Source organism: Primulina eburnea, chromosome 5 (genome assembly GCF_022965805.1).
Source record: "Primulina eburnea isolate SZY01 chromosome 5, ASM2296580v1, whole genome shotgun sequence".
NCBI lineage: Eukaryota > Viridiplantae > Streptophyta > Magnoliopsida > Lamiales > Gesneriaceae > Primulina > Primulina eburnea.
In genome coordinates this window covers 5,599,436-5,670,304 of record NC_133105.1, presented here as the reverse complement: position 1 = coordinate 5,670,304, position 70,869 = coordinate 5,599,436, and the positions used below count along the sequence as shown (strand labels likewise).

Here is a 70,869-nt window from a genome sequence, read left to right as displayed (position 1 = left end):
AATGGGAGTTTCCATTGGTCATCATGTTCGAATATTGCTGCAAGCCTGCGAGTGATCTGATTATGGTGATCGGGCCATAATACGGTGTAAAACTCTGTATATGTAATGTACTTATACGTATTATCTGTGTTTATATGGCAATCTTTCTGCTGAAAGCTTTGTATAACTGTTTTTCTTTTATGGTTTCAGTAGTATGGCAACTCCAGTGGAACCTCCAAATGGCGTTAGATCTCGAGGGAAACATTATTACTCAATGTGGCAAACACTTTTTGAAATCGATACTAAATACGTGCCGATCAAGCCTATTGGTCGAGGGGCATATGGCATAGTGTGTTCTTCTGTCAACAGGGAAACTAATGAAAAGGTTGCAATCAAGAAGATACATAATGCCTTTGAGAATCGTATTGATGCACTCAGAACCTTGCGCGAACTGAAGCTTCTCCGGCATCTTAGACATGAAAATGTGATAGCTCTCAAAGATGTCATGCTGCCTATACACAAGGGAAGTTTCAAGGACGTTTACTTGGTTTACGAGCTTATGGATACTGATTTGCATCAGATAATCAAGTCCTCTCAGACACTTACAAATGATCATTGCCAGTATTTCCTCTTCCAGGTACCTTTTCATAATCTTTTTTAGCATGTTTACAGTGTAACTGTATATGTTTGTTTCATTTCTGAGCCACACCTTTTGAAGACTGGCAGAATGAATGTCTGAGCAATGTTCTGACTAGACCTGCGCAGTGCTGAAAGATTTATTGAATGGCCAAAACCATTTGTAATACCTTAATATTTTGTTCCAGGAGCAGATGGGGCTAATTTTATTAGTATCACTGCAATTATAGTGTCAGACTATCTGTTAGTGAGTGTGAACCAATTATGTAATGTTGAAATCCCCTGTGCTGATACACACACACAGTGGCATTATAAAATCCCTGCAATTTTTCCTAGTAATATGATACTATTTGATCAAATATGTCGATTCTATTGTGATTCCTTCACTTATTCAAAAGAATGCATGATGCAATTATCGAAACCTTGAGCTCTTGAAAGTATAAATACGATCCAGGAATCATGACAGTATCCAAGAGCTAAGCATCAAGAAAGAGATCACCCCTTTCTTTGGAAGGATTCCCTACTTGCTCACGCACAACAATGAGCTTCTTAGATTGAAAACATGGTTGCCTTTTTTGCGATCTTTGGATTGTCGAAGTCAGTATGCATGGGACTTGGTATTTAAAAACTGATCAAACCTCCCCAACCTCCTCTGGCCTTCTCACTTTTTTTTTTCAATGCAGTTACTTAGAGGTCTGAAATATCTACACTCGGCAAACATTCTTCATCGTGATTTAAAGCCAGGGAACCTACTGATTAATGCAAATTGTGATCTAAGAATATGCGATTTCGGGCTCGCACGCACAAACGGCGGCAAAGATCAGTTCATGACAGAATATGTGGTGACTCGCTGGTACCGTGCCCCGGAGCTCCTTCTCTGCTGTGACAACTACGGCACATCCATTGATGTGTGGTCCGTTGGTTGCATCTTTGCAGAACTTCTCGGTAGGAAGCCTGTTTTTCCAGGTACCGAATGCCTTAACCAGCTTAAATTAATTATCAACATACTCGGTAGTCAACAGGAAGATGATCTCAAGTTCATTGACAATCCAAAGGCGAAAAAGTATATCAAATCTCTTCCATTCTCCATGGGAACTCCGTTTTCTCACCTTTACCCTCAAGCCCATCCTTTAGCTATTGATCTTTTGCAAAAGATGCTTGTCTTCGACCCTTCAAAGAGGATTGGTGTAACCGAAGCACTTCAACACCCGTACATGTCTCCCTTGTACGATCCAAGATGCGACCCTCCGGCGCAAGTCCCCATCAATCTTGACATTGATGAGGATTTAGGGGAAGAGATGATTAGGGAATTGATGTGGATGGAAATACTAAACTACCATCCTGAAGCCGCTGCGGCCGATATGGAAATCACCGTCCAACCTTAAGTTCCAACGTAAGTTTCGCAGTGGCGATAGCATCTACTCTTTGTTTTTGTAACATCAGAAGTTTATGTCAACATTTTCTGCTGTTTTTTCCGTTCCAATAATCTTACCAGACTATTGAAGCAGTTTGGCTGCCAATGTGCTTATTACCACGTCTGTTCATGGGCTTGAACTTTTTATAACAAGTTCCTACTACTTTGTACATATATTTGTCTGCAAAAAATCAAAAAATGAAAACAAAAAATCTTTGTACATTAATCATATGCTGTCTAATGACTTATATATAAGAAAAACTATTTCAGGTGTGTGGTGAATGTTTTATGACAATTGTTGTGAAGATTTTCTGTTTCTCATCTGCTATTAGCCTATTACCATTCTGTCCATTCCTGTGTTAGTGAAGATCCAAAATAGTTCTGTGTTTTTATTGCCTCAAAAGAAAGAAAGAAAAAGTGTTCATGATTTCTCACCTTGAAATCTGAATTGCGCTTTCTTTGATCTTTTAATTTTTTATATTTTCAATTTTTTTATTACTGGGCAAATGTATAAAGATCTTATCCATTTAACCATCTTTTTACTTTTATAAAATGTAGTAATCCTTATCTTGACTTTTTTTTTATCCAGCTTGAAGCTAGTTTTTGTCTTTAAGACACTGTTCGAAGGAACTTGACAAGAACTTTGATCAACTCTCATTCATGCACCGCAATTTGCAACACTCTGCCTAAGCATGCCCGCATTAATTACTACACGCATAGGTACCGTAGTTAGGAATCCTTGTCAAACTATGTAGAATGCAATTGGCAGATATCACATAGATCTATTTTATTGCAGTAGCAAATTGAAACATTTTTTCCAATTATAAAAGATTTTAACTTTATTTTCTTATATTATTCTTTGATATGAAAAGCTTCCGTCATTTGAAATCTAAATATCAAATCTTCTACCACATGCAAATCCATCGATTTGAATGCTATTTGGTTTAATAAAGAGTCACCAATCAGTAATTTTTATGTCGAAGCAACACTCTTTCTTTCTCATGGATACCGCCACGTACAATTTATATTAAAAAAATTACAATTACATAACTTAAAAAATAATATATGTTTAATTTTGATTTAAAAGTAATGGTTAGTGTATGATCATCTGAAGTTTAGGTATTGGTTGCTTCTTGAAGTTAAGCACTCCCTTTCTGCTTTTGATTCCATTGAGTGGGACAAGTTCATCGAACATTGTGAATTTTGGGAATAATATAATATGACATAAAAAAGAAAATTGTTATTCATATATTTATTATTGTCCAATTTTAATTATAATCTTCTATTTTTTTTTAAATATTCTTTTATCTTATGGAGTCCATCATGTCGACGAGTTCAAAGTCGTATAAATATTTTCATAGAAAAAAGACTAAAATTATAAAGCAAGCTACAAAATTTTCAAAAAAAATTAAAATATATTGTATGATCTTTTTTTTTTTAATAATGTAAGATATCAAAATAGCATAAAAGTAAAAAAAAAAAAAAAAAGTAAAAAATTAAACTTTCCCCGACACATAGTACATGTTCGCCACCTTCAGGGTTTAACTTGGAGACCTTGAGTTATAAATTTATTTTTGTTAAAAAAAAAGAAAAAAATCCCGTCACTTTAGTTCAATAAAGTCAAATTTCTCTAGCTTTATTTAACACGAGTAAAATAAAATTTAAACTTTAGACAATGGAAAATCAAAAGTCGCAAATGTGACCAAGTTCATGCATTGGCCAATTTTTTTAAATAATAATAATTGTTATTATTCATGTACACTCAATAAATCACATGATAACAAAATATTCTGTAAATCACGCTAATCAAATAAATTACACTAATTAAACATGTACGAGATACTCGTTCGAAAAATTTTTAATAGAAAAAATGGAAGCCACGACTATAAAAACATCTACCTAGTATATCAGTTCAAATCATTGACCAATTTTTTGTTCGAAATTATACAGCCTGATTTCAAGAATGGTGAAACACATGGCCAACTCCGATCCTTTTTACATCAATCAAACATAAATAAATAACGCAATCAAACGATTATAATTTACTAAGCGAAAGCTATACTAATAAATGTAACATAACCATTACATATATGACATAAAATCCAGATTTTATTTCTTATAAATTAATAGATTATTTGAGAATACACATCACCTCACACGTGTGGGACAAATATTTTTCATTGTACTTTTTCTAGAAGATGAAAATAATGTATCATCTCATGTAAAAGTTGTTGAAATCAACGGGTCCAAAGAAGCATATTCTTTTGAATCCATAGATTTTATAATATGGCCATGTCTACATCAATTAAGTCGAGAAAATTGATTATATTTTCTTCAATGTCTCTTAATTCAGTCACATCTTATCAATGCAATTAAAGATGAGTAATACTTTTTCATGGATGACATGACCCTAAATAAGAGACCTTCTCACAAAATACGACATGTGAAACCGTCAAACAAGTTTTTGCTTTTTAAATTAAATGTGTGGTTTTCAATTCAGATTTTTGTTAAATTAAACGCGTGATATTTTGTTGATAATGGAAATTAGAAGATTTCAAAAAAAAAAAAAAAAAAGAAAGCAAATAATAATAATAATATGAAACAAATATAAAGTAAATTGCTAGTTGCTGATTCTTTCACAAAAAATAATCGACTGTGACTTGAAAATAATCTTTTTATGAATTATTTGATAATTAACGACACCTTAGAAAAAACACATGCATGCCACAATGTATGATTAACTTTCAAAAAATAATAGAACCCATCATATAAAAAAGTTATATTTAAATAATATATTAAATAATAAATTTTAGAATATATAAATTCGAAAGGCCAGAAAAATTCTTCATGCTTGCTAAAATTCAAATCTTTTTAGAATGTAAATATGTTTTGTGATGAGTGTCGACTACATTAAAAAAAAGTTAGGTTAAAAACAAAAAACCCAAAAAATTATTTAAAATATTTTTAATACAGAGAATATGTGTGGGACATTATTATTTTATTGTGTCCAACTGGCCCGAGTTGCTATTCATCAATATCTAATTTTTAAATATATACTTCTTTGATTTTTTCGATGTTAGTGTTTAAATTTTTTTATGTTGTGCGCAGAAAATTAAAAAGGCATATATTCCTAAAGCACGTTTAATGAGAATTATAAAAAACCTAAATATCTAGATACAATATTTTTAGTACTTTGGAGTTAAAATAAATAGAAGGTTTAAGTATTAATTTAGTAGAGACAAAAAAAAAACATGCAAGTAATTAAATAAGTTGGAAGTTGACCACACGTAGGTGGGCATGTTTTAGACAAGCCATGATCTTGCCACTCGTTATTTCACTATCATGAGTTGGATTCAATTACTATTATATATATATATATATATATATATATATATATATATATATATATATATATATATATATATATATATATGAGACGATATCAAACGTTTATATTCGTGAAACAGATCAATTCATAATATTTTTGACATGAAACTTTATGATTCGCATATTCTTCTCCACAAATTAACTCATGATGGAGACTGTTTTACGAGAATTTTTGTGATATATATTTAAAATTTGAATGAAATGTTGAGGATAAGCAAGATATAAAACTATCTTCCATTTTCACCTTCTTTTTTTCTATTTGCAAAAATAAGTTTTCCCATTCTAAGATAAAAAGTCATCATCATCGAGGTAATCATGGAATTTTGATTTGATAAAAATGATTGTTCTTCAATTAACATATCGCATGGATTTATCATTTAAGAACTTATAAGAAATATGTTGGCTGTAATAATTATCCATGTTTGGTAGAGCGTTCAAACTGTGGTGTTTGAGCTGCTTTGCAGTTTAAAAGATTTGAGTTACACCATTACCACCAATTATAACTTTTTGTAAAGCGGCAAGCGCTCGGTTCTACAAAGTAATATCTTTTACCATTTTGTATGGGTATTCACAACATGATATCCCATTAATTCAAAGTTCTTGTCAAAAATATTAATGTTATAAACCACATTTTATTTTGTTTATACATAGATATATTACTTAAATTTGTTTTATGAACTCTTAAAATTATCTTTAAATTTTTTAAAAAAGATCTTATAAACAGTTAAAATAAGCTTTTTAACATCTTATAAGCTGATTTAAAAAATTTAGATAACCCAACTTAATTAAAAATGTCTTATTTGAATAAATTTCAATATATCAAATTATTCATATTAATTTTATCATATATCAGATATAGCCTCATATAATATATAATGCAAATTAATTAATAATAATAATAATAATCATCATCGTTATTTATTATTATAATATGTCATTGATAATTATAGTATTATCATTATAAATTATTATTATAATTCTTTATTACTGTCTTTATTTTAAAATATTAATATTATTATAATAATTATTAAAATAATACTTATAGTAATATTTTAAATTGTTTTTAATAAAATTATAATTGCAATTAGTTTTAGCGTTTTTTAAATTAATGTTAGTTAAATAATAATTATATTATTATTACTATTTACAAAACTTTTATACTTTTTTATAGTCTTATTTTGTAATTCTTGGTAATTATCATATAAAAAATCTTACAATATTAAACGCATCAACAACTTTAAGTTTCATTATTTTATTTTATTAACACTTTATTTTTAAAATAAGATATCATAATTTATAAGTTTCTAAATGCTAAATGAGTAGGTCTCATATGAGACCGTCTCACGGATCTCAATCCGTGAGACGGGTCAACCCTACCCATATTCACCATAAAAAGTAATATTCTTAGCATAAAAAACAATACTTTTTCATGGATTACTCAAATAAAGACCCGTCTCACAAAATATGACCTGTGAGATCGTTTCACACAAGTTTTTGCCAGGCTAAATAACTCATAAAATGTAAGAACTTGTAAATTAATTGATGCAATCGACATGCTCTTAAAAGGAATCTACATGTGCTTTTACTTAATAATAATAATAATAATAATAATAATAATAATAATAATATCACATAATGAGTACCTAGATCACATAAGTTTGTGATAGGCTCGTAATAATTAGTATTTTTATTTTCTTATTTCCCGTTATTTCAACCTCCGATATGTTTAATTGATACATTTTTATGTAATTTTATTGTAGGAGGAACTTTCAAGGTCTTGGAGCAAATTTGAGCTAAAAAGGTGATGTTTATCACATTTGAAGTTTCCAAGATAGAGTTTGAAAGAAAATGGCCAAACCAGAAGAGGTCCGGGAATAAGGCGTGACCACGCCTTGTGATGATATTTCAGCTGCCAAAAATTACAAAGAGGGAAAATATAGATAAAATATTATCTATTTTATTATATTTTAAGAATTAGGTTAATTGGAGATTAGTGGGCTTTTAGCAAAGAATTTGGACCCAATTTTTCCTTCTTTGACTTACACAACTCACGTACAAAAGTAGGCGGCAGAATTATTTTTTTACATACAATTCACAATTCCTTACACCCAATCTCACGTGAAGAAAAAGAAGAAAAAAAGGGATTCAAGGGATTTTTCTCTCCACACCTTTAGCTAAGTTTTATTTTTTAATTCAAGGGATCATTCTACTATTTCGATTTATCACTGTGAGGCTTTTGTGCTTTAATTTAATATTCATGTTTTGTTCAAGTATTTGTTGATTTATGATTTATTTATATGAAAGTTATATCTCGGTTAATCTGACAATTTAATTTGATATATAATTTTCTACTGCTATCCATGAATTCAGTGATCCGTAATTGTCATGAACGATTGGTACATGAGTAGCGATAGATTAGGTGTGTTGTGCTATCATAGCATATTTAATCTGAATAAATCAACAAAACTCGATCTATCAATTGCAGCTATCTCGGTTGTTAGATTTAGGATTAACTGTTTTCACAAAACGAAAATGCTATTTTTAATTAATATGGAACGCTATCGTGCCCAGTTAATTATTAATAAGTTTTGACTGGATGCTGGGTTTGGTCAATTAAATTAGGAAAACGCAAGAATTTTAGCGGCCATCCCTATAATTCTAAGGTTATTTGCTTGTATCTGCATGAATAAATATATGTTAGCCGATGAACAGTGATACAATTGAATAGTGAAAATTCCCTTGAATCAGTTTGGTAATTTAATTCTCGTTTAGATTTATTATTTTCTATTGCTTTCTAATTTTAGTTTTAATATTTTATTAAATTCATATCCAAAAATCCCCCTTTTATTTGCACTTTTACTCGAAAGAAATCACCCCCCGTTCCCTGTGGATTCGACCCTGCTCACCATTATACTAATTTCATTTAAAGAGTAGGAATTTAAGTTTGGTGGCACAACGACAGCACACCAAATTTTGGCGCCGTTGCCGGGGAACGGTGCAAGGTTATTTATTTTTGAGTTTTGTTATTTTTTTTTTTTGGGGTCTCATTCTTCTTGTACAGGTGATTCATCAAGAAAAGAAGAATTTGAGAATTTTTTGTTGTGAAATACTTCGACATGTTTCATCGACAAGTATTCACAAGTTTTGCCCAACAAAACGGAGAGCCATTTTATGCAGCATGGGAGAGATTCAATAATTTAGTAATTAAATTCAGGAATCATGATTTTTCTAACTATGTTCTTATTCGACTTTTTCTTAAAGGTTTGGATACAGTTACACGAAGATGGGTATTTAATGGAGCACTAACAACTGGTAGTCCACTACTTTGTCGACGTGACGACAGTGTGATATATTTGCTAAATGATATGGCCGACTTTGACTACCATCAGTATTGGGATCCTTCGCTGCAGAGTTGGAACCACCAATACTCTCCAGAAGTTAGCCACTCTGATTTTACATACCAACCTTTCGAGCATCAAAAAGATGAGGGATATAGTCTTGAATTAATCATAAGTCGACTGAATGATATGGTAAACAAGTGTGTGGCATTGAATGAGGAAGCTGTTGAGCCTCAATTTGAAGAAGTTTTGGAAGAAATATCAAACGAAGATGAGGCACCAATGAAGTTGAGAGATGAACAAGCTCCTGAGACTATCAATTTGAGCTCGTCGATAATATCATCATATGGACATCTAGGAGATCCTTGTCTTTCTCCATTGCCGATTTCAACATATTTTGTTCTTCAAGAGCCAACGATGACACACTCATCTCATGCCTATTATTTAAAGTCACGTTTTGTTGAGGAGACGAGCTTACATTGCATATATCAAGCCAAGCTTGAGGGCACATGGAACCAAGACCCATATATGGTGTCATATGACACGTACTTTGGGCGTCAACCGCTCTTTGATGAGTGCTTCTGAGGGTCAAGCTGACGACTAAAAACCAGGCGCTTTTGGGAGGCAACCCAAATTTTAGTTCTTGTTTTTTAAATTTTATTCCAGCAGAGGATTTCGCACAAGGCGTGGCCACGTCTTGTTGAAACACCTCTCCTGATATTTTTTTTTAAAAAAAAAAATTGTCCAGTAGAGGTTTTCGCACAAGGCGTGGCCACGCCTTGTTGAAACACCTCTACTGTTTTTTTTTCAAAAAAAAAAAAAAAAAAATTTTTTTTACAGCAGAAGTCCACGCCTTATTCAAATACCTCTACTGCTGGGAGATTCTTTTTTTTCCTTTTCCAAAAAAAAATATATATAAAATTTAACGTACTTTTTTTTCATCTCTCTCACAGCAGCGTCCACCACAGCAATAGGACACCTTGCTCTATGATGCCCAACAATTTTCAGGGGAGTTCTCTAACTTCCTTTACTTGCTTTTACTGTCTATGTTGTGCATCTAATTTTGTGTCATTGAGGACATTGCCACATTTAGGTGTGGGAGGGTATATTGTCTTATTTCTCGTTTTAATTTCTTTTTTCTTCTCATTTTTGCATAAAAGTAAAAAAAAAAAATAGTGACGTTGTTAGTTCCTAGCATCTAGTTCATTTGTTATCTCTTTCTTCTGAATCCTGATTGCCTCCGATGCGAATAAATAAAAAAAATGACGTTTTCTTTGCGTGCAAATTGTTTTTGCATTCTCATTTTTGCATTATGAATAAGTTGCTCTTGATGATGGTTAGAGATGACAAGTGTGTGGGATTTAACACAATTGCTATATTTTTCTTTAGTGAGCTTTGAGCCTATGAGCAATCATGATATCATGCTCCATTTTCTTTGATTGTGTGTCGTCATTGCATTGTTAATTTTTCTAGAACTTGCATTGTTATACATGTTTTTGTCAACACTTTGTGGTGAATTAGGTGCATAGACAATATGATAAGGGCATTAGGTTCAAACCAATTTTTTTTCGCATCATCTGAGCCGTTCTTTGAGCCTACCCTGATTCATAGACCCCTAGTGAACCAAGTTTGAGCCTCAGCCCTTTTCTTTGAATAAAAATAACCACATTACAAGCCCTGATAAATCTTTTTTGTTGGTTATCCCCTTTTTGAACCTTGAATTGGAGAATCATATAAACTTTTCACAAAAAGCATCATTCAATCCAAAATAGTGTGAATTGTTGGGATTTAGTCAATCTCGAATCTTTATCGTCACCGTCTACGAAAAAAAAAAACTAAAAAAAAAAAAGAGAAAGAAGAGAAGTAGACGAAGTGAGAAAAAAAAAAAAAAAAAAGAGCCGAAAAAAAAAAACAAAAAAAAATGCTCTTGATTGTTATAATGAGATATAAGAGTTTTTGGATACATTTTTATTTGTGTGAGAAAAGTTTGTTATGGTTTCTCCAATTTCCTAGCTTATTGTTTCCTTTTATCCTGCCTCACCCCCTAGCCACGTTACAACCCATTTATAGCCCTTTTTGTTTGTGTATTTAGTTCATTCATTTAGTGGAAGGATGTGATATATTTGCAAGCCTATGGTAAAAAATTTCAATGCATTTGACATGAGAGTTTGTTGATATATATCCTAGACACTAATGAGCGGAAGGAGTGAATCTTGTGAGGAGTTGTTAAATCCCATGCATTTTAATTTCTACACATTCTGATTGCAGTGATTGTTCGTGATGTTATTTTGTGAGATGCTCTGAAATTAAAATGTCTTGTTGCATGAAAAAAATGTTTTGGATAAGTAGAGGAAGCGGAAGGAGGACGAAAAATTGAGATAATGAGTTGATCTATTTTATGCTTGAGGACAAGCATCGTCTAGGTGTGGGAGATTTTGATAGGCTCGTAATAATTAGTATTTTTATTTTCTTATTTCCCGTTATTTCAACCTCCGATATGTTTAATTGATACATTTTTATGTAATTTTATTGTAGGAGGAACTTTCAAGGTCTTGGAGCAAATTTGAGCTAAAAAGGTGATGTTTATCACATTTGAAGTTTCCAAGATAGAGTTTGAAAGAAAATGGCCAAACCAGAAGAGGTCCGGGAATAAGGCGTGACCACGCCTTGTGATGATATTTCAGCTGCAAAAAATTACAAAGAGGGAAAATATAGATAAAATATTATCTATTTTATTATATTTTAAGAATTAGGTTAATTGGAGATTAGTGGGATTTTAGCAAAGAATTTGGACCCAATTTTTCCTTCTTTGACTTACACAACTCACGTACAAAAGTAGGCGGCAGAATTATTTTTTTACATACAATTCACAATTCCTTACACCCAATCTCACGTGAAGAAAAAGAAGAAAAAAAAGGGATTCAAGGGATTTTTCTCTCCACACCTTTAGCTAAGTTTTATTTTTTAATTCAAGGGATCATTCTACTATTTCGATTTATCACTGTGAGGCTTTTGTGCTTTAATTTAATATTCATGTTTTGTTCAAGTATTTGTTGATTTATGATTTATTTATATGAAAGTTATATCTCGGTTAATCTGACAATTTAATTTGATATATAATTTTCTACTGCTATCCATGAATTCAGTGATCCGTAATTGTCATGAACGATTGGTACATGAGTAGCGATAGATTAGGTGTGTTGTGCTATCATAGCATATTTAATCTGAATAAATCAACAAAACTCGATCTATCAATTGCAGCTATCTCGGTTGTTAGATTTAGGATTAACTGTTTTCACAAAACGAAAATGCTATTTTTAATTAATATGGAACGCTATCGTGCCCAGTTAATTATTAATAAGTTTTGACTGGATGCTGGGTTTGGTCAATTAAATTAGGAAAACGCAAGAATTTTAGCGGCCATCCCTATAATTCTAAGGTTATTTGCTTGTATCTGCATGAATAAATATATGTTAGCCGATGAACAGTGATACAATTGAATAGTGAAAATTCCCTTGAATCAGTTTGGTAATTTAATTCTCGTTTAGATTTATTATTTTCTATTGCTTTCTAATTTTAGTTTTAATATTTTATTAAATTCATATCCAAAAATCCCCCTTTTATTTGCACTTTTACTCGAAAGAAATCACCCCCCGTTCCCTGTGGATTCGACCCTGCTCACCATTATACTAATTTCATTTAAAGAGTAGGAATTTAAGTTTGGTGGCACAACGACAGCACACCAGTTTGTGGAAATGAAATTGAGGTTTGGCTATGTTACACTTAAAGAAAAATATTAATTCCATAGAATAAGGGAGAACTCTAATTACATTTTGTACATACATGATATTCAGTGCGTTTAACTTTGAATAATTTGTGAAAATGGAGTTTGTTTAAATAAAGTGTAAAAAGATTTGAAACACCAAATATGGCGAAATATTTCATCTCGTTGAAGTAATTAACCACAACATTCTTGCCTCGATTTAATTTGACATACACAACACGCGAACGTCGGCACGCTAATATATTTTGTACTATAATATGTAAAAATGATACAATGAATATCATGATGCGATAATATATTTATAAAATGACCACATCGCTCTTAATATAAAAAACATTAAATAAACTATAAATTTAATAATAACAATAAATTATTTTACTTAAAGAAATATTCCATTTATTTTTCAGAAAATTTGATAAAAAAAATATATATTATCTTTAAAATTGTTTAAATTAAATTACTTAATATTAAAATAGAAAAAAGTTAACAAATCTCAATGTGATGTGTGAGCCCAGGAATATCTTGGGGAGCATTTTTGCGGTAAAATCTAGAACGTTAAAAAGAAAGATGCGCATTGATTTCAGTAAAAATGTTACAGCTGGAGTGGCAGTTGTACGTCTGTTAATAGTTCACTGTCCACCACCACATGTCCGGTTTTTATTAGCTACCCACTTATCTTTATCTATTCCATATATTTTATGGCAAAAACTTAGACGGATATTTTATTTAGGTCATCCATGAAAAAATATTATTTTTATGTTAGAGTATTATTTTTTATTGTGAATATGAGTAGGGTTAACCTGTCTCACAGTTTATGATCCGTGAAACGATCTCATATGAAACTCACTCATATTTTATATATATAAAAATTAAATGATAAATCATAATTATTTGTTCAATCAAATATTTTTATTTATTTAATAAATAATATTTATATTAAATAATAAATCATGATCACTTTTTCGATAATGATATATTGATAAATTATCATGATTAATAGAGAAGTGACATCTACCAAACCCACATGTCCCATCAGTCACTAGGAGATTCCAAACTCTCCTTTCACTTTTCCCCCAATTTTTCACTTTTTTCATTTCCCACCATTTAAAAACAATGAATTCCTGTCCTTTTTCTTGATTTTCCGTGAACTTTCTTGATTTTCTTGTCTACCTTTCCTCCTATATAACGATCCCATCTCCAACCTCAAAAACCTCTTCCTCTTCTCTTTTCTCTCCTTCCTATAGGTTCTCCTTCTTTAGCTATACTGTTATTCTGCCTCTGCCTTTTCTGGGCATCATTCTTCGTTTTGTGGGGGAGATTCTGCTCCATTTTGGGCACTGGGTTCTTGAATTGTATTCCTCTTCAGATTTCTGCCGGAAAAAAGGTGAAATATTCTGGGCTAGTTCCTGGCCTGATTCTTCGTTTGTTGGTGAGATTATCCTGTTCGATTTAGGGATCTGGGTTTCTGTTTTGGGGGATTTGTGACCCTTTAATCTCGAGATTTCGGCTGTTACTCTGCCGAATCAGAAAGAAATTGTGGGTTCTTAGATTTCTGTAAAAAGCATCGTTCTTTATGCTGATGATAATATTGATCTCGATGTTTAAGATTCATGTCTCCTGTAGTAAGTGAAATCATCCGTTCTGGTTTTATGATTAATTCCTCTCTCAGGCGCCGGACCCATCTTGTTCAATCTTTCTCGGTTGTTTTCCTCTACTGGTTCTACGTTTTCTCATAAATAACTCTTAAAAAACAACTTCGTAGTAAATAAAATATCTCATCATATAGTATATAACCTAATCTTGATATCTGAATGAAAAGAATTTGATAATTTAAACACCAAAAGAAAAAAAAATGTCTTCTTCAAGTGGGACTTCGTCCAGTTCACCGCAGATTCAGAACTCCGGTTCAGAGGGAGTAGATTTGCTGAAGGCCGTTGATCAGAGGAAGAGGAAGAGAATGGAGTCGAACCGGGAATCTGCCAGGCGGTCGAGGATGAGAAAACAGAAGCATTTGGATGATCTGATGGCGGAGATTACTCAGCTCACCGAAGGAAACAGCCAGATTTTGACCAACATAAGTGCCACCACGCAACACTATGTGAATCTTGAGGCTGAAAATTCAATCTTGAGGGCTCAAATGATGGAACTCAGTCAAAGACTCCATTCTTTGAATGAGATTCTTGATTTCATCAGCTCCTCCTCCGCCGCCGCCACCGTCTCAGCAGGAGGCGGCAGCTGTGTGTTTGAGGCTGATGAGTTTCAGCATCTGGGATTTGCTGATGGTTTCTTGAACAATCCATGGAACTTGATGGGACTTGATCAACAGCCTCTAATGGCATCTGTGGAGATGTATGATTATTGAGAATATGGAATTTTTTAGATTTGAGTAAAAACAAAAACATGTATGACAGTATGAGCTAGATTTCTTGTCCATATCCATGGGGTGAAATTATTGGTGGTTTGAAATTTTAGTTTTTGTATTTTTTTGGGAAGTTAGTATTTGGGGTTTAATGATATTATATTATATTACAATGTATAAATAATTAGTGCAAGTTGTGTCATGCCTTGAATGGATCACTCATATTGTTGGTATTAAATGAATGGTGTAGTCTTGTTTTATTCATCATCGTTACTTTTTTTAATATATCCTCTCTTTGACTTTGAGGTTAGATAAATTTGTTACTTTTAGGTTTCTCATTAGTGTGTTAGAATTGTTTTATGAGTCTGAGATGATTCTTGAAACTAAGTGGAACAGTGAGTTTTAGAATTACTTTATTTTAAAATAAAATTATCTAATTATTAACTTTTAAGTAGGGTGTTGTGTAGATAACGTGCCTTCATGAGTAGATATGGCAAATTTTTCCACATGGTTATGGGCTTCGTGAAAAAAAAACCGGAAATGAGAATGGAGATCTCGGATTTTTTCGAGTTCAGGAGTTTTTTTAAAATCTCTGAAATAATTCGAGCCAACATCTTTGAATTCGTCCTGAAAATGATATTAACAGTAATAATATTATTAATATAACATTTATCATTAATAATAGTATAATAATAAATTCGGGTTCAGGGATTTCCCGAACAACCCTCACCCTATTTTATTGATATTCTTGAAACAGAGATGAGGAAGGAGATGATGATTTAATGATGAGATGACAAACTCGTCCCCGCTCCGCCACGTTGTCTTCTCTATTCATGAGCGGTTGATCGAACATTGGCTCGAGTAGTTCCAACATCCAGCAATTAACTAAATCAAGCTAGAATACAACATTTTACTAGCTATATTTTGGGTCATCAATCGATTCATTCAACTTAAGATGTGATATTAAAACATTTGAATTATTTTTATTGAAATAGTTAGATAAATCGTGTAATTTCTATAAATTTCATTTTATGCTACATCCAAAGAGATATAATACTATAGCTATATATGGTATATCATTGGATTCCAAATTTAAACGTTTTAGTCCCTTCATATATGAATAAAATCACATTTTATAGTTTAAAACGTGTATCACCCAATATAATATAGCATCCCTTCGAATGTAATATATGGAAATCCAACTAATGCAATAAATATTTCAAGATACATATTTCCTAAAAATCATTGATATAAGGAGCGTTTGTCCTTTGGGTTTTGTTCAAGGTTTCGATGTCAAGGGTTTACTCCATGCACATATATTGAAATTGTTTTCAATTAATCTGAAATTCAGTTGAATTTTTCTATTTTAAAAATCAAGGAATATAAAATTATAAATTTAAAATTCATCGATCCAAACCATAAAATAACTACACGTAGAGTGCAAATTATTCTCGAGTTTATATTTTTTTAATGGATGATGGGATTTATTTTAAAATTACAATCATGATCCATAGACATGAGGTGCCCACCTTAGTGAACTACCATTAAACCAACACGTACGTGTCAATATATTTTGAGGGCGGTGGTTAGGCCGGCAATTATTGGGTTAATTATTGTCTATATTCTAATGAATTATTATTATTTTTTTATGGACTAATCTAGATATTATTAGAAATTTATGTTGCCTTTTCTTTTATAAGAATAATTTTGGATTATTAAAATAATATTTGTGATAGTGTTATAAAATTTAATTTATTGTGCATATATTAGGTTATTTTTGGTCCTCACATGAAGCATACTAGAAAACCATCCCTGCCAAAAGTTTATTAGAGTTGTCGATGTCAATTTCGTATCGTACATTTCAATTTTGATATTTTCTTTAAGGATGTATTTGGTTTGAGTAGATTAAACAAGAATAAATTAATATTCAAACATTATCTAATATTTGGTTAAAATTTTAGATATTTTACTAATCAATTCGACTCGGTTTAAGATCCATTTTGTTGATAACTATTTGACTAACAAATCAAGTGTGGTACACTATCAAATCTCAATAAATTACATTTTTCTCCTCTTATTTCTTAAAGTGTTAAAGTTATTTATTGAATATAAAATTTATTTTAGAGTGTTATACGTTAGATGTCGATCCTGATATTTAATATCATTATTATTTAATTTGATTTAAACTTTAAAAAATATAAATATTTATTTTTATTTTGAAAAAATCACGGATCTTAATCCGTGAGACGGGTCAACCCTACCTATATTCACAATAAAAATTAATACTCTTAGTATAAAAAATAATATTTTTTCATGGATGACCCAATTAAGAGATCCGTCTCACAAATACGACCTGTGAGACCGTCTCACACAAGTTTCTGCCATTAATAATATATCAATCTTGTTATCTATAGCATAATCAATCATTTATTTATCTCATCACTTGTACCAAACATACCCTGAAAGTATTAATATGGTGATGAAACTGCATATATTTTGTTTATATGCGGGTTGCGTAAGAAAAAAAACCAAAATTACAAACAAAAATAATTAACAAAAATTGAAATATGACAATATAAATTACCAAATCATACAATTTTGAGAGTACAAATTTTTTATAAAATTATTAAAGCAAATTATAAGGAAGAAAGTAAAAAATATAATTATTTTTAAATTATTGATGATTGAGGACTCTCAATTCATACCGTAATTACCGAAATTACCGAAAATAATCATACCGTACCGACATTTTTTTAGTATACCACATTTTTCGGTATATCGAATTTTTTTTCGGTATCATTATGGTATTGGTGTGAATTTTTCCATAGAAAAATTTCGGAATTCCGGTATCGGTACCAATATGAATTTTTGATATCGATATTTTTGCCACGGTATACCGAAAATCCACCCCTAATTGAGAGTACAGTAGCACCCACTCACCTGTGAGTCGTTCCGGTTCCGTGACCTCATCATTATAATAATTAAATCACTTTCACAGCTTTAATAAATTTCAGTTTGCAGCCTTTTCGTTTAGTCGGTGCGAATTACCATTTTTTTTTTAAAAAAATAAACAAAGAACTTTATTTTACACATATCGTACGACATAAAGAGCATATGTAGATTTAGGTAAAGCATCTTACGATCTTGTCCGAATCCAGATATTATTTCCTAAAAATCAAAACCCTAACTTTTATTCGATTACAGCTGTAATAGAGTATTCAAAATAAAAAATAAATTACAGTTCGATGTCATTTTGTAAAGGGTAAAAACTTGTGTGAGACGGTCTCACGAGTGATATTTGTGAGACAGATCTCTTATTTAGGCCATCTATGAAAAATATTATTTTTTTATGCTAAAAGTATTATTTTTTATTGTGAATCTGGGTATGGTTGATCCGTCTCACAGATTAGGATCCGTGAGACGGTCTCACATGAGACCCACTATTTTTAAAGATAGAAAATCGAAATGAAATCAGAAAAAAAAAAGAGTGAATTATCTGATGAAAAAGCAAAAGGATCGATCAAGAAATGAATATTGATTTCTTTGATGACAAGATTGTATCAAAATTTAAGAATGGTTTTGCTAATACTACAAATTTTTTTTCCCGTTAACATAAGAAGAAATAATTTATAGGTAGTTCAAACTACAGTGGTATGTTCTTCTTTCCAAGTGGTAGATGGTAAAATTTATTCTTTATTTAAATTTTTATTTATATAATATTGTTTATTGAATTATAGAGTTTTATCTTTCTATATCATATATATTTATGATAAGAACTCTAACTGTGATATTATTGTTTTAAAAAATTTATTTTTTAATATAACCATTTTCCATATCTTGCAAAAAAATTTATGAATTAAACTCTAGGGCAAATGAAACTTTGTGAGAGGGAGATGTGTGAGAGAGACATCGCAGGAACAAGCACGAGAATTAAAAATTTATATCGAAGAGATCGAGTGCTCAAATTAAGACGTATTGCTGTGTTTTCATAGAATGTTGAAGACAGACATACACAATATCTGATTGCAGTGCTGATTAGTGTGTTGTTTAGAAAAAAAAAATCGGTTTCACAAACGCTACGTCCATAGTTTTGGTTATTTATTTTTCTTTATTCACTAGTATTTATTTTGTAAAATGACAAGTTATTCTAGTACATATTTTGTCATGACGTACCATACAAGCGTGTTAACTTGTACGTAATTATTTTTGTTTAATTTTATTTACTTAAAGTTTTGTTTGTTGAAAAATTCCGCTGCATGTTGTGTTAGGTATAAATACACCACACACAATAGTTAACTCTGAAACACACAGTCACTTTATCGCAGAATACTTTTATGTCATACAACCAACCTTAGCATAGAAGGTGAGGCACCGAGTGGTGGCATGTTTTATCCATCTCTTCCTCCTTTTCTTCCATTTAGCTTCTGGCCTACTCTGTTGTCCAAACTCATCATATATAGAAATCACAGCCCAAAAAAATTGTGGACCATGGATAGTCCATGTCGGGATTGGCTTTTTCTATGCATGTGGAGTTCCTGAATCTGTATGTCATTAATTTTGTGCTTTCCTCAACTTTAACATGACGTTTTGATGGAATAATCAGGATAATTTTTTTCTATAGGATCGGGTTTGGGGAGTGTTTTTGTTTTTGTTTTTTTGTTTTTTTTGTGATTATGATTTTATATCGATTTTTGCAGTTTTAATTTCCATCGATTTGCATAATAAATTTCTAGTCCTACTTGATCTGTTGGAAACTGGATCAAGAGATTTTATTTTCTCAAGCATTTTTTTTGTTCTTGCACTACTTCCACACATAGAGACATGATCACATTTCTCATTTTCTTTGGAATTTTATTGGCTAAAATACACTCAGTTAACCGAGTGAAAATGATTTTTTTAGTCCATTAACCTGTTCAATATAATGTCGGGTCATAATTAAACCAAAATCGGTTTGCATTCAAGTGAATACAAAACATGGAGTAGATTAAATATAAACAAACTATAAATTTATAAATGCGATCCAATAGAGAAGAATATGCTTATTTTAATTTTTTCGGTGAGAAAACCAAAGAGAAATAGGGAAATGAGAGGATAGCCGAAGTGTAACGACGAGAAAATACATTTTTTTTAGTCATGTTAACAGAAAATTTAAATTTTTAGTCTTGAAAAGTGTATTTTTTCTTTTCATTTTCTGTAGTATTACAATAAATTTTTATTTTTAATCATGTAACTTGGTTTTTTTTTTTTTTTTTTTCCATATAAACAATTAACATATTAAAGATAGGATTTTTCACGTTTATTTTGAAACCATTTCTTCTAAACTAAAAATTAAATTATATTGCCTAAGCTTTCATTGCCGTGTTCTCTATCTTGCTCTCTGTCCTAACACCATGACAAGCCAGTAAGGTATATGGGTTTCTTCGAAGATTTTTTCCAGAAGAGACTACTTTAGTCGATTGAAAGACTTTTTTTTAACAGCTGATGGGAACTGTTCCAACATGCACCAAAACAAAATAAAAGCACTATTTCTTTTTGGTAACACTACAAGAAAAAAAGGCCTACAACAACCGTGTAGTAGGTATTTAAAAACCGTTGTCGTAGGTATTTAAAAACCGTTGTCGTAGGTATTTTAAAACTGTTGTTAAAGCCCTTGTGGTTAAACAGTGCGATCAAAACTAACGGTTATAATCTCAACTTTTGTATTTCGTTTTCTCATTATATTATTATTTGGAGTATATCTTTTGGTTCTACCAAAAAAAAAGTTTCATGTGTTTGCGACAAAAAACTTTGAAATGTATTTTATATTCTAAAATTATAATGTTTTTCAACATTTATGGTTTCTACATGCTGCTCAATAGAGATCCAGTCGATATCGTGGATCTGTCAACCACTCTTGCAAGAAACTGTGAGAAAATTCAACCATTATATTAATTCAAGAAGATTGTCTACCAATATAGAAGTACGTATTGGCGCGTCGAAAATAACTGAAGTAGGTAACAGTTGGAAGATTGAAAGCTTTAAAAACCAACCTGCCCCACATATACAACCTGCATCAAATGACCAAAACCATTCATTTCATAACACGTCCAAAGCTCTCTCTTTAGGGATTTATTTTAATCAAGATATTGGATGGAGGATTACGCAGCAAAATTGATTGTTTTTGGTGGGATTTCATGGACATTACTGTTTCTGTTGGCGAGAAAAGTGTTCCCAAGACGTTCTTTTGATTTCAGCAATCGTATTGTTTCCACAGTTCATGCTTGTTTGGCTGTCATTTTGGCTTCTTCCTCTGTTCAAGATTGGAGATGCCCGGTTTGCCCTTTGGCCTCTAAGTCTTCTCCTAGACAGGCGAGTTATATATTTTCAACATCTGTTACGTTTAATTAGCTCAAAATTTTACTCCTAGTTGAGTTCTGCTAGCCTACCCCTGAAGTTGTGTTTCTGATCGAAATTCTTGGATCTGCCTCCATACATGTTCAAGAAACAGCAGTTTTGTTCGGCATTGCACGCTAGATTATCAAGATTCAATTTTTGCAGGAAATTTTCTATGTTGAGAAGTGGAATTTCCATCCCAGTATATTTTTTATAATCGAAAGAAGTTAATATATTTGAGGGATTAATTCTTGGAGAATATGAAACAGATGCAAACACTGGCGGTGACAGTTGGATATATGCTGTATGATTTGGTGTGCTGCCACTTTGACAAAAATGTCAAGATTGACAACACTGTTCATCATTTGGTCAGCATCGTCGGAATCTGGTCAGGACTTGAATATCAAAGGGTAATCTCAAATTTATAGTTGACGCGACTTCTTGTCGATGAGAAAAAATCATCTCAAGAATGGCATGAAATTAAATTTCCCCACGTTCCTCTGTATTCTAACAACGATATCTAAAGAAACTTAAATAATTAAGGGAAGTTTTCTGAAAATATACATGTAAATTTTACATGTTTATGCATGTATATTTCTGGAAAATAGGACAGAATGTCCCTGTATTTCTTGGTGCTATCATATGACGAATTGTGCCGTATTTACAATGTAGTGTGGATCAGAGATGGTGGCAGCTTTGTGGGTTACGGAGATGTCTAGTCCATTCCTTCACTTAAGGGAGCTTCTTAAAGAACTTGGATACAAGGACACCGACCTCAATTTAGCTGCCGATGTACGTCGGTTCTTTATATATTACAATAAATAAGTTAGAGTAAATTGCAGATTTAAAATAAACACACGAGGTCACCTGTGAGATTGAATTCAAATAATAACTTGTGGATAAATTTAAAACGAGAGATAAGGGAGACTATAGAAGTGGAAATGTGAAGGAGCATCAGTGTCCACACTTGAAAAAATACCAGATTTTATTAGTCTTGGGGATTTTCCCTTTTTTATTTATATCAATATTATATGTATGAATTTTTTATGGATTCAAAATTTAGAAATTTCAATATATTGTTGTTAAATATTGTGTTCAATAATTGGATTCTTCATTTGTGCAGATATTATTTGCATTGATTTTCACTTTTGCAAGGATGGTTGGAGGACCATATATCACCTATGTCACTTTATCAGCTGACAATCCATTTCTGATCAAGGCAATCCTCTGACTTGGAGCCGTATTTTAGACCCTACAATCATTAAGAAACTGGGTTTAAATGAAATTGTTGGAACAAAAACTTCATTGGAAATTATTGTATATATTTATTAAGCAAAATATAGAATTAAGGGAAAACTGCGAGTCTATCCAAGCACAGCACAAACACAGTGCACGTACTTTTAAGGTGAACTCGGAATTTTTTTTTTAAGCGAAACGAGTAAAGTTGGATTTGATTTGGAAAAGTTCTCAAGTTTTTGAATCACAATTTGATCGGATTTTGTTGGGTATTTTCAGGCAATGGCGTTGGGGCTACAGCTGGTGAGTGCATTTTGGTTCTACAAGATTGTAAGGATGGTTATGTACAAATTGTCTAGAAGGACCACTTTGTCCAAGAAACTTGCCACCAGCTAATGAAATTTCAGTTTGTGTCGAAGAAACAAGAAGAGAGGAAGAAAATTCCCATATTTCAAATTTTTTAATCTGAAAGTGGAAGGCATATATGAGTTTTCCATGTAATAATTACATTCAATGGATTGTACGTAGTAGCTATATATAACATCAGGCGCTCCTATAATTCAACGTATGTGCCCAACAAATTTGTAGTGCTTCACAGAGTAAGTCACCACTCACCAGATATGAGAGAAGCCACTACATTCACAAAGATCAAGTCTTGACGATAAAAAATGTGAATATCCGTTTATATTTGCAAGTTAAGGAGTTTGTGGCATATTTGAGACGTGTTTGTGGCATATTTGAGACGTGCCTTCATGAGCTAACGAACATGTGAGAACCCGAATTTCCAGCAAAAGATAATATTCAGAAGCTGGTATTTTTCCAACAGACATGTAGTTTCCAGCAGCAGAAGAGCAAGAAACCAGCAGCAGTAGAAGAACGAGAAAGCAGCAGACAGTTACTGGTTCTGCTCAGGACTTGTAACTGAAGCATTTAACATAGAATAAAGGCGGATAATAGCATATTATGGTCATTAATTGGAAGGCTAACAGTCGAATTTCGGCCTATAAATAGCACCCTCAAGTCTCTGAAATGGGTTACATAAGATTTGAGAGTATCACTTAAATTTCGAGTTAAGAAATAGTGTCTTTGTCAAGCAGCAAAATCCAGTAGCGAGAGCAGCCAAATTCCAGTAGACTTCAACCGAAACTTTATAGCAAATCACGATAAGTGGGCTTATGTATAAATATCTTGAAATCAGTTTGTAATATCTGTTTTAAAGCATAGTTTCTGTATGTTTGATTTATGATATCTGTTTCGAAGCACTGAAACTCCCTAGTGAACTAATGGTAGGAATATATATTCTGAACATTTCTGAATTCTGATTCTGATTCTGATTCTGGCCTCACCTCTTAGAGGAGAGAACATATAGGGGAGTGATATCAGTTTAGCCATGAAATTCACTAACGTGCTCAGTGCTTACTAATTTCTGATTTCTGTCCTGAAACTGTGATATCTGAATTCTGATTTCTGTTCTGAAAAGACGAGTTTCTGTATATTATTGTATTACTGTTTTGTTGAAAATGGTTTCGAAAATTGGGACTTATTCCAGCCCCTGCTTACTGAGTGACAACCATATCACTCACCCACTAAACCCATCTCAGATAAGAACGGGGAAGAAATACTAGAAGAGAAAGAGCATATCCAGTTCTGGTGCTGGTGAAGAAGATTATTGTTTTCAGTTTATGTTATGTTAATTCCGCTGTATCTGTTAAGGCAATGTTATGTCTGGTTTTATATTTCCGCTGTAAAACATCAGTATCAGAGTTGTAACAGACAATTGATTTATTTCGTAATATGAATAAAAGAATGGTTTCTGAATTCTGTACTCTGAGGCTTGTTGTTGTCGAATGTAAATTTGAGAGCAACGCCGGTGTCAACCAACCCCCGTCACGGGACGTGACAGAACATCTGTTAGGATCAATCGCTTACTATTAAGTCAATATTTATAGATGTTAACCGTCGGTATTTGGTATATTTTGTTCAACATAAATTATAAAGATTATATGAGAATTTAGTCGTGTATCAGATTTAAATGTTGTTCAATTGTCATAACATTTGACACAACGCTTTTTCTCCAGAATGGACAATCACTTCTAATGCCAGCCTATAATCTTTAACGAGATCCTCATAATAGGCCAGGTCAACCTTGGCTTGAAGTATAAAATATGTTTATCCCAACATATCTGTATTATTCTCATTCATATATGCTTAATCCAACATCTTTTCCTTCAAGAAGTATAAAAATATGTTTATCGAGAAACTTAAATTTATGATCTCGCTCTGATACTAATTATTGGGATCAAACGTTATCGCTAGTTCAAAAATTATGGATGTTACCTTCGGCTCTGTCCTCAGCAGAGATAATATTATCCGTTAAGATTTGGCATCACTCTTTTACGGCACATCTAACAAACCCGATCAAGTGGAGCAATGTCACAGCTTGACGCACGAGAACTTCTTAAGAAATCATCCATCACAGTATCACTCTCACTTGTTCATACATAACCCAACAACCTCCATCAGAACTAAGGATATCCTATGTGAAATATGGTGTTCAAGAAACATTTCTCGAGCACGAATATAACCATTCTGGCCGTCGTGTTTCTCATCTCTAGATATGTGGTTGGTTGAACAATGTTTTTTGCAAGAGTTGCATGTGTAACACAGGCTTTTTCAGCTGGATGCAGCCAACCGATGATGCCATTTATAACAATCTCCGCTACCTCCAGCTGCAGTAGCCTAATTCATAAGAAACTTGTGCTTGTCCGTGTGGGTAACAATGAAAATCAAAGCACTAACAGATTCTGGAAACTCTAGGAAACGTAAGTACCATAAAGATATTTTACACAGCACACCACAATTGCAGTGCAACCTCATTTTCCTGAAATAATCAAGGCCCGCTTCTTCGGCCTTAACACATAATTATTCACACAAATCTGAAAATTTATCGAAATGATTCAGTTGCAATAGTAGCGATTTTAGCAAACTAAGTGCAGCATAAAGACTAGACCGCGTTTAGCAACACAAACACGTATAATTTCTAGTCCAACATGAGAATACGAGAAGGCTAAATTAGAAAAAAAAAATCATTAATCATACGTTAAACTTAACGTTCAGTCCTTATATCAATAAAGTTTATTATGCACTCCCTGATACCCCAACAATTTTATTTTCACTCCCTAATTGACATATTTACACTTTTTTTAAATTATTGTATCACTATGTACAATATATTCAATTTTGCTATTGTTTTATATTCAGATTAATTCTTCTTTGTTAATTTATATTAATAATATATTTTTAGTAAAATTATATTTTTTATTGAATTAATAAATTTTTTTACTAATAATATTTTATTCTTTATTATTTTATGATTAATATTATATTATTAATTTATCTCCTATCATTTATTTTCTAGCATTATTTTTATTAACTGTTTGATTATATATTTGGGAACAAAGATAATCGAAATAACGGTTTTGGATTATTTGCTATTAATAACTTTTTTTCTTATAATTTATTATTTTATAATCTAATTTTTTATATTTCTTCATATTTTTTATTCAATTAATATTTTTTTTACAATTATCATTATAATTATCTGTCTGATATTTAATTTTATCATAAAAATAAATATTTTAACTAATTCTCATTATTAATAAAACTACAATATATTTTTATTAGTTGTATTAATATTACATTATTATTATTTTAAAAAAATGATGTGTAATAAGATAAATTTATGCTAATTATTTTGGATTGTGGCTCTAATTTCGATAAATTATACTTATTTATTGAGTTGAGAAAAATGGAAATAAGATGTGTATATTGGGACGACTTATTAATATTATTTATTTTAAAACAAATATGTTGCGTAATTATTATGAAATTTGAAATCTATTTTTATCATAAAATAATTATTTTAATTAATTTTTATTATTAATAAAATTATATATTTTTTAATTACGTGTATTAATATAACATTATTATTATTAAAAAAATTATGTGTAACTAGATAAATTTAATTTTAATTATTTTGGAATGTGAATTTAATTTCAGTAAATTATTTAATTTATTGATATGAGAAAAAATGGAAATAAAAGATGTGTTTATTAGGATGACTTATTAATGTTATTTATTTTTTTAAAATACACACATTGTCTAGTTATCATTAAATATGGTTAAATACTTAATATGATCTAAAATGTACTTAATTTGATATGGCTGAAACCTGATTCTTCCATGTCGATACTCAAATTTGATGAGAAAATACTCGATCTTCGAGTGACTATCATAAATGAAATTTGTGTTGGTGTTGTTAGGGAAGATGCATTAGAATTTCTTATTAATGTTCTTTATAGATTTAAATAAACATGTTGAATAGTTATCATGCCATACAATTACATACTTAATTCGGCCTAAAAATTATTTAGTTTGATTTAACATACATATATGATTTTTTCATGTTAATTCGGCCTAAAAAGCACTTATGATGTTAGAGTGGTCACCATGAAATCATTCCTATTGGAACTACCATTGAAAATGCATTAGGATAAAATATTCGTGTGATTTAATACCAACAAAAACATGTTCTTCACTAACAATCAAATTCGGTGTAAATATTTAAATTAACCTACAAAGTATTTAATTAAGATATCATATATGTGATTTGGCCTATTTGATACATATACTTGTCTGAAAAATATATTTTATATTTGAGTGGTCATCGTGTATGAAATCTTCTTAAAGTTTCCATTGAAGAAGATGCATTATGATGAGGTATCATTATCCATGAGAGTTAATACAAAAAAACATAAACATGTTCTCCACTAACAATAAACATGACTAAGTACTTAATATAACCTACAAATTATCGAAATTGATACGTTAGATACCTGATTTAGCCTATTTGATATCCATATATTGTTTGAAAATATATTTGATATTTGAATGATAATCATAAACGAAATACTCCTGGAGTTTTAATTGAAGATGCGTTAGTATGAAAAATTCATATGATTTAATACAAAAAGAAACAAGTTCCTACCATAAAATACGAGTTCGTACTAAATTTAATTTAACAGTACCTAAATTGAAATATCAAATATTATATTTTGCCCATCTGATGCCCATATTTTGTTAGAAATTACATTTATATTATATTTGATAGTATTCATGCATAATTAATATATATATATATATATATATATATATATATATATATATATATATATATATATATATATATATATATATATATATATATATATTTGTGGATGCTTATACAATTGAGAAATTATATAATCTAAACATGATTTTTTTTTTATATTTTTAAATCAACGGGTTTTCCAACTTTATTTTAAAAGAGAGTTATATATTCATCTAAAAATTGTAAAAAAACTATTTTAAGAAAATAAAAAAATTATCAATAAATTTATATAATTATAGCATGATCATAAATTTAAATAAGACATTACAAAATCAATTAAAACTTAGTTGGTCTAAGAGTCTTTAGTCTCAATTTTAATTAATATCAGTGCTTCTTTGACAAATAAAAGACGAAATTTTCTTTTAAAAAAGTTTTGATCAAAGATATTTTGTTAACTATCCGGATTTTTACTCAATACAAAAAACTAATAAAATTAAACACACATGCTTTAATTTATTTCTCACTTGATGAATTCTGGAGATATTACATATTAATCCATTTCAAATGAGACCACCAATAACGACAGCAGCCTTCATATATAGTTGGCTAACAGCGATAGCAAAAGGAACTAGATCGTTTGAGTTCTATGCAAAAAACAAAAAGCCAAAAAAAAAAAAGGGCAGAATTTTTTTAGTAATTCTGTGGTTTAAATCCCATTTTCAGCTTAATTCCTCTGCGGAATCTCCCGCTCCCTCTCTTGTTGTGCAACAGCTCGTCAACACTTGATTAGATTCAGTGGAAGACTCCGCAAATTCCTCCTTGTACATTTCTTCGATCATCGGCTTCCACAGTCGGACTCGGGCATTTATGAACCAATTCGAAATCTAAAACAATCGTTTCAAGAAAATTCCATATCGTGAATGATAAAAATAATCTAGTTGATGCAATTTCTAGGCGTAATTTGCATGTAACGTGGAAGAGATTTTACTTGGTTCTTTGACAGGCCTGTCTGTGATGCTAACATAAGCTTTTCAGATTCATTAGGATACCTGGAAAAGACCAAAACATCGTAGAAATATATCAGTGCATTTGAACATTTTGAGATATGGGAATTTACATTAATCTGCAGTGCATACGTACGGGTGTAGAAAGTGTTCGAAAAGCCAAGCACGAAGAATCATAACAGAGTTTTCTGGCAATCCTCTAATCGGCCTCCAAGCTTGACGCGAATTTGGTATAATCTGTTGAACTGGAGTCTGGTGGCGCCTAGGTTCTTGATCAAACAAGTTTAGTTGGGATAATCTGGCACTGATCCTAGGCATGTCCTTTTCGATCTTTCGCTTTGAAACTCGAATTTGAGACAATATCGCTTTTCTTAAACTGCAGAAGTGATTGGACATGGCTAGTAGTGCAAGAGCAGTGTAAGATTTTCCAGCTCCTAAACCAGCAATCACTTCAAATGATGACACCAATTCCTCCATGTGATGATAGTATTCTTCATATTTTCTCTCCACCTAGATTTCATCGATGCAAAATAATAAGAATTGGGACAATTTCAAAACGTTATCGAAATAGAGGAATTATAACACAGGAAAGATTGAATTAACCTCATCCAGTAAAGCAAGAAGCTTTAGAAGACTAACAAAAGTTCCATGCTTCTCAGACAGCAATTCATTGCTGAAAAACTCCGCTTTAATATCGGAAGCTAGCCCGAATGATCCTTTCAGGCTGCCGTGGGATAATTTCTCCACATATTTCTGGTTATTAGCATCAATGTCCTTGCCTCCAACTCCAACCATTTCTTCAAGAAGAGATTGAGCTGGTTTCAAGTACTTAGAGATTCCCACCACTGCGGAAAATGATTCAGTCCCATGTGATATCGAGCAAGATTCATTTTGAGAACCTGACGATGGACTAAAACCATTTCTCACAAAAGAGTAATTATCGGTTATCATTCGATCAATTGCTGTGTTTAGGTAACCGGGATCGATTTGTCGGCAAGAAACGGAGCCTAAAGAAAGTGAGAGCCTCTGAGCATGGTCATTTGACGTTCCAAGAAGATCCATTAGCCGTGTTCTATGGCTAACATCAGATTCATCCGATAATCGAGAGGTATGAAGGTCTACAGATCTTGAAATTCTTTCACCAAGGCATTGAATGCTTAAAGGTAGAGACTGAGCATACGGGATATTGGAAACGGAATCTGTTCCATAAGCATCAAAATGCTGGTTTGCAAACTGATTTTGATCAGATATGGAGTTTGAGATGATGAATTGGTGCAGAATACTAGAATTTGAGTCTGCAGGTGAATCTTCGGAAACCATTTTCACCCTTCTACAAAAAAATGCAGTTTGGTTAGTTTCAAAAATTGAATCTTTAGAAAATCATAAGATTAACTGGGATTCAAGCATTTCTTGTTTCTTGTTTCTTGGAGCAGAAAATGAAAAAGGGTTTGATAGAGAGGTTGATATATTAATGTAAAGAAGACAACAAACATGCCTGCTTAACTTGATAACAGTTCATTCAAGAAGGAAAGGAAAGATTCTCTCCTATTCTAACCTCTCTTTTGTTCTGAAGCTAGGGTACCTACCCTATATTAATATCAGCGAGCTGTGACCTATAAAAGCTTTAATGAGCAGACCTCTGTGAAAATGGTGAAATTGACATGGTTAAAAAGAAATGGTCCCCTTTTCTTCCCTGACTCCGAAACACATCAAGCTTCAGCTTTAATGCCTCTCTGTAACATTTCTTTGGGACACTCAAAAAGCACTTTCAGCAATAACTTCTCTCTTTTTACACTGTTCACGCAGCAGGAAAAGCCACAATGACAAAATTTTGTTACTGCCATCTGAAAGGGCGAAAAAGTAGACTGTCTTTTGCACACTCCCAGTTTTAGCATTGACTGATTATGAATCTTTAAACATGTTGGAATATCTATCCCTTTTCTTCGTAGCTGTTGGTGTCATCTCTGAAGATGTTGAAAGGACACTGCGTCCACCATTGATCAATAGTAGAAATTAGTGCTCGAAACAAACTAAATTGGTTTTAACTTCTTTCTTGGAGTATAAATTGACACTGTTTACCGTCCTGCTCCTGGAGTGATTTTGGTTTGGTACCGTAATCGAAATGCATTATTTTAGATTATGGTTTCGTTTATATTTGAACTGCACCCGCTATCATAAATCATAGCTTTTAACACACCATGACACGACATCCTTGTTTCATGAGTTGTTCATTTGCATAAGATTATAAGGAGAATTGCTAAGGAACAATTCTTAATTATCTTACTATCATGTGCACTGTTGCCAGTGCAATTGAAAAGAATGGAACTGCATTAGATGTATACTTTTGTACAACGGGCAATAGTCATTCAGCCCGGAAGGACTCGTTATTTACAACTCGAAATCTATTTATTTTTTATATCTCTCTGATATTACTGTTACGGTTATAAATATATGATTTTTATTTGCGAGTTTATTATTTCATCCTTTTATTTGTTTTACAATTTGTTGTTAAATCATTTTTTTGTTAGTTTAATATTATTATTAATAGCGTACTTAACTCAATCAAGATAACTATTATTTTGATTTTACTTTAATTACTTAATTTTTATATGACTTTCATTTGTGAGATTATTATTTTACCATTTTATTTGTTTTACAATTTGTCATGTTCATGAGATTCATTAAGTCATTTTATTTGTTAGTTTAATATGATAATTAATAATGTACTAACTCAATAAAAATAATTAATACTTTGATTTTACTTTATAGTTTAGTTTAATTACTTAGTTTTATACATTTCCATCAAATTCATGGAAAATTTCTATCATAATGTTATACATTAAAAGAATTGTTAATATTACTATCATCTATTATCTTTTACTATTATAAATATATAATTTTTATTTGTAAACTTACTATTCTACCATTTTGTGTGTTTTTATAATTTTTCATATTTATGAGGTTATTAAAGTTATTTTCTATATTAGTTTAATATGATTATTAATAGAGTACCTAACTCAATCAAACTATTTATTATTTTAATTTTATTTTTAAATTTAAATTTAATTACTTTAATTTATACATTGACATCAAATTCATAGAAAATCACTATCATGATGTTATACATTAAAAAATTGTAAATATTACAAACATTAAGGTAGTAATGGGAAGACGAATGAAGATGACTAGCATTTAATAAAATTAAATTATTAATAAATACTAAAGTCATAAAAAACATCTTTTTCTCATTTAGAATAGAGATACTTTTAGACTAATTATGTATCAACAGAGATACGTGATTGAGAGAAAATGTTTGTATGTAAGTGATTTCAATGCAAACATTTAAGTTATTTCATCAATTTTCGATATATGATGCTAAATAAATATTATTAAAAAATTATTTTCTATTAATCTATTTAATATATGACTTTCATTTGTGAGGTTACTATTTCACTATTTTTTCTTTTGTGTGTTTTTTTTATAAAATAAATGGAATATCTATGAAATAATGACGTTAATAAGACGATTTCTCTTTATTTGAAAAAAAATATTGGAAAAATTATACAAATTGTGAATAATATGAGTTAGTATTTAATTTGAGAGTGATTTAAGTTTTTTGTTGCTTGTATATACTTCAATTTTTTTGTTATTGTACTAATATTTTTAAACTGAGTTATCATTTTTTTCCTTATTGAGATTGTTTGTGTAATGTTTTTTTTATTATTTATTTGGTTAGTATTGTTAGCGGTAATCAATTTTTCTGATATTCTATAATGTGTCTTGTTGTTTATATGAAAATATGTATGAAAGTAGACCAATCAAAGCCATGTATTTTGGGTTTTCTGTTATAAGAACAAGGTAATAAATGGTTTATCTGAATATATAATTACTTGGTTCTTCATACATATAGTCTACGAAATGCATCAATGGATCAATTTTGTGGATACAATGGATCAATTTTGTGCATTTTTAGTAAATTGAGGCATTGATCCAGTTGCACTTTATTTCCTCTAATATTATCTCGATATTCGAGATGACTTTTTTTTTTTTGTCTTTTTTTAGTCAAAATGGCTAACCAGCTAATTCATAAGATATATAATGGTATTATATAAAACTCCTCGCCATAAATTCACTTAGCCAAATATATATTGAAATTCAAATAAAATTCTACCATATTTCATAAAATTATTTTTGACTAACAAAAAATAGTCATGAAATCTAAATTACGTTATTATGAAATGTAAATATATATGAATAATATCTCATATGCATATTAATAATTACGTTATTCGCGCCTCTTCTCAAGATATTTAAAATACAATAATTAATTTTGCATATCATTCCACAAGATATAAAATATTATAGAACAAAATATAAACTCGATAGAAGAAAATTTGTTTTGTTTTAATGAATAATATAATATTATGTTCTTGATACAACAAATGAGATTGAAACTATATCATCCCCATGATATGATTCACACATTCATTGTTCCAAAGCTTCTAAAAATGACTAATGAGGTGACTTTCCTGAATTGTGTTAAATTAAAAGAGGACACGAATTTAAGATATATTCTTTTGAAGAGATTTTCAAGTATTTTTTCTCACAGTGATTGAGAAATAATTGTTAAAAATTTATTAACCTTATAGCTATATGTTGATAATATTGATACTAAATATATAAAAATGATATCACAAATAATACAAATGAGGATTGTAAATAACATAATATATGTTAAAATCGATCAGATACTTGCTGAGTATAGCAAAATGGTTATATGCATATTATAACAAACTACGTCAAAGAGTAGTTGAGTTGTCAAAATCAACCAAGATGCATGTTAGAAAATATGTCATGTGGATAAGATAACTTTTCCGATTAATATATCGTGTATAGTCATTATTTTTTATTTTTTGTGGTTTGGTTTGTTTTAATTGATAAATTCTATTAGTCTTGTTTTAATTCATTTAAATATTATCAAAATTTCGTACATATATTTTCAGCAGTTTAGTTGCTCACGTGCAACACACATGCACTTTTCTAGTATAATATAATATATAACGAAACAATATAATTCAAGTTCGAGTTCGACTCGAACAAATTTTAATAATAAGTTCAATTCGATTTCGATAAATTCTAAACTAAATATTTTTTCTAGTCGGTTTAATTGGTTTACCGTCCTATTCCAACCCTAGTCCAAACAACCCTGGAAGTTAAAAAGGAGCAAATGCCATTCACATTATCACATTTTACAACTTTGTGATACAGGATGGGCTTATTAAATGTTTTTTTTGGTTGGTGATTAGATTGATTGATACACGATAGATTCTTGGATCGAATCGGTTAGTTTAAATACAGTATTAATGCTTTTCCATTTCTGTGCATTTGACTCTTCAATTGTCTCCCTCTTGGTTTGTAGTTTTGTTGATCAATTGATCCCTCCAAGGCCCACTCACTGATTAAAGTACCTGTACAATCTGAATGGTCTATCAGCTTCAATGGACATATCTGTTTATTGGCTCAATTCTCATATGCCAATCTCCAATCCAGCCGAGATTCTTTTTTTTTTTTCAACCAGGAGAATCAAACTCGGTGGGAAATAATGATACCCATTAAGCAAGCCAGAAAATTGCTGTCAAACTCCATTATTTAGCATAAGAAACTCATTGTAGAGAGAAAATATTCAACCTAGTAGTGGTTTAATTGGTCTCTGATGTCCCAGCCAGTGTTACATATGATCCCAATTGCATCCAAATACATGCCGCTTCTACCCTGAAACCCAACCACAATACCTTCAGTAATCCACGATGAAAAATACCTACCGGTTTCTTCCCTGAACGGACCATATTCTCCTCTAGCTACTAGTATATATAAAAACTCAAGGATTGGATCACTTGTATTATTTTATTATCTTTTCTAATGGGACAGTAATATCCACTTATGCAAGTTAGCACTTCGTAAGGGTACTCGAATTTCACCTGAAAATGTTGGCGAGAATATAATAAAGTATTCAAACTTGAGCGTCAAATGTATTTGATCAATGATTCTTGATTAGAGTGTCTGATATATACCCGAATTATAGCTTGTCCGTTGCTGCTGCAACCGTGCTTAACCGACCAAACAGATTGCCCCTTTCGATCATACTCGATTTCCAAGCAGCAAATGACATCTATTCTTGTCAAAATGATCTGTTTAACACCTGTGATCCCAGGGATGCCCTCCATCGCCGCCCCACGGACCTGGTCCACATGGAGCTGGATTTTTCACAGTTCGCTGGATTGCGTAGCAATATGCGACGTTAGAATAAAATAAGTCATGAGGGACAGCAACCGGAAATTCGATTTGGTTGCATAATACTTAAGTTCTAGTTTTCGATCAAGGGATGGCTGTCTTCACTCACTTTCTTTCTGTTCAATTCATAGATGCCACATCCAAGTATTCAATAGTAATACTCATGCATGTATATATCGTATATGTAATATAGTTAACTATGAATTATATACCTCACTAGTTTGCATATGCTTATTTGATGCAGAAGATGGGCTTGATGCATTCTTTTTGCTGCCAGCTCTAAGCAATGAACCCGTAATCTGAGCTTTCCCTTCGAGAGCGTGGACGCCCATTGCATTGATAAACAACGCTTTCCTCCCATGAAATCTAACAATCAGAGATCCTTCCCTTAACTCGGACGAGAAAAAAACGACCTGGAATGGACCGTATATTCCCTTTGTTGTGTGAAAAAGTGAGTGATTTTATCACCTCTGGACCCAACAAGACTGCAGGACCATGATAGCCTGTAATTTGAGTCAAGAGTTTTGATGGATAATCGAAGAATATCTGCAAAAACATATTGAAGTACTTTCAGAAAATATTCATACACTGAGTAGTAAATCTGTAATATTTCATTCACAAAATACAATCGCCTTATCAGACTTGAATGGTCCTGTGCCACGATTCTTGCTTCCCCACACATACTGCCCCTTTTGTTCGTAACAAACTTGAATAGAAGCAATCCCCACGTTTCGGGTTAAGAAGATCTGTCTAACGCCATCATATGCTCCATCGTCGAACAGGCTTCCGCCATTTCCACCCCATGTTCCTGACTTTACCATTCGTTTCACATTCTGGGAAGAGTATACATCAATCTTGGCAATATGCTGAAAATGATCATTCAAGTTTGATATTCTAAAAATTGAACATAAAATAAACGAAAGTTCAGTAACGTTTGCAAAATCATACTACCTTATTCTTCACTTCTTTAATTAATGGAGCAGTTGATGCTTGAATAAGCTCTAAGTGAACTCCAATGGAATCCAAGTGCCAGCCACAGTTTCCATGGAATCCGATAGTCTTGTAACATGTAATTGGCATCGAAAAAAGCGTCCCTTCTTCAATACCGTAAGGTCCAAATGATCTTTTATTGCTTTCAAACGTAAGAGATGGAACACAGACCGGCCCCCATTCTTGCACATTACCATAATGTCCATGCATTGAAGTTAGGAACTCATCTGGCCAATCAAGCATGATCTGGTAAAACGAAAGAAAATTTCAACTCGTGTGATTGATCATCTAAAAACCAGAATATAAAAATCACCGATGAGCTACTGGCAAAAAGAGCTCAAATAGTTGTAACATATTAATGAAATCAATAAAAATTTAGAGTAAAAAACTATGGATTCACCCTATCAGTTTTAGTTCCTCCACTGCCTCCATGCTTTTCTGAGCAGACTAAGGTTCCATTTTTATCATACTCAATTCTTATTGAGTCTATATTGGCACCATGAACTATCTGTAATTGCTTCACTGTTGAGTGTAGGCCACGTCCCAATGAAAACCGTCTAGCCCTCCTCCCCCTGGCCTGATCGATATGATGCGTTTTTCATGCTTATCCAAAACTTGCATATTCTTAATTACATTCACTCGTGATTAATCAATCAACAATTAGTAGCATACAACACGTTAAATAAAATTTCGGCGCTAGGAGGAATTTATATGAAGACATAGAGTGAAAAGTGGCAGAGTAAGGTTCTGAAATGAATTTTGACAGTTCATTTTGATTCTTGAAAAATTAGCAAATTCTTGGTTCTTCACTTTGGAGGGAGTGGATAGAAAACAAAAAGAATTCGATTCCAAGAGGTGAACCTTTCTTTATGAAAATGTCGTACCTTTTTCTTAAGCAACATCACTCAAGGTCTTGCACCAAATTGAACGGCTAGTAATTAATAATTATCAAGACCAATTGATATATGAGTATCAGGTTGAACTTGAGAATTTTGGCCGGATTACTTTGAAAATTTTGATAATAAAATTTACATTTGTCTCGTTCAACTCAAGATCATCACATGTGCAATTCATACAAGTTTAACTAAATATGCATGCTTTTGAAAAAAAAAAATACAGTTACATTTTTGATATAAAACGTGATCAAATGAAACAAACACATCCCAAGAGTATCCGAGTTGATAGACTAGATAAACGATTGACATATCACATTTAAACGAACTCAATTCCATTCAGCAGAGTTAACCTCAAAGAACACACGTTTTTTTATATATAATATAAAATTGATAATCAGTAATAAAAAATTTTGAGCTAATAATCAGTAATATTTCGAGGTCAAATAATATACGTCGGCTACGTTTGGTTGGAAGGATAGGATAAACTAATGATTAGTATGTAAATGATAAAAAAAATGATTGTGATATAAATGTAATATATGATATAAAATAGTAGTATGTTTGGTATGATTTTTAAGTATGAGATAATTTTGAATTTTTTGATGAAATGACGCAATTGTCCTTTTCTTTATTTTGTTTTTCTTTACTCCGGCGACGGCCGGTGGTGGTCCGGCGACGGGGGACGGAATCGTGGCTGCGGCGGTCGGTCGGAAGTGGCGGCGGCGGTCGGCGGTTGCTGGCAGCGGCGGTCGGCGGTCGGTGAAGGGAAGTGATGGTGAATTTGGATATAGGAGATGAGTAAAATTGGAAAAATAAGATTGATTAAGAGTAAGATAAAAATAAACCTACCTTAACACCCAAACCAAACGCCCGGTCGAGAAAATAGTAGGATAGACATGGTTTGTACGTGTAAAGCTTGAACACCACATCCCGATTGGCTGCCCCACCAGCATCTCCCGTTATCCACATCTTACTGGCCAAATCCCAAACATTTTATAGTCACTAAATCTTCTTCACCATTTCCTTCTACATGAAAATCCGCCATTTCCCTTTCAATTATTGGCCTGTATTTTCAATGCCCATTTCCTCTTTCTGAGATCTTGAGTAACATTTCTGCAATGGCTCTGCCGCAGCTCTTGCATTCCCCTACTTCTTCCTCTTCCTATGCTATTTCTCGCAAACCGTGCTTAAACCCAGTTTATCACCTGGACCGCAGTTATAGTTTTCCCGCTCTGCCCCGGCGCCGCCGTTACGGGCGGCGGAAACCCGAATCTCTGTGCTGCTCGGCCTCGTCGTTCTCGGAGAAACATCATACCAACCCTCCGAAATCTGATGATGTAATCGAGTTGCCGCTCTTCCCTCTTCCCCTTGTTCTGTTTCCGGGCGCTATCCTTCCCCTCCAAATCTTCGAGTTTCGTTACCGCATGATGATGCACACGCTCCTCCAAACCGACCTCCGATTCGGCGTCATCTACACCGACGCTGCCTCGGGCACTGCCGACGTGGGCTGTGTCGGAGAAGTGATAAAACATGAGCGCTTAGTTGACGACCGGTTCTTCTTGATATGCAAGGGGCAGGAACGTTTCCGGGTCACCAAATTAGTCCGCACCAAGCCCTACTTAGTGGCGGAAGTGACATGGCTTGAAGACCGCCCCTCTGGTGAGGTGGAGGATTTGGATGCATTGGCTAGTGAAGTAGAGCTTTATATGAAAGATGTGATTAGGTTGTCGAATAGACTGAATGGGAAGCCGGAAAAGGAGGTTCAAGATTTGAGGAGGAATCTTTTTCCGACTCCATTCTCGTTCTTTGTCGGAAGTACTTTCGAAGGCGCACCCAGGGAGCAGCAGGCACTGCTGGAATTTGAGGATACTGCGATGAGGTTGAAAAGGGAGAAGGAGACGCTGAGGAACACATTGAATTACTTGTCTGCCGCATCTGCTGTTAAGGATGTTTTTCCATCCACATAACAAGATGGGTGCTACTATATTCTATTAATGGTATATGTGAATTCATATAGATATTCTAATACACAAATTTTATGATTTTTGTGATAATATGTAAATTTTGATGCCTAGTAGATGGAGGTGGTAATCCTGTGGCAAATTTTTATGCTTTTTAGGGGTTTGAAGGGTTTACAAAGCGAATAGGATTTAGGTTAAAGAAGAAACTATAGGGTGCATATTGAATATTTAAAAAGCTACAGATTTGACTTCAAGTGGATGGGTAAGCTAGGAAAGTTCTTACACCCTTAGGTTACATTCGGAGTGTTAAGATTTAGGATTGTGTTGCTTTGCTTAGAATATGCTTCCTCTTTGGTAGAAAATAGGATGTGAAATAAGACATAACATGTGTTTGAATATAGGACCAGACACTTGTTGTACGAAAAGCACAGCGGTATACTTAAATTTTTAATTGTGATCATATTTTGATTGTTGTGCCCACCTAATAGTTGCACAGTTGCAACTCATGGATGTTGGAAACGGATTATTAGTTTTGAATTTGGGTATCAATTACAGGACCGAGTGTTTGCGACTTTATAAAACGTTGAAGGTAGTGTTTATGGTGTGACTCGAATGGTGAATGAGCACATCTCATTAAGGATGCGGAGGTTGTTTTAGAAAATGAATAGACATCTTATTCTCAGTATTTCATTTTATGAGGATTTGGTGGAAATTATCGTGTTCTACACGTGTTTCCCTTCAGGTGTGGGAAGTTGAATCAGGTGTAATTTTTTGGTTGCAGTACTGTGTGTGTTATTCCAGTATCTCCATGTCGTTCAGTGAGTTAAATGGCATACCTTTGGAACCAGTGACTTTACAAAATGCTTGCTAACTGCTTGTCTCATGCTCACCAGCATATCCCTATTGTTTAAAACAACACAAGATTTGCAGTACCCTTCTCATTCTTCCTTCTTGGTCCAATAAGTTAGCTGTTTTTAAGTCTGAACCGTTCATAAATGTGATTCAGGCTTTGCATATGTGAATTGAACAATATATCGTATTCAGAATAATCTAAAAGTAATTATATGTATGTCTATGTGTGTGTTGTTCATCGACTCGCATGAAATATGGCGTGGCACTCTCCTAAATCTAGTAACTTCATACAGCTCCAAGATTTAGATCTTGAAATTTGGACTGCAGAGCGATTCAGTGTAAGTTTTGCAGAACCATCTTTCAAACCCCCTTCTCATCACTTTCCCTTGAGGTTCCCTAAAGCCACCTGCTCCGCCTCCTACGGCATTAACCACAGTCAGCCCTCGTGCTGTTGGTTGTCTTGTGTTTTATTTTTCTTTGCAATCTTCTACTTTTCAAGATTACTAATTGCTCTTCATGTTGGCATCATTCAAAGGTGGCATTGTCACCTTGGTATTTACAGGTTAAAATATTCTAATTATGAATTTATTTGGCAAAAAGAATTTGATTCAGGAAGATATTCGAAAATAAAATTTCAAATGATACTCATATAAATATTATTGAAATCTAATAATTCGATGTACAAGGAATTTAAATTTACTTGAATTTTACGATCAGAAAAAGCGTAAATGAATTTTAATTACGTTTGCTTTTTAGTCTCTTCAAAATACTCATATAAATATTATTGAAATCTAATAATTCGATATACAATGAATTTAAATTTACTTGAATTTTACGATCAGAAAAAGCGTAAATGAATTTTAATTACGTTTGTTTTTTAGTCTCTTCAAATTATTGAATGTTTTCAAATGAGTTGGGAAAAATGTTGAATTCATGAACCTGGTTTTTCCTGTGAAATCATCCATTGTGAATAGTAAGTTCTATACACGACAGAAAAGTTGGACCTGTGTATTTTCAAGATAGTGATATTGAATAATTGATTTCATATCATGAACTTGATAGTATTTCTTTTACATGCTTTATATTTTATATTTAACTTTCTGCCACTTTAAAAAAATCATTTTATTATTATATTATTTCATAATTTTAGAAAACGACATGACATGATAAAAATATGGGAAATTTTTTTTTTTTTGAAATAAGTCACAGAAATCCATTAATTAATTTCCAAAGAGTCTGTCAATACAATATTCATAAAGGTTGATGAAAACATACAATTAAACCATTCTCCAATAACATCATTCTTAATAGCTTCCGTTGCTAGATGATGAGCTGCTTTGTTTGACGATCTTCTCGCATGTCGAAGTGATATAAATTCTGAAGAGTCCAAGCAAGATCTGATTTCTGTAATGATCCACCCATCTGAGCCACGATCTTCACCAGGTTTGGTTACTGCCTGAACCGCCTGGATTGAATCTGAAAAAATGCAAACATTCCTGAAACTATTACGTCGACAAAATTCTATTCCTTCTCGAATAGCCATCAATTCCGCCCCCTTCACTGAACTCGAAGGTCTAATAAGGCAAGCCTTTGCTCCCACGACACCCCCAGTCGAATTCCGTAAAACCACCCCAACACTGAATTTATTCCTGACTTCACAACAACCAGCATCAACATCCAATCGCAATTGATTTGGTATCGGTGGATGCCACACATGGTCTGGAGCCAAGGATCCTTCAAAGGAGTAGATTTTCACATGTCAGAACATCTAGAATTCAAAATAAAAAAACAGAAATAAATTATATCATTTCGAAAATACCATGTTAGCATTATGGTTTAACTTGCTTTTTTCGTAAAACTAATAAATTATATCATTTCGAAAATACCATGTTAGCATTATGGTTTAACTTGCTTTTTTCGTAAAACTAATGTTTTATAACTTGCTTTTTTCGTAAAACTAATGTTTTATAACGGTTTGTTTCATCCTATCCGTGCAACTGCCTGCACAGGCAATGAACGGCCCAGATCACTCCACATGAGTGATCCGGGTCCACCTCCATGTAAAAAAAAAAAAAAAAAATGACTCGGAAAAATCCGAGCCGTTGGATCGATCCTGCGGGCACTGCCCGCAGGGGTAGGGTCGACCGAACCTTTTCTGACATGTGATGGGTATATATATATATATTTTGAGTAGGTTTTTTGTGTGACGATCCTACGAATCTTTATCTGTGAGACGAGTCAACTCTACCGATATTCACAATAAAAAGTAATACTCTTAGCATAAAAAATAACACTTTTCATGGATGACCCAAATAAGAGATCCGTCTTACAAAATACGACCCATAAGACCGTCTTACACAAATTTTTTCATATATGTTTATGTTCATACATTTTTTTGAAGTGATGTTTAAGGAAGTATTTTTTCATCATATAATACCGTGTTTGATTTTTTTTTCCATGTTATTTTTATATTAAAAACTAGTGAAGGGAATGAATATTTTTGGGAAAAAAAACAATTTGTATATGTTTTATAGAACAATTTTAATTATACTTGGGTTCATATAATAATATATAATAACCATAATCTTCCAAGAAGCATCACAAAAATTCGAAAATCGTGTTTCACCGGAGCCTCAGATGTTTCAAGAAGTGATGTACGCTTTTAGACCATCTGGTGCTGGCAATTGGAAAAATTCATAGCGAATGAAACTGCAGACAAGCTTCCTCCCAAGAGAGCAGTTTTACGATTTTATCGCCTTGGGGCAGCGATCCCCTCCATTTCCTATACAGTAACAGAAGCACCGCAGCGTATATATGTGATGAAGTTTTAGCATACGTATGTGAACTTCGATACACACGGAATCTGCATATTCTGGAAGGATTTGTCAAGAATTTTCAACTCTCTCAGTAAATTATCGGTCTGTACTTTCTCACTTTTTTGTTGTCTCCCACAAATATAAAGGGAAAGATTTGTCCTTGTGAAGCTTGCAAATGGATGCTGATCCGCGGCAATACGAGAACATTGTAAGGCACTCTAGATTGTCTTGTCCTGTATTACGCTAGTTTGTGATGTGGGTCAATGTTATTTTTCTTTCTATGAGTTTTTTATTATTTTCTATCATCGGCAATTTCATCAGAGGTTTAAGTTTTTGTCCCTATTTGAACTTTTTAATGAGTTCATGATTGTCATTTCAGTTTGATACGTGTTCGTGTTCTTTCTTTTTAAAACATTGTGGAAGTGCTGTATCTAATTTGAATGAAGCTTATTGTAATTTACTTTTGACATTCTTTTAAAGTTAAATGGTTATGGGCCTTAGTTTTAGGGCGGAGGTGACTAATTTGGCTTACCTTTCATGGTGAATGAACCTCAATTGTTTTGTAGACTGACTTGAGTTTGTTTCGTTTTGTTCACTGATTTATGCAGTTTTTTTTTAATTTTCTAATTCAGAAGTTCAATGCTAACTATCTAAACAACCATTTTTTTTGCTCTAGCTCTGAGTTACGACAAAAGTTATTGTTTTTAACATAGATAATTATGCTTCTCACTCTTCAGATTTGTATGAGAGTATTCTTTTTCCAGAGGATTGTCAATAGTTAGAGACAGTTAATGTCCATTTTCATGATCTTGAAGGTGTCAGTCAAACAGGGAACTGTGTTTTGCCAATCACCTTTTTAAATAACAAACTGAACTTTTGCAAACCACTCTTATGGTGGCCTGACCAGATATTGTTTGTCCCAGTTTATGTTTTTTTGTGCATAAAAGTGCTTCTGGATCAGATTTCTTCATTTTTTTGTGGGATATTTCATGTGAATTGACGAGATTCATAATATGAATTGACCAGGGATTTACTTTTATTTCTCTTGTGTGGGCTTTTAAATGTAAAATATTTTATTACATGGTTGCCTTCTATTTTCTTACAGGTTTTGAATGAAAAAGACATCCATAAGATCGTTCTATCATATCTTGTGCACAATTGCTTCAAAGATACGGTGGATTCTTTCATTGCTTGTACTGGGATGAAGCAGCCTACTGGTCATCTTGAGGACATGGAGAAAAGGAAAAGTAAGGAATTTCCCCCACTACCCTCCCAAACCAATCGGTTCTATGGAAATTTAGTAATAGTTCTAGCGGCTATCACTTTTCCAATATGTTTATCCTTTGTTGGTGTGATTGAATTGGTAGAAGCATAGTCTTTAGATGGCAAATATTAAATGAGCCTACATTTTAGCGTATTTGAAGTATCAGTGAATCAATTTCTTAATAGAGGAGGCACATAAGTTATGTTTCTAACTTTCTGCTAGTGAATATCTTGGAGGAGAAATTGGTTGAGGATAAGTCATTTGAAACATCGGTTAGCAAATAAAATAGTTATTTATAGATGGTGGCTGACAAACCTGTATGCTAATATTTATGTAATTTATTCACTGGAATAATCATCATTACAACGTCGCGCCCAAGCCACAAAATTCATGTTGAAAAAATTTAAATGGCAAGGGCTTCTTATTTTAAAATGAGGTTATGAATTTACAATTCTTTTAGGCGGTATATTGAGTATGCTGACTTTTGGGCGTGTATTAAATGCTCCTGAGATTGTTCCTGCATAAGGGGAAGAATGTTGGGACAATAACAAATTATGAAGATAAAAATACTACGCTGCGATATATTCTCACCTGAATATTAGTCTTTAATAAACTGGGAGCATTTTTATTTATTAGAATTTTGTCAATAAATGTTTGCTCAAAGAAAGTAGATGTGCCAGATGTCGTAGCTGGTGTGGACCTGTGGTAGTTCAATCAATTTCCTATCCATTTCCGATACCAATATCTATGATTATATATCATGTACCTTCATGATGATGTAGTATTGTTTAAGGTTTCAAAAATTTGTGCACAAGTTAATGCTACTAGAGAATAAGATGAAAAGTTTTGACGGAGAATGGTCGGGGTACCGTGATGATATGATATGTATGATGGTGTTGTAATATCATTTATATTATAAGGTAAAAATGATAAAAGGATAAGTTTAAAATATGTAGAGAAAAAATGTGAGGGTGTCATTAACTTTGTGTGAACATTTAATTTGAAGTCTGTAAGAATGCTTTGGTATTAATTTTGAAAGAAAAAGAGATCGTGGAGTTTTTGTAATTCAATGAGAGAAGGAAAATTGATTTCTTATTATATACAGAATCAATTCTAGAAGAGGAAAACGGTATGACTATTGACTACTTAAAACGATCACTATTCTCCCCTATTCTTAAATGCACATATCTATTATCTTTGTAAGAAACTTCACGAGAACATAAACTTGAAAAGAATGTTGCACAAGTATCTATTGTACTAATGCAGTCCGTTTACAGGAATCTTCCACTTTGCATCAGATGGAAGTGCATCGAAAGCCATAGAATTGACCGAAGAATTTGCTCCTGGTTTGTTGGAGAAAAACAAGGATTTGCATTTTGATCTTTTGAGCCTTCATTTTGTTGAACTTGTGTGCTCTAGAAATTGGTGAGTATGATGAGTCGCTGACTTTTAATTATTAAACAGATAGTACATAAAGCATCATGACATTTGATTTGTGAATTTTGTTGATAAGGTCTAATCAGATGAGGCAAGTTGCCAAGGGGACGTAATCACAATAAAATTGAATAAAAATTTGGTCGTTTTATGGTATCATCTATACTTTCACGCATTTTAAGGTTTAAATTTTACTGGCAGTGCCGAAGCTCTGGGATTTGCCCAATCCAAGTTGACTCCTTTTGGGAAAGAACAGAAATATGTCGAAAAGCTTGAAGTATGTTGTTCGGCCTCTGAAATTTATATTGATTTAATCTTTGTTAGAAGATGGAGTAATTGTTTTCGTATTTAGGACTTTATGGCTCTGCTTGCTTATGAAGAACCAGAGAAGTCCCCGATGTTCCATCTTCTCAGCATGGACTACAGACAGCATGTTGCTGATGGTTTAAACAGGACGATTCTTGGTACATTATTATTCCTAAAGTTGTAGCCTGAAATGTTTTCTTTTTCGTGATTTATGAATTACTTCTTAAATGCGTGCCTACACATTGTGATTTCAGAACATACTAAGTTACCCAGCTATTCAGCAATGGAAAGGCTAGTCCAGCAGACAGCAGTTGTCAAACAGTGCTTGGATCAAGAATCTGGCAAGGTTTGAAGTTTGCTGTTACTCTGTTGCTGAGTATCCATGTACTTGATACCTTCAGACACGCTGAGTAATCCCTGTACTCTCATTTATTGCACTTTGCTCCCTGGTTCGAATAGTTCGTTACTCTTATAACGGATCTGTGTCGTAGTATAGTTCTTACCAAGCTTACATCGAGCACCGAGGATGAAATTTCTTGTAACCGTAGCACTTGTCATATATCAATTCTAAACTCTGTCTATCCTTCCGTCATTTGTCAGCAATTGTCCCCTTTATACATGTGCTTGCTGATGAGACAAATTTACACACGGGTATTACTCCTTATAAGTCTCGCACTCTGAAATTACATTCGTTTGTTTTTTTTCTGAAAATTTTGTAGGATGGGAATCAACCCTTCTCTTTGAAGGACTTTCTCAAGAGCTAGCTATTGTGATTTGTGAAGCCTTCACAGGACAGTGATAAAAGACAAATATTTGGTGCATTGGCTTGAGGTGACTCTGGCACGTGACGACTCAGGCTCCGGAACCTTTCGTATTTGTTGAATTCTTCACACACAGTACAATCTGAATGTTGTGGTCATACAAACGAACAATGTATTCTGTGTTTGAAGTAAATGAGGCAATATAGTATGTTCTTATGTGTAGATAAAATACTATGGGGAAATGCCTTCAATTGGATTTGGATTATTAGATATATTCAGATTATTAGCTACGACTTTCACTAGTTTTTCTCGGATATTAGGACCTAAATTTTCAAATGCCAAATTTTTTATAAAAATAAATAAAGTAAAAATATCTAATATCATTTTGGTGTAGAGAAGGGTACTATTAATTTTATAGATACTCTCAGAAATATAATTTGCATGTTATTGAAAAAAGGTTAGGTAGTTATTTAACGAAAAATATAAGAAAAAGGGTAAACTACTAAACTGATAGAGGTAATATGGGAAGATTATAAAGTTTGAAAATAATCAAATAAAGCAGAAAATAATCACATAATCAAAATTTTAATCATTTTATTAAAAGATAGAATGATTTTTAGATGAAAAAAAAATCTATAATCATTTGTATCCTCAAATTAAGCAAAATATTAATTTAATTTTCGAAATGGAAATAATATTAAATGTTTTCATAGTTTATCATCAGCCAAAGGCATTGAAGGAAGGGCCAGAAACAGAAAATATTGAAAAGTTTGGGGCGCCGGTGGATATTTCAGCCATTGAAGAGAGCTGCCGAGAACTCTGCTGGCAAATTGTTAGTTTATACATGAAGTGACACCCACACACGTAGCTGAAGATAAAATGCTTACATGGACGCCGCAGCAGTATTCACTTCTCAACTTGACTGATAAAAGTTTGTGGGTTTCGGTTTCTGCTGTATCCTTGCAACCTTTTCTTGTTTGTGGGTATGTAATATATACTCTCTATCAAGAATCCAAGACCAATGCTTCTGGGGTTTGTTTTCAGTTTTCAATTTTGCGCCGCTTTCTCTTTTTACGATACTGGTTCCTCATAATCCTTCATTGATAAGAAGAGACGAATTTGCGACTGTTTTTTTTTTCTCTTTTCTTTGTTTCTGTTGATTTCCGAGAACTTGAAAGATGTTTTCTCTAGACTGTTTGTTATGAATTCTTATCCTTGTGTTGATCTGCGTATTGAAGTTTTATTTTCTTTCACTTCTGGTATCATAGTCGTAGCAAAAAGAATTTACAGCTCCGTTCAGGGAATTGGGATGCCCGGCTGTCTCAATAATTGAAATCATATTATTTTCGTATATTTTGGAATGCTTTAGTAATTTGTGTTTCAAAAACTCTGTTATATACGGTGACAATTTTTATATTGGTTTCGTGTTTGGCTTTATAATTCACGGCAACACGTCTATTTTCAGTTTCAGAAGGAAATTTTGGTTTTGTGTCTTCTCATGTAGTCCAAAGCCATTGTTTTTGTGTACCATTTTCATAGGAAATCAACAGTGCAGAAGAAATACCAATGCGCAGTGCTGAAAAATGTGCTTACTAAGACAAAGAGTCCTTCATCACCAAGTCAGGAAACTCTGTTGAAGGAACGACATAAATATTTTGACGAGGTGATTATTTCTGTTCGTGCTGGAGATGGAGGACATGGTGCCATTCTTAATCTTCCTAACCAGAAGGAAACTTCTAAGTCTCAAAGAACATTCAGAAAGGACAAAACAAAGAAAAGGGATTCTTATAAGCGGGATTTCGATGGTTCACTTATCCTTCCTGTGGGTGGGCATGGAGGCGATGTCGTGATTTATGCGGATGAGAACACAGATACACTATTGGAGTTTCACAAGAGGAGTCAGTACAATGCAAAACGTGGCGGGAATGTTGATTCGATGGGTGTCTTGTCCTCTCAGTTGCGTAATGGACTTGATGCCCCGACATTACGTATTCCAGTACCTTTAGGTTTGTTGAGTCCATAAATGTCCGTTCCAGAATGCCCTTTTTGTAGGAAAAAATGTAATCCAAATATGAAATCACTACCTATGTTTTTTGTGAATCATATCAGGTACAGTTGTGAAAAACAAAAGAGGAAAGCTTCTAGCTGATTTAATCCATCCAGGTGACGAAGTAGTTGTCGTGAGGGGTGGACAAGGAGGGGTAAGGATCCGTGTTCTCAACCTTTTTACTGATTTTCAACTTGTAAACCTCGTGAATATTGGGTAAAAATTTAAATCTTGAAAGTATTCTCTGTAATTTACATGTTGAAGCTTGTAACAGCATACTTTCAGATGTCAGAGTTGATCTGAAAATCCCATGTTTTCCTGAATTTTGCCCATCATTTTGGTTATGGCAGATCAGTTTGCTGGAAGCACCTGAGCACAGGAAGAAAAAATTGATGACTTTAACCACCAATATAATAAGAGACGACAGTGATAAGGTGAGGATGTTCGTAGTTTTTTGTATCATCTGTTGAGATGTTGAATCCAAAATCTATTTCTTATGTTTTGTTGTTTTTCTGACTACACCGTAGGCTTTTGGTTTATTTAATCGTCCTTAGTGCTATTGCTTCTAAAAAGAATAGGAGAGTGCGACTGCAATTTTGTGATACCCTTAGTTTTCTTGTCTTGACACTTACTCAATTGATTCAGGTTCTAGTTCTTGGTCAGCCAGGAGAAGAGGTCACTATGCATTTAATACTGAGAATCGTTGCTGATGTTGGCCTTGTTGTAAGTATAACTTGTGTTTATGTCCCAAATATTCCTCAATTTCTCATTCTTTTCAAATTTTTTACTATTTTGTAAATTTTATGCTGAACTTTGATAAATATTGTTTTCTTAATTTCTAATTTGATGCCTTGTGATTTTAAGGGACTCCCAAATGCTGGAAAGTCGACCCTACTGGCAGCTATCACATTTGCAAAACCTGATATAGCTGATTATCCATTTACAACGTTGATGCCAAATCTAGGAAGCCTTAACGGTGATCCCAGCTTGGGGGCTGGGCAGTTTTCATCTCAGGCGACTTTGGCAGATTTGCCTGGCCTCATTGAAGGTGCGCATTTGGGAAAGGTATTCATTCTAGTTGTATTTCTTTTACAATCTCAGTGTTTACTTTTCGTACTTTGCATGTAAAGTTTCCTGTTCTTTAGTATCTTGGTTGTGATTTTTAGTTCATTGATTAACTGTAATTTTATTCACAACTTATTAATTTTCAGGGTCTTGGGCGCAACTTTTTGAGGCATTTGCGGAGGACTAGTATGTTGGTACATGTTGTCGATGCAGCCGCTGAGGATCCTGTACGTGATTACAGGACAGTGAAAGAGGTAAGACAACAATCTCTACAATTCTGTGAACAACGGATTCTTGGTACTTCACTAAATCCTAATGCTTTTTACAAATTTAAATAGTGAGTGCTGATACATTTTCTTTCTATATGAATGTCTCTGGATATTATTTGTGACTAGGATCATATCATATGCAATCCTATGAAGTTATGAGTACCTCGATTTTTCAGGAACTGCGTATGTACAATCCTGATTACCTTGAACGACCTCACATTGTGGTTCTGAATAAAATTGACAAACCTGAGGTATTTGAGTTTTCTCTGCATTTAGAAATGTTCTTATCTCAACGAAAAATGGCTTTTCCCTTTACATGTTACCTATCCTAGTTAATCGGCTTATCTCGCTCCATAGGCAATGGAAAGATTTCCATATTTAAAAGAAGAAATAAAGAGAATAGGACGTGATAAGATAGATTTGCAGAGCGGCTCTTCTTTTGAAACTGCTGCTTCTCCCAGTTCAACCGATGAAGGAAAGTTGAAGGAAATTGATGAATACCCCCGACCTCTTTCAGTCGTTGGTGTCAGTGTTCTGTAAGTTCTTTATCTTTTTTTAGTATCTGCACAGCTTTCCATACATGTTCAATTGAATTCTTGATACATCAGATATGGTAATCTTCTTTATTTCCGATTATTGTGCTATAAAACGGTGACACTTGGAGATTATATTTGGGTTTTGAACAAGTCTGGAATAAACGTTTCTTTGTGTCATTTGATGCAGGAAAGGTATAAAGGTTGATGAAATGCTGAAGGAGATAAGGGCAGCCTTGCAGAAATGTAGAGATAGTGCTGAATCAGAGCAAATGTCAGCAGCACCTTCATGAATCCGATCCTGCAGCGGTCTGGTTGGTGATTTCAACTTTGGTTATGAAATTCATATTTCTCACACTTGATCGCTCTCACTCTCGCTCTCATTGCATGATTAGAAATTTCGGGTTTGCGACTAGAGACACATTACTGGTTGGTGCATTGTCTGTCTAATAGTGCTCGGACTTGGGTGCCTTGAATGCCACGACAACCTCCACGACCTTTCGAGGGTCGCGACGACATGGGTTTGATCTTGCAGATTTGGCCATCATCTTGTTGGAAATGAGCCATTTTCACTATGTGGAGGAATTAATGTATTTATTGAAAAGCAAATGAATAGATAACCATAACTATATTAAAAATGCGAACTTTCATTAGTTAGGCAGTGATGACTCGTTATAATCGGCTACTGTACCAAGAACAGAATAATCAATAATTACCTTCTTAGGTTTTTTTTGTAAGATGTTCTCACGAATTATTAGACGAGTCAATTATGATCACGTTTATAATAATAACTAGTTATTATGTACACGCGATGCGTGTGTACAATTTTTTTTTATCATTATCGATGAACTAAAGTGTAATTTGACAATTTATGGAGTGACTAAATTGATATTTGAATTGTTGAAATAAAAAAATAAAATAAAAATGTGTGTTGAAATTTAAAAAACAAAACAAAACAACAAAAAACAAAAATGTAATATTAGTATTATATAAGGGTAAAATAGGAAGGAAAAATTGGTGTCCTCTTAAGTTGTTATTATCATGTGCTCAAACTTAATATAATAGTATAGATTAATAATTTTGACGTAAAAAATAATTTTTTTCATTGCTTATTCAAATATGATATCTATCTTATAAAATTGACTCGTGAGGTTCTCTCACAAAAGTTTTTGTATGATTATATATATATATATATATATATATATATATATATATATATATATATATATAATATATTTTAAAATTTGTGTTTTTTGTGGGAAAAAAAGATTTCTAGAAGGTGTTAAAATGATGTTTTTGTGTCATTTCTAAAAGGCAAAAACTTGTGTGAGACGGTCTCACGGGTCATATTTGTGAGACGGATCTCTTATTTGGGTCACCCATGAAAAAGTATTACTTTTTATGCTAAGAGTATTACTTTTTATTGTGAATATGGGTAGGATTGACCCGTCTCACAAATTATTATCCGTGAGACGGTCTTACATTAGACTCACTCTTTCTAAAATTATCCAATCAAGCTTACGAAATATTTGAATGAAATTTAGATCACACTACCTAATTTCCTAAAAAGACAAGAATATCCCACGCTGTACCCCAACAACCTACACACGGAGAAGATAAAAACAATTTAATGATACAAACATATTATGCATAAATTAAATTTTTTATATAGAATATATTTTAAAGTAAATTGACCATTAACTTATCATAAAATCATTTTGTGCATACAAAGTAAATTTCTTTTGAAGAGTAGGTCTTTTGTGAGATGACTTCACGAATATTTATCTGTGAGACAGGTCAACCATACCGATATTAACAATAAGAAGTAATACTCTTAGCATAGAAAGTAATATTTTTCATTAATGATCCAAATAATAGATTTGTCTCACAAAATACGACCCGTGAGACCGTCTCACACAAATTTTTACCTTTTTCGAAATGACAGATTTTGTCTTACTATTATTTCGTAAATTAAATTATTTAAACATAAATAATAGATAATTGAAGTGTTAATATTTTTGAAATATTATATTTTATATGAATTAAAATAATTTTAAAATCATCTGTTTCGTATCAAATAAAGATCATCTTCCTCGATATATATAGTATATAATCGCAATCACTATCCTTTAGAAAAAGTGAAATAAACATCAAACTAACACAATAATCTGCAAACTACGTCGATAAATCTTGTGTGATAGGCTCGCATGAAAGATATTGGTATGAAAAATCAAATTTATAATTATTAGTCAAATGTTCATCTACTCTACTAACTCAGATATCATTAACTAATATATAGCTTTTAGATTACTAAAGTGGAGACCCTAATATTTTCCATTATTAATCAACAAAGGAAAACATACATATATACAAAAGAAATTATATTTTCTAGAATAATGTGCTTTTGTTACAATTTTATTTCGTAATTCATTGCCAATTAATTTTATAAAGTAACAGAACTTATAACGAGATTTATCATTACTGTTTTGAATTCGAGAATATAATATGTGTGTGCATCTAAATAATCGTGTGTGATTTGAATAAGCGCCTTTTAAATAAGAGTGGTCTCATGTGAGACCGTCTCACGGATCCTGATCTGTGAGACGGGTCAACCCTATTCATATTCACAATAAAAAATAATACTTTTAGCATAAAAAATAATATTATTTCATGGATAACACAAATAAGATATATGTCTCACAAGTACGACCCGTGAGACCGCCTCATACAAGTTTTTACCTTTAAATAAAACATTTCATTTTTAAACTTTTTCTCCCATTTTAGATAATTACATCTATTTCTCTTAAGATTTTACATGTTTACAAAGAAATTCAATTATACTTGAACATCACATCTAAATATCTTAGAGGTTTGTGAAAATAACAAATAAAAATAATTTCAAAAATTACAACCACCACATCATGTTTTTCTTCATCTCATTTGACACCCTTAAGTTTGTATTTATCTTATATTTTTAATTGTTAAATGTAAAATAAATATATTTTTATATAATCTAAAATAAATTAAAAAAATATTATAAAAGCATATATATATATATATATATATATATATATATATATATATATATATATATATATATATATATATATTATAAAGGATTCATATAAATAATGTAGCCGAACAAAATCTTGTGTTAAAAAAGTTACTATAGGTTTTCAAAATCAACTAAATTTTATATAAGAAATGTAGGAGTAATCTTGGTAATTAATTTATTAAAAATAAAAGATGGAATATTGTTGACATTTTCTGAAGTGTAAACATTATTTCCGGTAAAGTTAAAAACTTACTTGTGACGGTCTCACAGATCGTATTTTGTGAGACGGATCTCTTATTTGGGTTATCAATGAAAAAATATTAATTTTATACTAAGAGTATTACTTTTTATTGTGAATATCGGTAGAGTTGAGCGTCTCACAGATAAAGATAATTCGTGAGACCGTCTCAATAGAAACCCGTTCTTTTGTAAAATAACAATTTCCCTCAACAGTAATGTCTAATGAGCAATTTAAATATAGTGATAGATTATTGAATTACGACAGGAAAAACATCGACTTGCAGTGTAAACGTACACTTTTTTTGGGGAAAAAAATACGCGAGGTTTTAAACAAGAGGAAACCCCAAAAATCTCGGAATTCGAACTATTTTTTTGAGATAAACATCATTAAATGGATTTGGATAAAATGATATCAGTTCACTTAACCTAATAGACAAATACAATACGGCAAAGAAAATTTATTATAGAAAATGAAAAGATTACCAATGTTCAATTAATATCACGAAATATTAATTTATTACATATTAAACTTCTCAATATTCCAAATGAGATTATATATATATAATAATAACAATAGTATGATTTTGAAAATTTATCATACTATATAATGTAATATTCCACGACAAACTATGGAATTACTCAATACTTATTGCCTCCATAGCTCCTTGTTCTTTGGAGGTATGAAGAAAAAAAGAATAAAACTAAAACTTATCTATTAAGGAAAATTGGAGGCAAGAGTGATGCATAAGGTGATGTCAACGTAATGAAATTGAGGCACATGATCAATATCTTCTCAGTGATATACTCCTCAGCTCCCTTGGCGCCACCTGAGCTCCATTTTTGCATAATCTTTTTTTCTTTATATTGGGAAATATAAAGACACGATAAATCCAGTCTCTCTTGCCAAGTATAAGTCTACACTCCTCAGCCGGAGACACGTATGTGTTCAACCCTTCTCTATCTCTTCATTCACAACCCTTGTGCGTCTATAAATTAATGGCGACCCTTTTCTTCTTTTCTTGCTCATCCAACACCGCAAACAAAAAAATGTTGAAATCGATTGTTCCTTCTGGGGGAGGGGAGAAAAGGGTTCGGAAAAGTAGTGCACAGGCTAGTTCAAGAAAAGGATGCATGAGAGGGAAGGGCGGCCCGGAGAACGCCTCTTGCACGTATAAAGGGGTGAGGCAGCGCACGTGGGGGAAATGGGTCTCCGAGATACGCGAGCCGAATCGCGGGCAGCGGGTCTGGCTCGGCACTTTCGACACCTCGTACGACGCCGCTGTGGCCTATGATGTCGCCGCGCGTAAGCTCTACGGCCCGGACACGAAGCTCAACCTACCCCATTTGTACCAGGAAAATCAGGACCAATCTCCTCCCGAGTCATGTCCTTCCACCGAGAGTCAAGAAAACGGCTCGAGTGCGGTAGCACCTGTGGATAGCGAGCAGGGTTCGGGTGAATTTGTGAGTGCGAGCGGGATTTTGAATAATCTGAATGTGAATTTGCCGGAGTTCGATGATTCGTCGTTGTGGGCTGAGGCGGCGAAGGATACTTCTTTCAGGATTGTGGATGATATGGGGGCTTTTGGGAGTAATTTGGACAGTGGAAAAGACGGTAATGGCGTGCCTTTCGCATGGATCTTTTAAATAAGTTTTATATATATATATATATATATATATATATATATATATATATTCATTTGTAGTGAAATAGGTTTATATGTATATATTATGTTAGAAAATCATACGGTTTGTGCAGTGGATTATATGTAATTAAGGAGACTATTTGATTAATCTAAACTGTTATATGTCAGAGTGCAAGTTATTCTTTTGATTCATTAATTAGGGTTAAATTTGCGAAGCGCTCGTTTGATACAATTGCTTTCTTTGTTTTTTAAGAGGGAAGATCAATTGCAAATTATAAGTTAAGTTTCATTAAATAGTTTGGCTTTTTGTTCCGAAGATATTTAAATTTATTATTTGATATTAATATTTTTCTACATAGATATTTCAACATATTTGAAATGTTAAGAGTGTCGTTTTTTTTTTACTAATTTAGATTAGGATCAAATAAAATATTCAATATATTCAATGGAGTTTTGGATTTTCTTCACAAAAGATTATTGATGAAAATCAAACATAAAAAATTCGTCATTAAAACTCAAAATATATCCACTTACATAACTAAAATTACGATTACTCAAAAATTGTAATTTTTTTATCACGTGAGAATCTACCAAGTTATTGCAAATTTTTCTTCTTATCACGTGAGAATGCACCATGTTATCTTTCGTGTTTATGTTACCGAATTTCAACTTTAATTCATTATTTATGTCTTTTTTAAAATTTTAGTCAACATAAAATATCAATTTTAATTCATTACTTTGACTTTTTTTTAAACAAAAAATCACTTTTTAATGTTGACTGTATACCCGATAAAAAAAAAATTTTAATAGAGACGTTTATAATATCATATTAGCATTATGTAAAATTATTAAATTCAATAATAAATTCAATAATAAAAAGATATATGAGTAAGACTTTAGGGAAAATTTCCGATTAAAAAGATTAAAATTATCAAAAATAAATAACTTCTATTTCGAGCACGCACAATGAAATCATGGACAATGAAAAGCGAGAAGACATGCGTAAGCGATTGACTAACCGTGAATAGATGTTAAAATTTCGAATTAAAAAGAATAAAGAAGTTAGACGACTGAAATTTTTTAATATATAATATTTTTATATATATAGATGTGACGACTGATTTTAATATATAGGTAAGGTAAGACAACTGAAAATGTCCGAATAAGAAACAATAATTATTATTAAAAAATAGAAAAAAAAAAAAAAAAAGAAGGCAAAAGATACAGGAGTTGACCATTTTTCTTCTCTAGTCACTCATAACATGTATTTTTAATGTGGATGAAAACGTGAAACTTAAGTAGACTTTATTATATATATATATAACCTCGAAATAATTTATGTTTTATAATTTGAGAATGCATGGATATGAACCAGATTGGAAAAGCAACGAAATATCTTATAAAATATGGATAGCATATAAAAAAAACTTTATTCAAATATTCTTAAAATACAATTTTCCGAATTTCTGAATTCTTTAATTTATTGCATTATTGGTTTAAAAAGAGATTTATTTTAATGAACATTGAATTGGTAACGTGTTTGAGTATGCATTATATGATGATCCCTCGAAATTATATGAAAAACATTAGCATTACCATTTCATAACTAATTTAGCACATTGAATTTGAAACTAATTTATTCAAAGTAAATATAGAATATACCAGCAAAATACCGAGAGATTAAATTAGTTTTAATTCAGAAATAATTATTTAAATATATTGACTTTAACAATCCAGCGCATTCTCACTAAAAAAACAAGAGGGGTAATATTTTTATATCGCGGTCAATATTCAACTAGGTTATATTTTAGAGCGGGTCTCATGTGAGACCGTCTCACGGATCTTAATCTGTGAGACGTGTCAACCCTACCTATATTCATTATAAAAAGTAATACTCTTAACATAAAAAGTAATATTTTTTCATGGATGACCCAAATAAGAGATTCGTCTCATGAATATGACCCGTGAGACCGTCTCACACAAGTTTTTATCTATATTTAACCAAAAATGATTGTGTTTTTAAGAATTTGGTCAGGCTGATCAGAATATAAATAAATAGTTGGTGAATTTCGACAAAATATTTTTCGATGTTTTTGGATGTCATAACTGTATATATGATCTCTACCAATAAAAATGAGGATATAAGAAGAAAACAATATCACATTTCATAATTAGAAATCCAATCTCACGAAATCATAATAAGCATCTGCTTTAATTTCTTCCCTCGTCGAACAGGAAAAAAGAGAGAAAGAGAGATTAACCCTGACAAAATATGATTAATACACATCCAAGCCTTAATTTTTTTGAATATATATATATATATAATATTATAGCATAACCGAACTGGATTGAAAGATTTCCAGGAAAAAAAAGGTCGTTAAATCAGGTGACTTTTTCTGGTCAAATATTTTCGGTTGACTGAGAGAGAAGTGGTTGGGTCATGGAGGACGACTTGATTTGTGGGGCTGTTCTGTTAATCCCGTGGTCCGCGGGGGACTGGATCGCTGCCAACTTCCTTTCTTCATTTTTCCCCCACAGTACAAAGTACAATCCGGTTATAATAAGCGCTGCACCAATTATCCTGTGCGTGCGATATAGTTTAATCAAATGATAAGAGTATTTTGATCTCTCTTCCCTGAAAATTTGTGATCCATGTAATAATTTATCGAAAATATATATGTTGATTCGTGAATTTAACTGAATAATGAATCTCGAATAAATAAATATTTCAAAATGAAGGGGAACATGAAATAGTAGAAGTGGAATATAAGATGATGATGATGTGAATACCCTCCCAAGTAGAATTCCTCCCCCAGAGCCACGGAAGCCATTATTGCTACAACGAGTGTCTGAACCGGCTGGTAAACCGCCACGAACACCGGGCCACCCCTGTCGATGCACCATATCTGTACAGCGAATGCGATCCCCGAAGCCACCACTCCCTGCAATAATCATTATTTTCATGTGAGCCGGAAAAGAAATCAAACCAAATGTTAAAAAGTCATTGATTATTGCAGAGTCTTACAGCATAGAAAACGCTGAAAAGCTCAGCGCCAGAATGCACGAGCCAAGCCTGAGGATCCCTCTCGACGAATGCGGCGATCACGAGAAACTGGATGACACCGAAGAAGCACTGGCAAGACGTGAAGGAGAGCCGAGCCGGGTACTTCTTGAGAACCGGTGCCTGCAACACGAGCCAGCCGGACCAGGACAGGCAGTGGCCGATCAAGAATATGCAGCCCAATGTCCAGTTCTTGCCGTTCGCGTCACCAAGAGCCATCACAGCCGGTGCTGCCACCTCCACCGCCCTGCGCAGATGGGGAGCGGGGCTGTAGATGGTGGGGCCTCTGTATAGCGTGATGACGGATGCCCCCGCCACGCAGAAGATTGTCCCGGCCACCTTTGAGATGCCATCTTTTCGATCCAGTCTCACCTTCTCTATCCTGAAATTGAATATATAACATCGCTCAAAACTTACATCGAACAGAACAAAGCGACTTTCTTGAAACAACTTTTTGTTGAAAGTTTTGCTTGCCTGAGTAGTGCAGCCATGAGAAATGTAATAGCTGGAACTGAATTCTGAATCGCAGAAGCAAACGTAGGTGATGTGTTGTCCAGTCCCAACAAGTAGAATCCTTGGTTGGCTGTAATCCTGCCATTTTTTAAAATAATCCATCATTTTTTTAATACATGCATTGCTTCTGTGAAGTAAAACATGGCAATATGGCATGTTGTATATCTCTCTCACGCACACACACGCATTCGTGTAATTATATACTAATAATCATACCCAACAATGGCAAGAAGGAAGAACTGGAGGAGTAAGTTCCAAGAAAGAGGTGGTCTTTCTTTCCTGAGATCATTGATCAAATGAATTAAGAACCCTATACTTGAAAATGCTTAAAATCAAACAGATTCAAGAAAAACTACGTACTTTTCAAGGAAATAGGCAAAGGGCAATAGAAGAAACAAGGCAAGAATGTTTCTGTAAACAGGGAAGACAATCTTGCTGATGCCCATGTTAAGTGCAGCTCGTGAAACCACATGAAAGCCTGCGTAACCAAACTGCAAGGCTAACATGGACAAGTGCAGCTGGAAATTTTCCGGTATGGAGCACATTCTTCTCGCCACCGCTGAGCTACCGCCGGAATCCGCCATTATTGGACAGACACAAAGAAGCTTACAATATTGAGAGATTGAGCGTATATAGTGAGAAAAAAAGAGAGAGTGGTGCTGAATTGTGATGATTCTAGGCTAGAGTTTAGGGTGATATAAATATAGTTGAGAAGCATAGGAATGTGTACCCTACCAGAAGGCCCAAAAAAATGGTATTGTCAAGCTGGGATACCTTCAAATGTTTTTGCTTGTCTCCCACATTCATCTCTATAATCTATTAAAAAATATATATTGAAATAGAAAACTGGTCTAGTAAAATTGTTTTATTGTGATTTTAATTCATTAACTTTACTTCTTTTACACTTTTAATCATTTTTCGTTCGACTTATTACGTATCACCAAACACATCAGCAACAATTGATGCTAAATTAACAACATGCGATACTAAGTTAATATTCCAATAAAAAAAAAGAAGCTAAAACTGCAACAACAACAAAATCAAAATTATTACACTAAAACTGAAATGTTATTACAGATGATCAAAATCACAGTGAGACCAATTTATAGAACTAATATAACAACAATGTTATACAATTATAGAAATGTCTTCTTGTCTTTAAATTGCCCCTAATGACTCAAGCGCATCGTTTTGCTATTTTAAAAGTGAAGAACTGAGGGAAAAAGAACAGATGAGTTTTTGTTTAGTAATGAGTGTAACATATATGAAATCGAATTTTTTTTAATTTCAATGGAGTAAAGAGATCGATCCCTTTTGTCTTTGGATATCAGTGGTCTTAATTAAAATAAATTAAAGAAATCATAAAGATTTAAAATCACAAAGATCAGTTTATGCTTATTAATTAATTTTTTTATAGAGTACCTTTTATCTACTTTTAAATATTTCGGGGATCATAATGCATTTCAATTATATTCTACTATTAACAAACAATACTCAAACTACTGAGATATATTTTGATTACTTTATTGTTATTTATATTGGAGAAAATGATTTTTGGTTAATTATCTTGTTCAATTTTGACTTTTGCTCCGTTAATTTGTCAAAATTTAGTTTTAATACAATAATTTTTAATTTTCATTTATTTTAGTCCAATCACTAACGTGACATCTAATAAGTCGATAACTTTCGATGTCACATTAGTATTTTCAATATCATGTCAGTATTGTCCAGCGTCATATCATATATCATTTTCCATTAATGTAACATCAGCAATCACACCAAAATATCTAAAAATTAAAATTTAATGTAAAAAAACTAAAATTTGACAACTTAATAAGACAAAATCTACAAATGAACAAGTTATTGGACCAAAAAATCTATGTTCTATTTATGTTTGTAGTAAATTAAACTTCAGTGTGATATATTCTTTTAGCGACAAAGTAAAATCCCTCATGCCATAAAAAATTTGGGTAAATGGTCTTTAACCCTCAAATTCAAACTTGAGTTTGTAGTCATTCTTTATGAAAAAAATATATGGTTTTATTTCGTGATTTAAAAAAAAAATTGCACTCTTCTGACCTACGTGTCTTTTTTCGGATGAAAATCGGTACAAAACATTAAAATATGATACTTATATATGATATTTGAGTAACAACTGTTTCAGATCTGATACTAATATATGATTTTCTAATTGAATATCCATACATTTATAACAAGTACTAACGTTAATTGTCACATCTTTTATCAGATGAAAATCAGTACAAAACTTTGAAAATATTGTACTAATATATATGATATTTGAGTATCAATTTTCAGATATAATAGTAAATATATGATATTCGAGTACCCGAACAAGTATAGTAAGTGCTATATTGATATCATAATGTTTTGTACCAATTGTAATCTATATGTAAGCTCACAAAATGTATAAACTTTTTATGTAAATCAAAAAGTGTAGAAATATATTTTGAACCGAACACAAAAACATATTTGGATTTAGGATATAAAATCAAGAGTCGCCCGATAAATATTGGCTAAAGTTGGGCCAATTATGATTTTATATAAGCTATACGTACAATTTAAAGGACCTGCATGCATTAATAAAACTTATCTCCACGTAGTTATGACCGTACTTGTTTCCCAACAAAAAATTAAAATGCCGCGTAGCATTAAGGTTTGGATTATATAGTTCAACTGCAAGAGTGACAAGGAAAAGAGAATATAGTTAAGGTTTTTATACGATGTTATAACATCTTTATTGTAAATATAATTAACTACATGGAGATTTTAGATCATCATATATAACAAAAAATGTTAAATGTAACGGTCCAAATTCAACGACTGTCCTCATTGTATCAAGACGAGTCTTTCCAGCATGAGCACGCTTAACTTTGGTGTTCTTATGTGATGAACTACCGAAAAGAAAATGCACCTTCTTGATATGAATAGTACCAATCAAATATTTTAAACCCTCCTCAACTGCGTCGCGATAGATCATATTTCTTGTAGTGATATATTCATTAAAAATGGAAACAGTGATGAGAGAGCGCACACGAGTGTCGAAGCTTGGGTTACCCCTCGAACCCCAAAACCCCATTCTAACAACACGTTATTGTCTATGGCATTAGATATCATAAAATGTGATCAAAAGACAACATTAGAATAAAATTATGCAAAAAAAAAAAAAAAAAACTTAATATAAAACACGTTTGGACAACAACTATATAATCAACAATCCCATCCCTTTTACAAAAAAGCTGCAGCCATGAATACAGAAACCCATCACTTTTGATAAATACTATATAGAGAAGAAAATATCCTTCTTTTTTTCCATTTAAGTGGTGATCGTACGAAATTAATGAAGGGTGATTAGGGTAAATGAGCTTTTGTTTCACGAGGGACAATAATTAATCTTTTGCTTAAAGAAAGTTATTAACTTAATCCCTTTGGGTTTTCCACTAACAACCCACTCTATATCTCCACTCCAAAGATGTGTTGCACTACATTTTTAACTCCGTTGCTTTAACGGACATTGTGTCCCCTATCTATCTATTGACACCATTATGATCATGCCATATTAACAATCCCATTCAAAAATGTTGATAAATATATATCTACGATTCGGGATGACGCGACGATTTGGGTCTGAGATGTATATAGATGGTGATGGTGTGATGAAGTTTATATATCCCACTTATGCAAATCAATGGTAAATGATATGTGTATCATTGTGGATGATACATTGATTTTGGCTGTGATAATGTTTTAAAATCGTCGACTAGCTATTTGTTTCCGATATGCAAATTTTAGATCCTAATCACATTAATTGCAAATATTGGTTAAAAGAATGTTTGAAAATAAAATTAGACAGAGATAAGAGGGTTTAGGTGGAAAGAGGAGGGTGGAGGGTACATAGGCTGACCCTCCATGCTTTAAACTACATGCTTGACAGCTTTATAGTGTACATGATTTCGATTGCACGAGAAAATCTTGTCGCCAGTGCTTGACCAAGAAGATGGCTCCAATTTTTTATGTTGAGTACTAAAATAAATGATTAAAAACAAACATATAATTTAGTTAATTCGTAACAAATTGAGTCCATAATACATTACTCATACTCAGCTGGTTTGTGTGGTGATGAGTCTCACGAATCTTTATCTATTAGACGAGTGAATTCTACCGATATTTACAATAAAAAGTAATAGTTGTTCATAGATGATCTAAATAAAAATATGTCTCACAAAATACGATCCGTGAAACTGTATTACGCAAATTTTTAACATTTGACTAATGAAAGTGCTCATATCTTTTGGTGTAGGAAAAATAATTACAGACATGGGGATTCGAAAATCAAGAGGCGTGAAACTTTAGTTTTTTACTATTATTTTTTTCCTTATTACTATGAATCATAACTTATATTCTATAGCAGAGAAATAAAGAAGAAGAAAGTTTTTTGAAAAGAAAAAAAAAACACAGTAATATTCCACCTGCAAAAAGAGATTAAAGTTCATTCATTTCAATTGATGAACGCGTGCAACTACATTAATGTCAGTATTTGATATCAATTAGAAACAGACTAGATTAGACCGACAAATTAAGAAAAAATCGAGGAAGAGACGAATTTTGATTACCATTTTGAAAGAACGTAAAGAAAATTATCAAAGATATATAAATTGTAAGGTAAAAATAGAATTATATAATTATTAAATATAATTTTTATCACCTCGGAAAGTATATGGCATTCGAACAATATAATATTCACTAAGTTTCGACATAATTATCGTGTGCGATAGGCTTGCAGACCAAAGACACGACAATTACAGACCCAAATCCTAGAGTATTTTTCCGTACTCAACTTTTGATTACTCACACTCCATTTTATTAAAAAGAATAAATGAACTTAAATCATTAATTAATGTGAGGTTTGAGTAATATATTATCTTTACAATGTTTATTCACAAGTAATAAGATGTACACTTATTGTTTTTTTTAAAAAAAATATTAATAATTAAACACACCAACCCTAATTTATGTAACTTATATTCCAAACCCAAAATATATAGAAAAAAATTGAGACAAGTCTCGGGCATTGTAAATATATATATATATATATATATATAGAAAAATAATGTACACTTAAAAAGAAATCTTCAAATTTGAAACCAACAAATAATTTAGTTATTTTTAACTCGTTCCCTTTCTGATCACTTCGAAAACATCAATATATTCTCTCATGATGGGTAACTATTAAAGATTCCCTAGTTTTATAGATAGTCTTCGGCATGATGAATTTGCCAATATTTTTTTTTTAAAGTTTTCTTCATGTTCTTGCACAAATATTCATGCAAGATTTTGATACCAAGTTTGAATATGTGTGAGGCCCCGGGTTGAAGCGGGAGGTGATCGTCGGTGGATGAGGTTGTACGGACAATGAGCAGTTTTTGACATACTTACATAAATGAACCGATCTTACATCGGAAAGAAATGGATTCTGAAACTGTTCAGGTATGTGACTATGCAGTTGAGGAGGGCTTAAATAATTTGATTGGTACTACTCATATCAAGAAGGTGCATCTTCTTTTCGGTAGCTCATCACATAAGAACTCCAAAGTTAATCGTGCTTGACTTGAGGCAATTCTGGGATGGGTGACCTCTGATAAGTTTCTTAAGGTGCGTGTAAGTGAGGACATAAGCACGTTGAAAAGACCAATCTTGATACAGTGAGGAAAGTCGTCGAATCTAAGATATTACAATATATGTTTGTTTCGCATATATATGCAATAAAAATAAATATTATAAAACTTGTAGTGAAGTGTAATCATAGTCATCCATAGTGCTGCTGTCTAGCAATGCAATTATTCTCTGTCGTTCATTTGCTAAAAGAGTGGGTCATATAGAATGCAGCATTTTCCCATTAGTGTCACTTGCCTAAATCTTGGTTCACAACTTTGTTTCGACATTATTAAGTTCACTTACCAAATATGATATTTGTGGGTAAGAACATGTCTCCAATATGATAAATAGTGTTCACTCAATATACAGACCGAAGAAATCGAATGCTGACCCTGTTAGTTTTGGAAAGATAAACTCACTTGGCGCTGATTGTCTCCTACAATGGCTTTTTGAGCGCTCGCTCTCTCTCTCTAAGCTCGAACCCAGACAAAAGTATGTATGTTAAACATCAAATAGAAGGAATCAAAGTCGTAAACTTCAGTCTAACATAAAATTACCAGACAATATACCACCAAACATAAGAGTTCGTGTTGGACATGTTGTTAACCTAATTAATAATGTTGTTTTTTTTTTATTTTTGATCGATATATCAACATCATAAAATATATGATTTCAAGTTTTCTTTCCAAAAAGATTTGATATTTTTTAGAACTCTCTTTTTGGGAAGGTTTTCCTTGACTTCATTCGGTTTGGCCACTTTCTGTATCCACCTCTTGTATACAGGATAGATGCACTTCACCATTCTTTAATGTTTTTGATTGGCACTTTTTACACAAAGAGATTCTTCCACCCACACCAAACACTGCACCAGAAATCAAGTTAAACCACTTATTTTGTTTTTTCCTTGTAAAATTTTTGTGGTGCACTGTATATCATTCCAGGTGTGTATTTTGTGGCCATCTTTCCAATACAAATGGTTATAGTACTCATCAGATGTGGAACGAGCCAATGCCCATATATCGCTCTTTCCTACTTCCAACCCAACAATGTAAAAGAATCCACCAGTCTGGTCCCCAAAGATTCAAAGCCAAAACAACGATTGCTATGCCCTGATCAAATGAAATATTTGAGTCGCATGATTACACGAGCTTTCTAGATTTAACCCTCCTAAAGGAGAGGTCAAATTCTATTCCTACAACTTGGCCAACAAAAGATTCACTGCCGGAACATCTAGGATCTAAAAAATTTCATGGTTTAAAGTTATTGAATCTAAAACACGTGAAAAAAGCAGAAGGCCACTTACAAGTCACAATCCATTCCTAAAATACAGAGGAATCCCTCCAGTCCTAGCCAGATTTGTACGAATTCTGTGCCATTAATCCTCCATTTATCTCCCCGGAGCCACCATTACAAGGTAGTGTTCAAGAACAATTAAACCTACTAACAAATAGGACCAATGAGAAGATAGAACAAGTGTTCCTAGTCATGATAAGCACTAAAGATCTTCCAATTGGGACAAAAAGATTCCTCGTTCATTTTCGTGATACTAATCCTGTTACGCATGCAAAATACAAGCTAGACGAGTGGGAGACACATGGATGGACTTCCGCATTGGTAAAGCATTCATTCTAGGCAATCTGCTTTCCAACTTCTCTTGCTGAGACTTGTTTTAATAACAGATTCAAGTGAAATAGATGGATGACATGAATTAGTGAAAATCCCAGAAATTTAATTCAGCATGCGGCATCCAACATTTGATAATAGAGATATTTGTCTAGAAATTACCCAGAGTAAGTGATAACTAAAAGGAAGAGAAAGAATCCTAATGCTGTAGGCATCAAGGAAAAGCCATCCTAAAAATGGGAATTGAAGATAATGATTCGTATTAGACAAAAAAACAAAAAAAAAGGTCGAGCTATTTTTTATTTTTCACATACATAGTGAAATCTTAAGATTACACAGTCACAACTATAGTAAATATTTTTCGCAACCGAGAGTTATCTTGCTATGCACTGCATTCCGACTTGTTCTATTCTGAGAAAGAAGCATGGCACATCACAATGAGGGCTAGAATGACAGGTTCAACTGCATGGGCTCTTAAATGTTAATGGGACATAATGGAACCAATCAAGATCAACACACTGGAACCCATTAAAGAAAGCATATTCAGGTTGACACTGATTGACCCAAATGCGGCACTTACAAGAAAATGCACCTTGGAACATCAAAGAAAAGAACAGCTATTCCCATTATGAGTTTTAGGATACGAGGCAGTTTTGTCGTGTTGAATAAATCTTTATGTGATGCTCTGAAGTCTGCGAAATTGAAATTCTGAGTACACTGTAAATAATGTTGCAAATGTAGCTACACAATGAAAGACAGAGTGAATGAAACCAGAAACCACCGTACCCATCCCTATGTAGTAAGGCACAAATAGTATTCAGTTATCTGATCTTGACTACTTTGATGCAAGGATAAATAGCACCCATCTCCATTGCACACACTCTCACACGATATGGGAAATGTGGCATGGAAATTAAGGTTCAAGAACACAGAATCGGTGTCTGTTTAACGAAATAATGCACATGCTCTGCGAGTAAGGCACAAATAGTATTCAGTTATCTGGTCTTGACTATGCCATACCAGGATTCACACAATTAGTATAGTGTTTATCATATGATGTATTAAAGTATATGCGATAAGTTCTAAACTTCTATTTTTATACATTGTACAGTGATGGTATACGAGAGTAACGCTTTTGCATACGTGATGAAGCGGTATCTGCAAACATCTCACAAAATAATACTTATGATTGAAACTCAAACTCAACTCAAACTCAAACTCTTCCTTTCGATTGTGCCCAAGGTGATTTTTCTAACTCATCAATTACGGTTTTGGGCATGGGAGGCAGCTTTTCCGGCCAAAGTTTCATTCCAAAATCTTTATTTAACTGGTGCCCAGCCTTAGGAAGAAAATTGCCACTAGATTTTGGACAAATTAGTAGTTGAAATACATAGATATACATGTAATGGAAAGGAAACAAATAATTACAGAAACCTTCCAGGCGGAACGGTTTTTTTTAATTAATTTGATTTATATTTAAACAGAGTATTATGTAAAAATTAATAAAAAGTTATACTGAAATAATAAAGTAAAATTGTAAAATCAATCAGAGAACATGCTGCTATTTAAAATGATAAAATAAAAAAAAAAAAAAAAAAAAACTTTAACCAAATTCCTTTATATAATATAATAATAGTGTGAAAATATTTTATGTAAAAAAGTTATTCAATCATTAAACATTTATACTGAAATAACAAAATAAAATTGTAAAAATTAATAAGAGTATACTCTTGTTTGAAATGATAAAAAAAAAAAAAAAAATACTTTGCCCAAATTCCTTTATATAATATAATAACAGCGGGTAAATATTTTATGTAAAAAAAATTATTCGACATATTCGATCCTGAGTACTGTACAGTATAGCACAGGACAATCGCATGCTTGCTGATAAGTGATAAATCAAAGGTCCTATTAAAATTCTTTTTTTAAAAAAGAAAAAAATGGTCCTATTAAAATGTTTTTTATTATATGGGCCTTAGTTTGTTGGGTTCTCTATCATCCTTTTCTTTTATAATATGGGCCTTAGTTTGTTATTTAACCCATCAATCGTGCTCATTTATGTGTTTATCATCGATGTGACACTAACATATTAGAAATATAATTTTGATATGTTCATCAAATTTAATATATGAATGTCACTTCAGTGGTATATACAAATGTGGGTACGACTGATAAGTAGTATAATAAAACTATATATGTGAATACTATCTTTGTTTTTATTATTATAGCTCAACACCCTAAATTAACCACTTGAGGTTATGATATAATTTTGAACTTGCCTTAAATACCGTGTAATGTAACGTGTTTGGTTAATTACTTAATTAACACTTGTTTTCATTAATGAAATTAATATTTTGATTATGTAATGCCAAAAAATTTGTGAAACAAATATAATATTTTGTGAACTTTTCTTTTTAATGGTAAATATAACCTATATCGAAATACTTTAAATATATAAATATATTATATTCATGTTATTTGTTATACATAATATGCATGTATTATATTTATCCTACGCGTTCAAGATACTAATGGTTATTTTAAAAAACAAAACATTCGGTTAAGTGATTATGGATTAGTCTATGCTGCATCAAAAACTTTTCTTCTCATATTCCAATATGATTAGATCATATAGATCTTTAATAGTTTTATAGAAATTGAAATATATGTCGATGATTCAAGAGCTAACATTTGACAACATCATACATAGAGATAAAATATTTCATGTATAACATAGAATAATCTCGTCATTATAGACTTTTAGATCCTAATTATATGGTCAATCCACAATTTACAACCTCTTCCACATTAATCAATTTTAAACTAAGCTCTCAGACATTCTGGAAAAATAAATTGTAGAAAAAATCAAGATAGGAAAAAAACACACCAAACGTATACATATGCATGTGTTTATATATATATATATATATATATCGGTGATGATATATCACAAGTGGGTTATTAGGACCACATTGAATAAACCATGAAAGCAAACTTCATAACTAAGCACGCGGCTCTGCCCCTAAACCGCCCTATCTTCCCTAAAATTTCCACGCCCTACAACCCTAGTCTTAGGATCAGTTTTCTCTTTTCATACACAAATTCAATTCAACCCCTATTTTCATATATATATATATATATATATATATATATATATATATATATATATGTATATATGTATATATATATATATATATATATATATATATATAAGAGCTAGGTCAATCCTCACTAGAAATTACTGATATTAATAATGTGATACATTTAATTTTTTTTAAAAAAAATTTACTTCTGAATAATGTGAGTATGATTTATATGCATACAAGAATGTATCGAGTTAATTGACAAATATAAACAATTTAGGTAAATTTAATCTATAGGTTAAAGATAAATAAAATTATAAAGCACACATACGTGGTATCATTTGAAATAATTTATTTTAAAAGCTTCTAGCCAATAAATATTTACTGGAGCTTATTTAATCCCGTCAAATTTCTGAAGCATATCTACCGATAACATCGTGTGTGTATACATATATGTATATGTGTATGTAGTAGCCATCCAACCAAATAGTTATTATAATTAATTGATTTGGTAAGCTCTGCATTGATCCAACCACTTCATTTCATGAATGAAATTTATTTCACATTTCCCAATATAAACAGAAATAGCGTTGGAGCTCCTGCTTGATTCAGTCTCCCAGTTTGAACATATCCAAGAAAATAAATTCAACTTAAGACACAAACACACAGGTCACAGATGAACTAACAGCAAGAAAAGAGAGAAAATATATTCCGTATCATATACGAAAACTAGAGGAAGTAGGGGTGTGCATTCGGTCGACCGAACCGAATTGCCAATAACCGAACCGAATTTTATTTTGCTAACCAAACTAACCGAACTAGTTTTAATAACCGATCATAAACTGATTATTCAAAATATTTGCAACGAAAAGATCACAAATAAAGTCTGTTAAAAATACTTGTTCAAATATCGTAAACAATAACGTTAAATCAGAGTATTTGAAACATTGCATGATTTGGGGATGAATTATCATCACAAAGTGGTATTTGCAAATGCATGGAAAACTAGCAGTGCATGGGATCAGCCACACTATATGAATCAAGTGTTATTATCACACCACTTATTGAAAGAAATTACAGGCGTCATATGTCATGACAAGTAACCTAGACATACAAACTTGTGTGTGAGAAATATTGGCTATTAATACGTACAATGTTGCATGAGACAGAAGGTTTAGGTTTACTACAAGAACAACATCATTCTTGAAATTCGAAGGTAAGTAATTAACATCTCGATGGCATTCCACACTGATCCATTTACTCGAAGCTCTAGCCACATTCAATTTAACATATGTTAAAGTGAAAGTAGAATATAATGGATAACACATGTCCTCTTGAACTTCAATAGAAGAAGAAATTAGCTTCTTCTTTTTTGTCGAACATGCACTCTTAAGGTGAGAATAAATGTCTAAGCCAAAAACCATTTTTAAAAGCTTAGCAGATACAGATTTAAGGCCTTGGCGGTTGGAAGAATTGCGTACCGGCCATGAAAGCGCTAAGAGGAGCCGGGTATATAGAGGGGTCGAGCATCGTGATATTTAGGTGGCTGGTATTGGCTGTAGCGGCGGCCGAGGTGGTGGTTGCCGCTGCGGAGATGAAATCTAGAGGCTGCTGTGAAACCCCGCAGCAGGAGGAGCTCTCCCCGCCACCTCCAGGGTACCGGCTTTCGAGTCCTTGATCGTATAGAATTCCCTTGAAAACATGACCTCCGATGCTCACAGCTGCCTGATAAGCAAAATGTTCCTCCGCGTCATCCATTGCACTAACTCTCACGCAGCGGAAAACTGCTGGAGAATTAACTTCTGGGGGGAACTGTCCTAAATCAAACCCTAATC

The 70,869-nt window shown here is 32.5% G+C and overlaps 10 protein-coding genes and 1 pseudogene across 14 annotated transcripts in view; 7 read left to right on the top strand and 4 right to left on the bottom strand.

Moving 5' to 3' along the window:
• LOC140832665 (mitogen-activated protein kinase homolog NTF3-like) overlaps positions 1–2,311 on the top strand; it is a 3,185-nt gene extending 874 nt beyond the window's left edge. Inside the window, exons 2-4 of one of the 2 annotated variants that reach the window (XM_073196801.1) lie at positions 1–102; positions 190–616; positions 1,299–2,311. The exon at positions 1–102 is cut by the window's left edge and continues 53 nt beyond it. In XM_073196801.1, coding sequence (XP_073052902.1) covers positions 194–616; positions 1,299–2,000 — 1,125 coding nt within the window. In that variant the 5' untranslated portion in view covers positions 1–102; positions 190–193 and the 3' untranslated portion in view covers positions 2,001–2,311. The remainder of the gene's footprint in view (positions 103–189; positions 617–1,298) is intronic. The other variant, XM_073196800.1, reaches the window with a different exon arrangement.
• Positions 2,312–13,675: 11,364 nt separating this feature from the next.
• LOC140832664 (bZIP transcription factor 44-like) lies at positions 13,676–15,161 on the top strand. The gene has a single exon (XM_073196799.1). It carries the CDS (start codon positions 14,391–14,393, stop codon positions 14,898–14,900), a length of 510 nt encoding a protein of 169 aa, XP_073052900.1. The 5' UTR covers positions 13,676–14,390; the 3' UTR covers positions 14,901–15,161.
• Positions 15,162–20,951: 5,790 nt separating this feature from the next.
• On the top strand, positions 20,952–23,105 carry LOC140831676 (uncharacterized). Its single transcript, XM_073195424.1, has 5 exons — positions 20,952–21,245; positions 21,539–21,679; positions 21,942–22,061; positions 22,393–22,488; positions 22,785–23,105. Exons 1-5 carry the CDS (start codon positions 21,027–21,029, stop codon positions 22,899–22,901), a joined length of 693 nt encoding a protein of 230 aa, XP_073051525.1. The 5' UTR covers positions 20,952–21,026; the 3' UTR covers positions 22,902–23,105.
• Positions 23,106–28,166: 5,061 nt separating this feature from the next.
• LOC140832663 (BEL1-like homeodomain protein 11) lies at positions 28,167–30,613 on the bottom strand. The gene is made up of 5 exons (XM_073196798.1): positions 30,154–30,613; positions 29,262–29,988; positions 28,795–29,168; positions 28,643–28,703; positions 28,167–28,538 (listed from the first exon to the last, which is right to left on the bottom strand). Exons 2-5 carry the CDS (start codon positions 29,976–29,978, stop codon positions 28,374–28,376), a joined length of 1,317 nt encoding a protein of 438 aa, XP_073052899.1. The 5' UTR covers positions 29,979–29,988; positions 30,154–30,613; the 3' UTR covers positions 28,167–28,373.
• A 3,263-nt stretch (positions 30,614–33,876) lies between these two features.
• Positions 33,877–36,711, bottom strand: LOC140831910 (jacalin-related lectin 3-like; annotated as a pseudogene).
• Positions 36,712–37,815: 1,104 nt separating this feature from the next.
• On the top strand, positions 37,816–38,926 carry LOC140832662 (uncharacterized). The gene has a single exon (XM_073196796.1). The coding sequence runs from the start codon at positions 37,954–37,956 to the stop codon at positions 38,800–38,802; it is 849 nt and encodes a 282-aa protein (XP_073052897.1). The 5' UTR covers positions 37,816–37,953; the 3' UTR covers positions 38,803–38,926.
• Positions 38,927–42,170: 3,244 nt separating this feature from the next.
• LOC140832661 (uncharacterized) lies at positions 42,171–46,528 on the top strand. Of its 4 annotated transcripts, none has more exons than XM_073196794.1 (7): positions 42,171–42,672; positions 43,570–43,711; positions 45,006–45,153; positions 45,364–45,439; positions 45,515–45,626; positions 45,723–45,814; positions 46,188–46,528. In XM_073196794.1, exons 1-7 carry the CDS (start codon positions 42,640–42,642, stop codon positions 46,230–46,232), a joined length of 648 nt encoding a protein of 215 aa, XP_073052895.1. In that variant the 5' UTR covers positions 42,171–42,639; the 3' UTR covers positions 46,233–46,528. The 4 variants fall into 4 exon arrangements, 2 of the variants coding, with proteins under 2 accessions (XP_073052895.1, XP_073052896.1); XM_073196795.1 differs by having other exon boundaries at positions 45,723–45,852; XR_012118155.1 differs by having other exon boundaries at positions 42,173–42,672; positions 45,723–45,887.
• A 433-nt stretch (positions 46,529–46,961) lies between these two features.
• LOC140832660 (probable GTP-binding protein OBGC2) lies at positions 46,962–50,440 on the top strand. Its single transcript, XM_073196793.1, has 10 exons — positions 46,962–47,212; positions 47,769–48,235; positions 48,339–48,430; positions 48,627–48,710; positions 48,922–48,999; positions 49,141–49,341; positions 49,488–49,595; positions 49,787–49,861; positions 49,968–50,146; positions 50,334–50,440. The coding sequence occupies exons 1-10, from the start codon at positions 47,109–47,111 to the stop codon at positions 50,434–50,436; spliced, it is 1,491 nt and encodes a 496-aa protein (XP_073052894.1). The 5' UTR covers positions 46,962–47,108; the 3' UTR covers positions 50,437–50,440.
• Positions 50,441–54,142: 3,702 nt separating this feature from the next.
• Positions 54,143–55,234, top strand: LOC140831675 (dehydration-responsive element-binding protein 2D-like). The gene has a single exon (XM_073195423.1). The coding sequence runs from the start codon at positions 54,435–54,437 to the stop codon at positions 55,080–55,082; it is 648 nt and encodes a 215-aa protein (XP_073051524.1). The 5' UTR covers positions 54,143–54,434; the 3' UTR covers positions 55,083–55,234.
• A 1,991-nt stretch (positions 55,235–57,225) lies between these two features.
• Positions 57,226–59,335, bottom strand: LOC140832659 (protein WALLS ARE THIN 1-like). The gene is made up of 6 exons (XM_073196792.1): positions 59,016–59,335; positions 58,872–58,934; positions 58,617–58,733; positions 58,107–58,524; positions 57,872–58,023; positions 57,226–57,662 (listed from the first exon to the last, which is right to left on the bottom strand). Exons 1-6 carry the CDS (start codon positions 59,237–59,239, stop codon positions 57,482–57,484), a joined length of 1,155 nt encoding a protein of 384 aa, XP_073052893.1. The 5' UTR covers positions 59,240–59,335; the 3' UTR covers positions 57,226–57,481.
• Positions 59,336–70,097: 10,762 nt separating this feature from the next.
• Positions 70,098–70,869, bottom strand: part of LOC140831674 (protein EXPRESSION OF TERPENOIDS 1-like) — a 2,645-nt gene continuing 1,873 nt past the window's right edge. The window contains exon 2 of the mRNA XM_073195422.1: positions 70,098–70,863. Within this exon, the coding sequence (XP_073051523.1) occupies positions 70,484–70,863 (380 nt within the window). The 3' untranslated portion in view covers positions 70,098–70,483. The remainder of the gene's footprint in view (positions 70,864–70,869) is intronic.

What these genes read in the sequence shown, in the direction of transcription:
- LOC140832664 (XM_073196799.1), top strand. Translation starts at nt 14,391, where the DNA reads ATGTCTTCTTCAAGTGGGACTTCGTCCAGTTCACCGCAGATTCAGAAC.
- LOC140831676 (XM_073195424.1), top strand. Translation starts at nt 21,027, where the DNA reads ATGGAGGATTACGCAGCAAAATTGATTGTTTTTGGTGGGATTTCATGG. An exon ending in CTAAGTCTTCTCCTAGACAG is followed by an intron (nt 21,246 to 21,538) that starts GCGAGTTATATA and finishes AATATGAAACAG; the next exon opens with ATGCAAACACTGGCGGTGAC. An exon ending in CAGGACTTGAATATCAAAGG is followed by an intron (nt 21,680 to 21,941) that starts GTAATCTCAAAT and finishes TTTACAATGTAG; the next exon opens with TGTGGATCAGAGATGGTGGC.
- LOC140832663 (XM_073196798.1), bottom strand. Translation starts at nt 29,978, where the DNA reads ATGGTTTCCGAAGATTCACCTGCAGACTCAAATTCTAGTATTCTGCAC. An exon ending in TTCTTGCTTTACTGGATGAG is followed by an intron (nt 29,169 to 29,261) that starts GTTAATTCAATC and finishes GATGAAATCTAG; the next exon opens with GTGGAGAGAAAATATGAAGA. An exon ending in CAGGCCTGTCAAAGAACCAA is followed by an intron (nt 28,539 to 28,642) that starts GTAAAATCTCTT and finishes CGATTGTTTTAG; the next exon opens with ATTTCGAATTGGTTCATAAA.
- LOC140832662 (XM_073196796.1), top strand. Translation starts at nt 37,954, where the DNA reads ATGGCTCTGCCGCAGCTCTTGCATTCCCCTACTTCTTCCTCTTCCTAT.
- LOC140832661 (XM_073196794.1), top strand. Translation starts at nt 42,640, where the DNA reads ATGGATGCTGATCCGCGGCAATACGAGAACATT. An exon ending in CTTGTGTGCTCTAGAAATTG is followed by an intron (nt 45,154 to 45,363) that starts GTGAGTATGATG and finishes TTTTACTGGCAG; the next exon opens with TGCCGAAGCTCTGGGATTTG. An exon ending in TGGATCAAGAATCTGGCAAG is followed by an intron (nt 45,815 to 46,187) that starts GTTTGAAGTTTG and finishes AAAATTTTGTAG; the next exon opens with GATGGGAATCAACCCTTCTC.
- LOC140832660 (XM_073196793.1), top strand. Translation starts at nt 47,109, where the DNA reads ATGCTTACATGGACGCCGCAGCAGTATTCACTTCTCAACTTGACTGAT. An exon ending in ACGTATTCCAGTACCTTTAG is followed by an intron (nt 48,236 to 48,338) that starts GTTTGTTGAGTC and finishes GAATCATATCAG; the next exon opens with GTACAGTTGTGAAAAACAAA. An exon ending in GTCGTTGGTGTCAGTGTTCT is followed by an intron (nt 50,147 to 50,333) that starts GTAAGTTCTTTA and finishes CATTTGATGCAG; the next exon opens with GAAAGGTATAAAGGTTGATG.
- LOC140831675 (XM_073195423.1), top strand. Translation starts at nt 54,435, where the DNA reads ATGGCGACCCTTTTCTTCTTTTCTTGCTCATCCAACACCGCAAACAAA.
- LOC140832659 (XM_073196792.1), bottom strand. Translation starts at nt 59,239, where the DNA reads ATGGCGGATTCCGGCGGTAGCTCAGCGGTGGCGAGAAGAATGTGCTCC. An exon ending in TTTGCCTATTTCCTTGAAAA is followed by an intron (nt 58,935 to 59,015) that starts GTACGTAGTTTT and finishes CAATGATCTCAG; the next exon opens with GAAAGAAAGACCACCTCTTT. An exon ending in CTCATGGCTGCACTACTCAG is followed by an intron (nt 58,525 to 58,616) that starts GCAAGCAAAACT and finishes ATTCAATTTCAG; the next exon opens with GATAGAGAAGGTGAGACTGG.